At 46.0% G+C, this 72,089-nt stretch overlaps 2 protein-coding genes across 2 annotated transcripts; one reads left to right on the top strand and one right to left on the bottom strand.

The window, feature by feature from the left end:
- The first annotated feature begins 1,267 nt into the window (after positions 1-1,267).
- LOC119396966 (adenosine receptor A2a) lies at positions 1,268-3,845 on the top strand. The gene has a single exon (XM_037664368.2). The coding sequence runs from the start codon at positions 1,388-1,390 to the stop codon at positions 2,339-2,341; it is 954 nt and encodes a 317-aa protein (XP_037520296.1). The 5' UTR covers positions 1,268-1,387; the 3' UTR covers positions 2,342-3,845.
- Positions 3,846-28,589: 24,744 nt separating this feature from the next.
- On the bottom strand, positions 28,590-58,982 carry LOC119397686 (uncharacterized protein K02A2.6-like). Its single transcript, XM_037665109.1, has 4 exons — positions 58,731-58,982; positions 57,018-57,938; positions 55,716-56,300; positions 28,590-28,655 (listed from the first exon to the last, which is right to left on the bottom strand). The coding sequence occupies exons 1-4, from the start codon at positions 58,980-58,982 to the stop codon at positions 28,590-28,592; spliced, it is 1,824 nt and encodes a 607-aa protein (XP_037521037.1).
- Between the last annotated feature and the right edge of the window lie 13,107 nt (positions 58,983-72,089).

Below are 72,089 nucleotides of genomic sequence, written 5' to 3'. Positions count from 1 at the left end.
TTTTTTTTTCAACTTGCTTTATGCCGCAATACAGCACCGACTGCATCGAATACTATATCAAAGAGCAACACGCTACATACGATCATGAGAATACAAGGAGATTCGGAAACTGCAGTAGAAAAAACACGAGTTACAAAGAAAATCAATGCATATGGAGAGGGTACTGATGTTTATAAAATTTCAAGGATAAATGTTGAACGAAAAGTGGAGTGTAATGGGTGAGATAACATAAACAAGCGGTGTATAGAAAAACCAAACGCTCGAAAAATAAATCCATACCAGAGTTTGCAGTAATGAGTAATGAATTACATTTGTGGGCTGGTAAATTTAGAAATGTGATAAATGACTTCAAGGGAGTTATTTCAAGAAAGGTACTCATTACTTTCCAAATCACTTCTGACTAAAATATGGCACGTCCGCTTCCCTTACCGCATAAAAAATTTTTCAAAACGGAAAGGAAATAACAACGACAAGTTAATACGAGGGCCAAACCTCAAGAGTGGTAACGATCCGGGACCAGAGAAAAGTCGGGTAGCATTAGAACTCGAAGCGCTAATGCTTTTGGAAGGCTACGGCCATAGAAGCTCCAGACAAAAGGGGTCGACTACGCCTCCATGCTTTGCTAACTCTTGTACAGCTCAGCAACAGTATGCTGGGGCTTCAAGAGCGAAACTTTGCGGGTTTCGCCGAATTAATTTTGTTAGGACAATCTCATTCTTACGCTATATTTCACCATTCCACAATACTGTGTCGTTCACAGTAACGCAATTACAAAGACAACAAACCTGTTTATTTTTCTACGAAGCCGATTGACACGTGCGAAAAGACTTTCTTTTGTGCCTCGGAATTACTCCGTGACTCGGGTACAATCTCAGAGTTGTCTGAAAGGATATACGCGTAGACTTTCGAAATCTCAGCCACTATTCAGTAAAATAACATCCTTATTGTCGTTGCCTGTTCCCCCTAGCAAGGTCACAGAACAAAATTGCACATGGATTACGAACGTTGACGCAGTGGTCCGGAGGACAGCGAAAACAATCAATTTCGTCAGCATTCTTCTCTAAATCAAACTGCAAACTTTTGGGGATCAGTAGGTTGCAGCAAGGTTGCAGCGAGAGCAGGAAGCGCATTGAGAATACATTGCAATATAAAAAAACAGTGCTAAGAGAAAGCAATCATGCTCAGCTTAATTCCCAGCCGGGATTTCAGGGATCTTGTTGAAGCGGCCTGTAATCAATGAAGGTTAAGGCGTCGCGTCGCGGCCTTATTTTCGTAACCGGAATGCCCGTTGTTTTTTGCAGAGCTGCCGAGGACAGCAGTGCAAGATGACAGAGAGCAGTGTAGGAGGCCGGTGCGACAGACACTTCACCGAGAGTACTCCCATTCGATGACCATGGAGTCAAACCGCACGGTCTGCAACCCTGCCAAGTACAGGGTCAGCAGTATCGTCTGGGTGGCCGGCATCCAGTGCAGCCTGGCAGTGGTCGCCCTCCTTGGTAACCTTCTCGTCATCGTGTCCGTGTGCCGATGCACCCGACTTCGCACCATCACCAATTACTTCGTGCTGAGTCTCGCCTGTGCCGACCTGCTCGTCGCACTCAATGTCCCTTTCTACGACGCCTTCTACTTTTTCGAGGATCTGTCGTGCCATCGCAGGCTTTGCATGCTGCGCTACTGGTTCGCCACGTATTCGACCGCCTGTTCCTCCTTCAGTCACCTGGGCGTCGCCGTTGACCGGTACGTGTCCGTGGTGCACGGCATATCGTACCACCGCCTCATGCGATACCGACTCGCCGCCGGCTACATCGTGTGCGTGTGGATCTCATGCCTGTTGTACAGCCTCTTGCCTTACATGGGCATCGGCGACAACGAGGACTACCCGTTAGGTCTGGACGCCGTCCATGTCGTATGCGACCTTAGTTACGTCTATTCCCGAATCTACATCCTAGTGACAGTCGGCATCTCGACCGTTGGCACAACCCTGACTCTGGTTTTGTACTTCTTCGTGTTCCGTGCCTCGTGGAAACACCTGAAAGCTGTGGCGTCCACCAGCGACGTTCATCAACGAGTGAAACAAGAGGCCCGGACCGCGTGCACCATGGCATTGGTGTTAACCGTGTGTATTCTGGGAGTTCTCCCATATTCCATCATAGTCCTCATCCCTTTCTTCGCCGACTTGAGCACCAGTCTGCAAGTGCACGTAAAACCGTACGTGATCTGTCTGTTCTTCGGCAAGTCATCTGTGAACCCCGTCATATATGGATGGAAGGCTAAGGACTTCAGGGCCGCCTTCCGAGAATTTTTGTGCCCTCGGAAATTGAACGGTGCGAGGCCAACGTGAGTGCAACTTTCGCGAAACGGCTTGTGGCTGTTGTATTCAGAAAGGGACCTTGAGGTTACAGATGCAGCGCATGTTGTTTCTCATTGGACTGAAGTCCTGTAGGTTTTGTGCGTAAGTTGCCATTTTGAGCACACCCTTATAAATTGCCCGTTTGTACAATATCAGAAACAAAGACCGAATCTGCATTCACTGATGAACATAATCTTGCTGACCGAACCGCATTACTGTATGACAGGTTAGTAGGAGCTGGTTGGTGTTGCCGTACGATAATGTCGAAGTCTGGGTCAGTTGGTACATAACGCTGAAACATTGTGTGTGCCACATCTCTCCTTTGTCCGTCGTCTTTCTGACTGGTTTATTCTTTTGCCGTACGAGTGTGTCTGTTAGTGATGCAAACTATCGGTAGATTGACTATCGATAGCATTGATAGTCTTTTTTTTAGACTATCAATAGTCTAAAGAAACAATCGATGGTATTACTGATAGTGAAATCGAGAGTACCATCAGTGGTATTACTACCGATAATGCTATGAATAATTGCTGTGAATAATTATGTTGTTGTTGGCCCTCGATATTGCCAAACATTTGCGTAACCTATACTATCAGCAATACTCAGTTTAATTTACGGCATTTTTTGGTGAAAGAAACCAATTAGTTCTGCAGTTAGAATGCTGCAATATGTCCATAAATAAATTCATATTCAAATTTAACTAGTTACACCTTGCAATTAACGAACTTAGTTCTTGATATTGTTATTTTGAAATAAAGAAAATTCAATAAAAAGTTGAGGCCGCGCAGTTCGGCCACATGTAACGGCTTCCTTTCCGCTACTGCTGGTCAGTTTACCATAATTATCAAGTGTCAGGCAAGCATTTTGTTCAAAGAACACAAGCATGTCAACTTTCTTGCCCTTCAGCCTGCTCCACCATATACCACGCACTCGAGGAACCAAGTTTATGCTGCAATGAGCTCGCGCGGTTGATTTTATACAGTTGATAGTACTGTCGAATTTACTATTGATAGCGCTATCGATAGTTTGATTTCTACTATCGATAATACGATAGTGACTCAACTGAGAATGGGTGATAATGCGATGATGATTGAGAATGAGTGATAATGCGATAGTACAGTCAGATTTGTACCTATAATTTGATGCGTTTACGCCATACCCACCCTTTGAAAGGGTGAGTATTGACTTTCTCATTCCGTCGAACTTGTGGAACATTTCGCTTCTGACGAATATGTAAAGACCGTTGTTTGTAAAATGCTTGAGTGCCACGTCATAATGCACATCTCTGTGCATCAAAATAACACGACACCTTAAAACCTGTAAATAATGCCAGCAGTCACACAAAGCGAATCGTCACATAACATCATCATTGAGATCTGAGTTCCTTATTGCAGAGCCTCAATGGACAAGAGCGATCTCACTTCGTTACAACCTGCAATGTTTCATTTGCAACTGTGTCGTTTGTGGATCGTATTTTGGACCAAATAAAGTAAGTTTATTTATTTACTGTTCAAACGAGTTTTAGTGTTTTCTGAGCGTTAAAAGGCAAAAAGTGTGTTGAAGTGAAGCGTAGCGTTATATGCATGGCTGAAGAGCTTTTGAGGTATTTACACACCAAAGCTGTTGTGCGCACACAACGTGGCCAAACGGAGAAGCTGTGGCGGAGGCGTCAACAGAGATGCGACGAAGGGTAAGAAAAATACTTACCAGGACCACCGTGAAGAGGAATTTTCTAAGATTTGCTTAGCATGACGTTTGCTCGCTTTTTTTACCGCGCATTCGTTAAGCGTTTTCTTAGGCCGGTTCGTGCCACCAGAAAACTATCATTAACAGGAAGAACATGAGCCACAGACAGCGCGCACTCCAAGTCGAATTCCCAATGAGACTAGTGAAGTCAAGCTCAGGGAGGTACTAATTACTGCTGAATAAGTCGAGCATAATAATGCTAATTAAGCGAAATTAAATATAATTAATATTAAGTAACACTAAGTGCAGTTACGACTAATTGAGTTGTGTGTGTTCGAATCATGTCCGCCCGAGATACCTGTCATGTGGCCTAGTTATGCTAAGTAAGCCTAATTAAGCTAATTAAGCTGAACCAAGGTAAGTATAGCCGAATCTAATTAATAATAGTTGAGCATGGTGACTCATAATTAAGCCGAGCATAATTGAATTTAATTAAGCCATACTTCATAAAGCCAAAATTAATCAAAGCAATCCAAGTCCAACTTTCAAATGAGGCCAGTGAAGCGAAGCTCAGGAAGATACTAATCACTAATGATCGAGTCGAGCCTAAATAAACCCGTTAAGTATAATTGGCGCTAATTAAGATTAAGTATAATTAAGAATAATCGTGTGTAATGGAAGCAAGTCCCCCCCTATATACTTGAGTTTCATGTGGCCTAAGTATGCTATTTAAGCCTAGTTAAGCCTAATTGAGACTAAGCCAAGCCGGGACTAGCTAGCAGACCACCAGCTTCGTTGTCACTCAGCCTTGAGCCTCTAGAGCAAGCTGCCCACTTTTTTTTTCCATTGATGTGAATTATGGAAATGATTGTGTGCAATGAGGCACCGGCTGCTCCTTAGCGCTTGAAGGAGTTGAATATACAACATACAGGGTTGAAAACTGCATATCGAACAACGTTCTCTCACTGACAGCAGGGAGGTTAAAAAGATGCATGCCAAACGGCGTTTTCACACCAACACCAGAACATGAAAAATACGTGCCACATAAAATGTAAAATCTAAATAATGCCGGCATAGTGCAAAAGAAAGTCTCAAAAATAAACAGAATAGTGTCACCAAATAAGAAGGTGTCAAGAGAGTGGCTAGCGCATGCACCATGTAATTGAGTTTTAACATATAGACAGCATAACAGACAGCACAACATAATAAAATACGACATACATGTGCTGGACGATCTTAAAATAATAACATGAAATGCCTTAATAACGGCCAACAATGTCACAGCCTTCAAGAAAACGTTTAACGCCCATAAAGCTTATTTCTGTATGCTATGGTCGGTCACAGGTTTACAAGTACACCGTGTCCTTCTCTATTAGGGGCACGGAAGGCCTGATTTCAAACTTGGTGCACCGCTAGTGGATACAGGAATTTTTAGCTCACTACACCCGCGATCTGTGCAGCGAAAAAAATAATCACGTGCCTTCCCAGAGGCTTGCAGCAGTATACTGTTGGAGAGAGAGAGAGAGAGAGAATTTTATTTGAAGGCAGAGAGGTCGGCCTGAGCTAGTGCGCTCTAGCCTGCTACTCTGCACAGGGGAAAAGGGAAAGGGGAAAAAAGGAGTGATGAGGGGTGATGATGGGGAGAGGAAAGAGATATGCGTATATACAATAATACAATAACCACGTGACGTAGTGGTTTCGCTATAGTCTTGTGTCCAGTTCTGTGCTCCTAAGAAAATCTATCACAGCCTTGATAGCAGTTGGTGACTTTGTCTGGTCGCACATAGCTGACAAAATACCCGTCTCACTTAGTGTTGCCACACCGATTCCTGACAACGTTAAAGCAAGTGCATTACGTTGTGACACGTAAAGTGGGCAGTCACAAAATATATGTGCTGTTGTTTCATGTACTTGGCATCGTTCACAGTTCGGGCTGTCCGCACGGCGGATGAGGTGTGCATAGCGGCGAGTGAATGCAACTCCCAGACGAATCCGGTGCAGCAAACTGGCGTTGCCTCGGTTCATTCTAGCCGGGAGGCGAAAAGTCATTTCCGGATCTATTTCCCGCAGGCGCCTGTATCGATGGTCTGGCTGAGACCAATAAGTGGTTATGCACTCTCGCATGAGCAATCTCAATAAAGAGTTCACGTCTCCTCGCGTGTACGGTACTTTCACGTCGGTGGGGGCGTTAGAGACAGCGGTTCTTGCTTCAGAATCAGCAAGCTCGTTGCCTACCAATCCACAGTGTCCAGGAATCCATTGCAGTGTAACTGAATGACCAATCTTCTGCGTAAGGTCGAATGCGTGAATGATTTCTAAAGCAAGTGCATAATATTGTCCCCTTCTTGAGCAAGAGTCAATAGCTTGTAATGCGGATTTTGCGTCTGAGAGTATCGTCCATTTACGTGGTGATTGTCCGCACACGAATTGGATAGCTTCCCGTATCGCAACAAGTTCTGCAGCTGTTGAAGACGACCTGTGATCTAATTTGTACTTCCGGGAGGTACCCAGATGAGGAATCACAAAGGCTGCAGTCGAAGCGCACGGAGTCACAGATCCATCGGTGTATATGTGCAGAGTGTCGTCGTAACGTTGAGTCAAATATGCCAAGGTGAGTTGTTTGAGCGCAGCACACGGAACGCGACGCTTCTTCGTAATCCCGGGTATTTGAAGGGACACCAGTGGCCTGTTCAGCGTCCATGGTGGCACTGTGGGGATGATGACTGGTGTAAAGTCAGAAGGGATGACGTGCCTGTGTGTATCGAGGCATCGTGAGTAGGTGCAGCCTGGTCGATCTCTCTGGAGCGAAGACAAGGGATGGTTTGCGTGGCGAGTCAGCAGTCGAAGGTGGACTCGAAGGGGTTCACAAGACAAGTAAACCTCTATAGGGCATGTACGTGATTCCTCTATGGTGCCAGAGGTTGTTGTACACCTTGGTAGCCCTAGGCACGTTCGCAGCGCTCGCGCTTGAAGGCTCTCCAAAGTACGGATGCATGTTGCACGCATACTGGAGAGCACAGGTGCACTGTACCTTAGATAGCCAACGAACAATGCCTGGTACAACTGCAGGAGACTCTTCTCAGAGGGGCCCCATCTTAGTCCTGCTACAACTCGAAGAACGTCTACAAAACTAACAAGTTTGGTTCGTAGCGCAGTGACATGCTTCGTCCAAGATAGGCTGCGATCAATGACGACACCTAGGTATCGGTAGTGCGTGACAGCAGGAATCACTGCTCCGTCAGCGAAGATCGGGTACCGCGTCATTGATTTCTTTGTAAATACCAATGCAGCACACTTCGTTGTTGAGAGTTGCAGGCCTTGACGGCGCAAGTACTTTGACGTTACTGATGTGGCGCGTTGAAGTCTTGCTCGCAGTTGCGGACGCGTCGCTCCAGATGCCCATATGCATATATCGTCAGCGTAGGCGCTGACTTTGACAACGTTAGGGAGCTCAGCTGCAAGACCAATGAGGGTGATGTTGAAAAGCATGGGGCTGAGGACCGCGCCTTGTGGAACTCCACGGCTGACATGGTGCCGGCCCGTGTCACCATCAGGCGTCGACATGAAAATGGTACGTCCCTTAAGATAGCTGACTATCCACGCGTGAAGGCGGCCTCCTACGCCGATGTCTTCAAGCGCATCAAGAATGGCCTCATGAAGGACGTTATCGTAGGCGCCTTTAATATCCAAAAAAATGGCGCCTACTAACCTCCGACGTTGTTTTTCTTTTTCTACCGACGAAACTAGGTCAACGACGCCGTCTATTGACGATCGACCCCTTCGGAAGCCATTCATGAAATCTGGCAAGATGACATTCTTCTCCAATAGCCATTCCAGTCTCGTCAGCACCATGCGTTCCATTACTTTGCCGACACAACTGGCTAGGGCAATTGGCCTATACGAAGAAAGTTCGTGTAAGCACTTGCCTGGTTTCAGTAAGGCCACTATGCGACTGCACTTCCAGTTGTCTGGGACTGTTGCCGTGTCCCACGTAGAATTGTAGTAAGACAAAAGAACTTTCCGCGCCTCCTGGCCAAGGTGACAGAGAGCCGAATAGGTGATCCCGTCAGGCCCTGGCGCAGACGAGCGTCGGGAGGCGGCAATCGCAGCGTCGAGTTCGTGCATAGTGAACGGTACGTCGAGGCGACCGTCAGAAGATGGTGGTGAGGCGGAGTATGAAAGCGATACCGGTGAGGAGGAAGTGCCTACCAGTAATTGACAATAATCTTCTGCAACATCTACTTCACTCCGGCCTTGCTTTAGTGCGACAGCTCGGAAAGGAGACAACTGTTGTGTAGGTGTCTGAAGACTCCGAACAACTTGCCATATTCGCGACAGAGGCTTCCTGGGGTCCAGAGATCCACAAAATGTCCTCCACCGTTGTCTGTCGAGATGCATCACGGGATGAATAGGCATCAGCTTTCAAGGTAGTGTGGTGCTCACGAAGCGAGCTGTTGAAACATCGGTCATTCTGGCATACGTAAACTTTGTCAAATGTAAGGAGAATTTCGCAAACCACCCATTTAACGCTTGACACAAGCCAAAGGTCATGTTTGGTATCTGTACAGAGGGTGTGTACAACCTTACGAAAATGTGAAGCAGAGTCAATTCCAGTGCACGTAATCGAATATGAGTAGGTGACATAGATGTTTCTTATTAAGGTGAAAGCCTTAGATGCCTCATTAAACGTGAAAAATGACCGCCGCGTCAACACCGATGATGCAAAAAATCATCATCACACGATGACGTCGCCATATGACGTCAACATGACGTCACAGGTCGAAAACAATTGTGACGTCACATGATTACGTCATCAAATGAGATGACATCGCTTGGTCAAAAGCGGGCTGATCCAGGAGGCCCTGCGCGCAAAACCACGTTCGCTGCAGAAAGCTTTCGTGGGAGTGGGCGGTGAATGCAGTCACGACTGAGAAGAAAAATCAGCAGATGGCTTTCCCCGTCCAGTCGTCTTAGGCAAATGCATAAGTTTTTGTGATTGCAAATTAGCCAAGTCGTCGTCGAGGTGGTTCATGCAAGAGAGACCCAGTGGCCCTAATTTATGGGGTGTGTGGTAATGTGGAAGGTAGAGTATGCTGTTGTGCGCCTAAATGTCCAGTGTCCCACATGTGAGACCAGCCCACAAAAACGGACGGATGCCCGCTAAAGAAAACTGGGTTGAAATTTCCAAGAATGCTTCGCAGTAAAGAGCTGATGCTAGCTTCGTTCGACGGGCGTCATTCGTCTGTGTCCGGCAGAATAACTGCGCCTCTGCGTGTTTCTCAAATATGGCTGCGAAGCAAACATTTTCGAAGGAAAAAGCAAATCATCCGTTAACGTACTTTCTGGTAAACAAAGCTCCATAAGTTCTAACATCAGACGTGGCAGTCAACAGGCGCTCTTATGCCTGAAGCGCGGAAAAAGAGCACCGAAGTGTTCAAACCGTGCGCCAAATTGACGATCACGGAAGCTGCGTAAGCGTTTGCTCTTTCCACCGAGGAGTGGCGCCAATTGCTCGGCAGTTGTGAAAACTCATCTACCAAGATGTTTCTAATACAGTGTGGGTCAGCGGCCGACCTAAGGGATGTCGTACGAATCATTAGCACATTGAGGATTTCTTTGCGGAGGAAGCCGTTTAGGTTATGATATTTAAGAAAAAAAAAACACTATATATTTTGACAGTAGATGACGCGGTATTTAGCATCTCAGGAATTTTTTAGGGATCTCAGAGATTTTTTTTCGCTCACTCAATAATCGGACCACGTTCCCTGCGACTTTTCTTACTTGTAAGATCTTTATTCTCGCAAAATAATTTCCGGTGGAGTCACTACACTTGTCCAACGTTTACTGCCACTGCACGAAGCAGCTATGGAGATCCCAAAGCTTAGTGCTGTTGAGCGGTCTTTGAGAAGTTCGTGAACTGTCAAAAAAACCACTTTTATTGATTTCTATGATTTAAAAATACAGAAAGAATCCCATAGAACTCGGTTCAATGAACATATAGGACGGAAAGAATAAACGAAAAGAATAAGGCAAGCTAGTTAAGAGTGCCTGATTGGATACTCTGCAGGGGGAAATGAGAAATGAGGATAAAATGCCTTTTTTATTGTGTGTAATGTTTCCTTTTACCCTTTGTCTAGTTTAGTTTTATTTTACTTATTGTTTAACCTTTTTTTAGTGTACACACACACACACACACACACACACACACACACACACACACACACACACACACACACACACACACACACACACACACACACACACACACACACACACACACACACACACACACACACACGCCGATCAGTTTCGATTTCGCCCTTGACATTCGATGATGAATATATCGAACTACCTGCAACATTCGTGATTTTTAGAAAAATGGGTGTGCTATAAATTGACACGCACTAAAACTTTCTAATATGAACGCCTGCCCTCAATTCAATAATTAAAAAGATAATTAAGTAGTTTTTGTTAATTAGGGGGAACAGTGTCATTTTAACTGCGGCAGAGTTTTTCCGCCTCGACGTGGAGTGTGTGTGCGAAAACGACAGGAGCCTGACTGTCATAGAATTGTAATAATAAATTGCTCGTTCTTCTTCAATCACCTCAAGATTCACAAGCGCAATTGCTGATTGACCTTTCTGGTTCGGGAAAAATAAATTTACTCCGCAAAATTCCACAAACGCAGAAGAAATAAGACACGTGGGTAATTTCGTTCGCAAAACATCGACGGTGTCATTAAGGTTTTGCTTGGACTGCTAGGACGATGTTACACACCATAACATGGCTGTATTACGCAATGCCTGCTGGCCAGGGTAGGTGTTGGAATATTGCACAGACAGGAGTCTCACAGTGCTGGCATAATGAGTAGCGTCGCCAGTGCCGTTTCAAGCATCGTGCCTCGATGGGGCACGAAAGAGAGACCAAAGGTAAACTGTCGGTGCTCGCCAGCACGAGTAAGAGCTGGTTAATTCGGCACTCGTTATGTGGAAAATCGGATAATTCGGACGTGTTTTCTGGTCCCGACCAGCATATAAATTGTTTAATGACGTCAAACTCTCGTTATTCGGTCATACTTGGCCCCAACCCAGTTAATTTGGACGATCCTTGGAGCGCGCCGAGCGCGAAGCGCCGCGAATGTGCAACGCAAAGGAGCGAAAACGACGTTCGCGGACAATCGCAACAGCCGCCGGCTTTCAGAAAGGCGTGGTCGCCATCCACAATCGCGTTGTTGCTACGTATTAAGGTGCGGGTTCACAGAACGTTTCGAATTGAGACATGGGGGTCTTGAGCCGCGTTCACATTATGAACGAAGTCGCCAATGACGAAAATAGCTGCTTTTGCACGGCTCTTATGCGAAATAAGCACTGGATTTACGTATTCCTCAAGAAAATGAAAGTACATTGATGTAGGCCTAATAGGCATTTATTTGTTGTTTTCTTGATACTTTCGATAATTCGACATTCAGTTAATTCGGATAGTTTTTTCGGTTCCGTGAAATCCGAATTAGCGAGCTTTTACTGTATACATAACATTACAATGACGTCTAGTGCCCGTCCCGCTCAGCACCGTCCATACACAGAGCATCTCATCGAGAACGCTATTGAGTGCAGTCTCGAAAGTCCGGCGCTTGTGAGTCAGAAAGCTCAGTGCATGTTTTTTATATTTTCTTTCGATCTTTTAAAGGAGCAGTGACATCAACTTTACGCATGTCGCGTTTTTTGCGTCCCCGTGTAGTTATCGACCCCCTGCTAGTACCGATTCACCACTAATAATGCCACGGGGAGGATGAATAAATATCTGTAATAATGATTACTATGACCAGTAACGAACGCGGTTCAAAACGGGTGCAAATCCCGCCACTTTGCAGCGCTGGCAGCACTGCCGCGCGGTCACCCCCGCGGTGACGCCTCGAAAGGGCCCCATCTGATCGCGTGGCCACACAGAACGGTGACGCGAGTTTCAGCTGTCATTTCGTCTGCTATGCGCGCATGTGTAGTCATGTCTTCGTCACCACCACCGTCGTCGCCGTGCCTGCAAATGATGAAGAAAATACTGAGGTATTGGAAGTCGATGCGATTCGCGACGTCGCGAATCATTCTCGCTTCGAATCCCTTCAGAGGAGCGTTTCTGAAATCGACGCCGGTCCGAGCAGCGACGAGTGGTCACCTGGAGACGCACGCTTAGGCCATGCTGGCTGGCAAGAACACAGATCAGGAAGAAACGTTTTATGCGCTCCTATCCTATTCATAAAAGTAAGCAGTCCGGTTACTAACAACAACGAACCGTTTATTCAACGATTTATTAATTGTAAAATACGTCCGCACTGCTCAGAACACCATTCGCGTCTGCCGATCACGCCGGGCTCGCCTTCTTTCACCCCCCCCTCCCCCAACCCTTCCCACACGCACACACGCTGTCGACCAACAACAAACTACGAAGTTTGTCTAGGTGGCGTTGTGTCGACGCTAGCTCTGCGCGTCTCGTCTCCAGCCAGGCGTCCGTGCTGGTGCGTTTCGCCTATGTCACCATCAAGCTCTCAATAACAGCACATTTTCTGGGTGTGTAAGGCCTGCGCCTGTGGAGGCGTTGGTTAGGCCAACGTTCAATGCATCGCGGAGACGCGTGGAGAGACGCAAATTGCATGCGCAGTCCTACCTGGAGGCTCTTATAAACCAACTTTGCAGCTGTCCGCGACAAAGGCATTTCTTCTTGCAGTACCTGAAACGCCACTGGTGTAAGTCGCGCAGAAATGTTTCTCGACATGCTGGCGCGTAATGGAGTCGAGATCGTCACTCCCAATCATCACACGCTGACGAGCACACGACAAATCATTCGAAGCGGTGCGGCGAAGACGCGGGACTTGAGACAACCAACCCAGGCAATCGAAGTGAAACCGCTGCCAGGCGTCGCTGCTAGTCGGCATCGCGATGACAACACTGAGATCGTTGACGTTATCTTTACTAGCGCATCATCACTCAGTACCTGGGGCGTGGCCTGGGTGCCATCTGAACACGTCATAATACTGTCGATGTCGCAGGGCGCTGAACGCACCTTTGATCTTTCGTAGGCTGTTTGCCTTCGAAATAAAATAACTTCTGCGCAACGGACGCATTTGATACTTCGCTCAAAAATATTTTGCATACCAAACTATCGAGTGAAGGCCACATTTCGAGCTTGAAATTTTATGTCACTGCTCCTTTAACATTTCTTAGTACCTCTGTCCTCCTGTCTACAGATACTCAGTTCTCTTAACATGACTACTAAAGCTTGCTTAGAGACTTAAGAACGAAGACATTATATGAAACGGGAAGAGATTCCGTAAGGGTGGGTTCTCAGCGAGACAAAACGGTGATAAGTTGAGACCGGAGCACGATAATGTAAGATATAGGGTGTGTTCCAATACTCACCGTAGACGGCTAAATAGACAGCTAAGTGGACAGCGGCCATCTTAAGTCCCATTCCAATTCTCACGTAGCCGGCAAAATAGACAGCTTCGAGAAAGACAAAAACGATGCAGGCTACTTTGCTGTCCAAACAAGATGGCGGCTCAGCGCAATGCTCGCGTAGCTCGGATCTCGCCGGTATGGTCGTCTGTACACCAGTAGGCGCTTTTCCAGGCGCTCAATGTAAGCTACGTTAATTTTTTCATAGGTTTGAACACGAAAGAGGCTAAAGAAAGAGCATTTACGGTTGCTTTTCTTAGCTTTCTCTTCTCGACGCTAGGTGGCATTACGTCGTGTAGACGTCTTCTAGACGCGTTCCATTTATCGGACAACATGACCTCGATGCTGTCTTCTAAGCTGTCAGCGTAGACTGTCTACGATGCTGTCCAGAATTGGAACACAGCCATAGTGAGCAACAACTCCACGACCAACGCATCAGTGCATCCTGATATCTGCGACAAACAAGTGCCTCATCTCTGCTTCTTTCAAGAGCAATAAAGGGTAAGGCACGTGGAAGAGCGGTATGGCAGATGGCGCCCTCTTCCTACGGGGGGGGGGGGGGGGGGGAGCAAAGAGCGTGTGAATGATCGCCTTATTAATAAGTCGTTTAATATACCGGGCCGCTAATCTCGCTAGCCGGTAGGAGTGCTGTTCATTATGGCAGTACTTAAGTTAATGGTCCATGAGCAGAGATTACCGCACGACAAAGTGTCCGTGGCCGCGCAGAGACTCGTTTGCCCCACACTATACTCCGCAACTTCTTACACGCACACAGCTGTTTTCCTTACTAGCTATCCAGAGCTCGGTATTTCCTGCCGTTATGGTTCTCAATGAGCGTATTGATTATAACTTGGCGATGTTGCAACCTGCGTATATAAATTTGTTGTTGTCGTAAGGAAATTTCGTTTACTCACAGCAATGCAATTATGTGGAGCTTTACGCACCGTAGGCCATAATACATTTCTGCGTTACCGAGATCCAAGCGCGCTTCATTCGCGTTCTCGCTGGCCGTGTTCAAGCAATGACTGGATCAAGGGGGTAGTAAAGTTGAAGAAATGAATTAACACGATACGATTTCGGTCTATCTATCGCATCGACGATGTGTTTCCTTCCTCAAACAGTTCCACCTGGAGGAGGTACGTCACTGCCTTTAATAAAAAGACGGGGATGAACTATTTCTCGAGACAGCCAATCGAAAAGATTGGGTCAGCTACGCACTAGGGGTGCGAAGGCTGACGAAGCTGGTGGCCTCCTCCTTTCACTCCTCCTCACCCTCACTTCCTTTCTCACCCCTTGCTATACTATACTGTACAAGGCTGTGGTATGCTTTGCTAGCGTGCAATAAATACCGTAATAGAAAAAAAAAATCACAGCATATCCACGGAGTGAATGATGATGAGTGGGCGAAGCTGCGGAGGTTCATCGGTAAACCGTGAAGCTTCCGTGAATTCTGCCCAGTACATCATCACCGACGTGAGATCGGGCGCGTTTATACTAAAGGTTCGATGAGTTATGACGACTTGCAGCTCACTTTAATTTTACATGTACGCTGTGAATTTTCATTGTTTAGAAAACCATTGCTTTAGAAAACATCTGGCGTCTTTCGTTAAGCAGCTGGCGACTTTTCGTTTTGCTTTAGAAACATCTGGCGTTCTTTCGTTTTGCTTTTACAAAACATCTGGCGTCTTTCGTTGGTTTATTTCATCAATCAACGGCGTTTTGAACAAAATTTTTATTGTTTAATCACGCACAGGAGAAATCTCAGCAGGCACTACCTTGGAGGTAAACAATGGCTGCTAATGGGAATGAGAGACAGAAGAAGTCGGCTTTTAGCTAACACTTACACTTCTACTTCTACTAACGTTTCCTACTGGAACATGCCAATGGCTGCTAATGGGGAATGAGAGACAGAAGAATTCGGCTTTTAGTTAACGCGCACGCTGCGAATTTTTTATTGTGCAACAGCGCACAGGAAAAATCTCCCACCGGCACCACCTTGGAGGTCAAAGCGTTAGACTGGTTACGCACTACGACTACTACGACTACGACTACGAGGGACGAACGGGTGCCGCCTTAAGGAGCTTCGCCCTTAAAGTGGTCGATCCTTCCGTCATAGGAATCGGAATAACACGAAAGTAAAGCGTGCCCTTACAGAAGTAACTGAATGTTTACTGTACATTGATATAAGAGAGAGAGAGAGAGAAAGAGCAGATGAAGGCAGGGAGGTTAACCAGAGTATAAGATAATATATGAGAATAAGAATATAAGAGAGTTTGCACGATGTATATTGATGTCTGGCAGCTATAGCACCGTTTAACGTGGATGCACCCACTTTGATGATTGGTGGTACATCTCCATCCCGACGACTAACGTCCATGTTCAATGAATAAACAAACCCTCCTGGTTGCTGTAGTAGTTAACGGTGAAAGTGTAATCAGAAGACGAGGTGTGATAGAGAAGAGCGTCGCATATCGGACGGAAAAGTTTGTCGCCATCCCGCGGCATGCTAAAATGTGATTGAACACCAAGCGCCGGACTAGAGGGAAACGCAAAGCGCGTCGTGCCGCCCCGGTAGCCCGGCCGCGATTTTTCTCGGGGCGAGCGCGTGAGCGGCGAACGCCGTGTTACAGCCAGGTGAGACAGGCGCGTCGCAGAGCTATTTTTTGGTTTGGAATAGCATGATGCTATGAGCGAGACCGACGCTTTTACGACGCTTGAACGAAGGTCGCCACCTCGCGGAGTGTTGAGGCATTGACAAAATTGAACTTCTATTGAAAACGCGCCGAATGGGACGGACGGGTAATGCGTTGCAGGTGCTAATTGCGGAGGCCACAGTAATGACGAATTACTTTACTTTACCGCTCCCAGAGGGCAACGCCACCCCGCCGACCGGGAGAGTGGTAGATATAAAAGGCGCGTTTGTAAAGCCTGTACGGTCTGTGACCGTGGCGCAGTGGATAGCGTGCCCGGCATCTGTTGCTGCGGACCGAGCGGTCGTGGGTTCGACGCCCGTTGACGGACCTTTTTTTCTTTGCCATCTGATCGTGTAAATTTTTCGTCGTCATTTCCGTGACGGAAATACGTCACTGAAGTCTTGGTGGACCCCGGCATAAAACACTTTCGTGTTAAAAATATTTTCGAATCCCTCTTCGCCAAAAATATTTCGTTCTCTTTTAGGGGCGAAGCACCTTAGGGTCTAGCCTTGTCAGTTGTGTGGTGTCTGTGCTCACGGCACAGCACCTTGTAAAATCCCGTAAAAAAAGGTTTAACAACAGACTAATATCAATCATACTTGAGACAGAACATTATAAGACACCTTGAAGCACAAACCCTTCATACTAGTCGGCGATTTCAACATAGACATTATGGAGCTTATGATCTAGCTTCGCCCAATCGTCATCATTCACTTCGTGGAGACGCGTTCCATTTTATTTCTCTCTCTTTCTTTCGGTACTCGTTCTCTCGCCCCTCAGAGTTATTGCCTTCCACACCGGGCAAATCGGCGCGCGTGTTCTGGGAGCGAAGCAGAAGATGAAGGGGAATAAGAGGACGAAGACAGCGCGTGCCGGTTCGGGATGATGATCATTTCTGTTCGCGACTAGCGGGGCTTTCCCGAGCTTAAGCGGCTCCGCTGTTAATACATGGTTTTGTGCGAATAGTAAGTAATTTCAAGCAGAAGAGCCGCAACATCTTTCTTTGCGTGACTGTATCTGGGGCTGTTACTATGGGAGACCGAAGCTTGGTTCCACCGTCAGGCAGGTATTCAAAACTTCATAAGGCCGAAAATAATGAAGTACAGAAACACACTTATTTATATGTTTGGTATGAAGCCAAAAATGTTTCGTATTAAAGGTAAGCTCATGACTGACCAGAGGGCAAACGCAACATTTCTAATAAGTGAGGTAGCACGCTAGCTTCCTTTAAAATCACAGCGCAACGGCCAGCAAAGCTGTGTGTAACCGACCGACGAACACCTAAAGAAATAATATTAAGAGAATTGTGCATTCGTGCGCGCTAAACGACGCACTGATATACACTAGAAGAATAAATAGAACAAGAGGCTTTATTCTTGCCTTGAGAAATCGGGTCAATAACCAACCACGATTCTGGGATTTTTTTCGCACCTCTCAGTTCAAAATGTCCTCCTCTAACCCGAACACGAGGCAAGCTACATGCAAAGCTCCAGCTGCATTCCTGGTGCTAGATCTGAAGGGTGCCTTCACCAATATGAGACACACCAATGATCCTACAGATCCTAAACTCATTTCAGTGGGGCGAAGAAATGTACAAATATGTGAAGGACTTCTTTCCCACAGAAAAGCCACTATCAAAGTCGATGATGGCGTCACGAAACCGTTCCCCGTAGGAGGCCGAAGTACTCTTCCCTCCCCATCCTCGACATTGCTCTAATTGGCTTTCAAGCTCTCTTCGACAACTAGAGGATCAGGCACCGCCCGTACGCGGATGATATTATCAATCGGACGTCCACCGGGTAAATAGGGGGAATATAAGGCCGCTTGCAAGTAGCAGGGATGTTGTGAACACAATTTTATTGCCCATATTTAAACAATAATACTAAGAAAGAATTCTTAGCAAAACTTTAAGGCAGCCATGCGAATTTCTGATGAAGCAACAAAAATATAATCAAATGCTATTAATTACCAAAATGGCGTTTAATACGTCAGCTTTAGCGTAGCTATGTCGTGCACACATGAACAATCCGACATACCTCTTTTTCTCACATCAAGTGTGTTCGTGCCAAAAGGTAAACACGCGTCTTTTCGAATGAACTTATTTCCTGCCAATGAGGATCGACGTACGAGTTCGACTGGGCACCTGCCGCTCTTTACTAACAAATATTTCGAAGTTTACATGGCACTCGTTGAAATTCAACGCGCGTCACAGTATCTTCAAGCACAGCAGCCAGATATAAGAACTTAACTCTGGCTGCTGTGCTTGAAAATACTTGCTACGCCAAGGTCGTTTTAAGTGCGTAGCCATTGTGGGGCCCGGCTTGTCGTCCATCCACCGTCTCATGTCACGCAGGGGCCGATACAGGCATAAGACAAGGTTAACAATGCTCGAAACAACGCAAATAATCTAATAAGGTCGAAAATAATATAAACTACACAAATAACCAAGAATTATTCGCAACGACTTACCCAAAAATCGCGAACAACGCTTATGAAACATCCGGCTGATACCCGTGCCACGCAAGCGAGGGCACCACCACCTCGGCAAGCGCTTGCTTGCCAAGGGAATCGCTGGGTTGCCCAGGCTACGCACTTCCTGAGATTTCATGTTAGTGGAGCTGCACTAAGGATTTAGAACTACACCAACCTACACAAGAACGACATTAGGCTTATTGATTTGTTATAAAATTAGATAGCCAGCATCACAACCGCAATTGACGCTGCACCGACATTACGCTTCCATAGGCTGTTTTTCCAAAGCAGTTTCTAGACCTGGCGAGGCTCTGGGTAGAGTACCTGACTGCCACGCATAATGCTTGGGTTCGATTCCTGCTGGGACTCTAATTTTGTCCGTGTGTGCTCTTTCCTTCATCCTTGTTTGTTGCGCGCAAAGTGGCTAAAAGATAATTTTTAATCTTTGCGTACGTTCGGGTCAATGCTGCCGATGCTGGTTTTTCTTAACGCTCTCGCATTCAAATCACCAATGTCTGTTATCGACGTTTCTGGGTCAATCACCTGTTCCAGTCAGTCACCTGTGGCGCGTACCCGTACACCGCGGCTCCGGTAGACGAGTATGTGCCACACGTCTGGAGGAACGGGTTTGACGACGTACGCGATAGGATTTCACGTTATTCATGTCACGACCAGATAGTCATATTCGTCAAATCCTCTTACCCTGCCATGTCAATTTTGGTCCACACCAAGTTAAGGAGGCGATCATGAGAGCACCCAGACGTAGATAGATAGATAGATAGATAGATAGATAGATAGATAGATAGATAGATAGATAGATAGATAGATAGATAGATAGATAGATAGATAGATAGATAGATAGATAGATAGATAGATAGATAGATAGATAGATAGATAGATAGATAGATAGATAGAAACGCTCAAAGTGCCTAGGGTTCGCTAAGAAATGCTTCGCATTTAAAATTAGATGTCGCGTTTGAAACCGTGAGTACTGCACACTCATAGGCAGGTCGACGTGATTGTCTAAATGGAAGCTAACAGATTAAATATGGCGTGACTTGTATCTTTTTATTTAGTGCTCCTGGAAGGATGATGAAATATGAGGTAAAGGAAAGTTGGTTATTTTAAGAGCGAAGCTGTTTAAGCCGGCCGTAAAAACTTTAATGTGCACAAGTGTGTGCAAAAAACTATCATCATCAAGAACGGGTATGTGCCACAGCAATCGGGCAAACCCACTACTCACCACTGGTACACTAAAATGGAGAAGGCAACGGACGGGCGGCAAACACCAATTAGGATTTCTAGACAGACGTAAATAGTAATTGCGAAAAGCTTTAATAAACCGTGGGGGTTAACCCCATTGATAAACACCCCGGCCGCACGTTTCAGCTTGGCTGAAGCATCTGCACGGGGTGCTTCAGCCGTACGTACAACGAGTGAATGCCAGGGAACGGGAAAAGCAACGGCGGTTGCGAGAAGACTCCGAAGCGATGGAAGCCCTACGCGAACGACGACGTGCCCGTAGATCTACGGGAGGTGCGAACGCTCGGTTTCAGCGCGAGTTTCTCTCTCTGGAGTTTGGAGATCTGTGCCGTGTCTGTGACTGTCTGTGGTTTAACTCTAACCTCTCTGCGCTGAGAAGCAAAAAACAAAAACCTAGAAACAACCTAGCATCACCTATAGCTAAAGCCTAGCAACAACCAAGAAGCAACGAGACTATACTTCAGAATCGTCCAGCTTCGTTGTTTCAAGCCTTGCGCAACTTAGTGCAAGCTTCGCCTTCATTTTTTTCTGTGAGATTTTTAGTCTCTGCTGCTTCAGACAGAGCCTCCAATGGTGATTACATATGTAGAATGGTTTCTTCTAATCGAGATGGTCACCATAAGATAGAGTAAACTTTATCCAGCTGCGATTATTTAAAAAGATTATTGATCATTATGGTACTCTGTGTTTTAACCACTCCAAACACTCGCTTTACAAGACCTGCCTTCTTTTACACAGCCACTACGCACGACGGCTTTCTTGACAATGGTCAGGCGAGCGCTCACCACTCTCGAACCTGAAATAGCCTGATCACGAGGAACGTTTACCTCTCTAGTAATCTTTGTTATGAGGCCTCGTCTGGTCGCTTAGAGGTATTGACCGTGCTATACTAGAACGTCCTGGAACGCAGCAAGCAACGGAGTGGAAGCGTGATTTACTCAACCTCGGCAGCCTGGACTGGTTTTCTGCGCACGTTTCTCCTTGGCATACATCTTTATCTGCAGCGTAATGATAAAAGTTATGACAGCCGCTCCGTTTCGACCAACGCTTCCTGAATTACAAACGTGAAAAGTACTCGTAAATAACCGTGTGCACCTAGCAAAAAGAGAAAGGAAAACCAAACAAGACAAATAACTGGGATATGGAAAGCAAAACATTGTCTCTTTTGCAAGAGCTGTACACGGATTGTGCTCTCTGACAGCTTTTGCTCGCATTTTGTGTTTCATTTAAATCTGCTGGTTTTTTCTTCCAGATACAGATGATTTTCCAGATACTTTTCGACTGCAGCAAAGAAACTCCGAGATTAATTCGCGTTGCGGGTGGCGTTGTCTTAGCAACGCTTTGCGGCACTTTGTTGCAGGCTTCCGGTGTATTTTATACACTTGCGTTTACGTGGCCGGCGCAGATGGAACCGGAAATAGCGCAGTTGTTGTCAGAAGCAGCACGCCTTATCGGTAGTCGCTAATTGAACTGACAGTGCTTTTACGAAGGCTTATGTCTCGGTGGATCTATATACTACGCATTCATACTTTGTCCGCAGCAAAAGATAAATATCTAGACTGAGAAAGGCGTGAAATGGCGGAGACACTGGAGCTATAGGCTATTACGTTCACCAATGCAGATGTTAGCAATTGCTTACCACAGATGCGCATAACTTCAAGTTGAGTAAATAAAGGCGATGAAAAACCGACACGTTGAGCAGTGCTCAAGAAAGCGATGCCCTCGCGTCCCCGCTTAAGGCGGAGCTTTCTTTTCCCGCCCTTTCTGCCTTGGAATGGCCGCTGCAGTGCTCCGTTCGACAAATACACTCGTGCGTGTAAGAGAGAAGAAGGGGAAACGTAACAAAAACAAGTTTCTACATAAACCATACGCCGTATCACAGGAGCTGTTTTGAAGCACATTTACCTGCTAACGAAATAATGACATGTATCCAATTTTGATGTACCTTGCTTTCTACGGTTTAACTATGCGGCATGTGCAAGTGGGTTCATTCTTGGCCAATCCTCAAGAATGGCTGTGTGACACTGGGACATAACAGGCACATAATCTAAATACCTGCTGAATTTCTTCGTGCCTATATGGCTATTATTTCGTCAACAGGGGGCACACATATTTTTCGTGCTCACGAAGCTTTGAGTGTTAGGGACAAAAATGGAAAGCTGAACACGTCCGCGATAGAAATAAGTAAAAGACAGTTAGAGTATTGGTGGCAGAAAATGAGAGAGAAAGGACAAAAATAAATAGTGGGCAAAATAAGGCCATTCTGCCGTAAGGGGCAGAATGCTGGGTTGTGAATTTGTTTTTTTTCCTATGGTAAGATCGAACTAAACGAAGTATACAATGTATTAGGCCAATAAAAAAACGGAGAGAGAAGAGTGTTGTTTTCTTGTTGTAGAGCCTGGTTGCCTGTGTGTGTGTGTGTGTGTGTGTGTGTGTGTGTGTGTGTGTGTGTGTGTGTGTGTGTGTGTGTGTGTGTGTGTGTGTGTGTGTGTGTGTGTGTGTGTGTGTGTGTGTGTGTGTGTGTGTGTGTGTGTGTGTGTGTGTGTGTGTGTGTGTGTGTGTGTGTGTGTGTGTGTGTGTGTGTGTGTGTGTGTGTGTGGTGTGTGTGTGTGTGTGTGTGTGTGTGTGTGTGTGTGTGTGTGTGTGTGTGTGTGTGTGTGTGTGTGTGTGTGTGTGTGTGTGTGTGTGTGTGTGTGTGTGTGTGTGTGTGTGTGTGTGTGTGCGCGCGCGCGCGCGCGCGAGCGCGAGCGCGAGCGCGTGGGCACACAAAAAAAGAAGAGGCAAGACAGAAGGAGCGAGAGAATGCGTATGCACTGGAGTTACCTCTGTGGCAAATACCAGCGTCGCACGAGATATCTCGCTGCAAATAACGAAATAAAACAGAGTTGTGCGCAACGGCGTTAGCTATGAAACATTCTGTTAATAGCTTCACATTGATTCAAACGTGTCGTACCTGTATATGTTGCTTTTTATTTATAGCTACGTAGAATACAGGGCGCCCACGCACAGGCGTTGTCTGCTAACAACTTATCCCTGTACATGCACACCAAGTTCATGTATTTTACTGTCCACCTTATCAAGCTGTCCACCTCATGCCTTGGATGTACGAGACAATTGAACTTGATTAGCAATGTCGCTCTAAGGCCACGTTGACGTTTTATTTAACCACTGTGCAGCCTATATGCACTTCTGGGTGATTTGCAGCTGGAAGTTGGAACGTTATGTGGACCGAGGTACGCAGAATATAGTCACGTCAGGCTTGACACGCTCGCCGATATAGTCTGTTTACTCTGAGAGATCAGACATCGCGTTTGCTCACAAGGGAGCCACTTGGCAGCGCCCATCGAAGGCAAAGACCACGTTTGTCTATAGTTTGCAGCCTTTCTAGAACAGCTGATCTGTCGCTGCTCTGTCACGTCGCCCTTTATTTGCACTGTCGGGTAGACCTGTCAACGCAATTGACAGAGTCAGGCGGCCAGTTTAACTTTGTGTATACTTTGGTCCCTTTCTCATGCTCTACCTAGCTTCCCCGACATTAGCGCTTCTAAAGTGAACGCTGGAGTGCGTTGAAACTTCCTATGGGGGCCTGCAAAAACGCGCGTGCTCCATCGTTTCCGCGGCAGTGCTTTCATATTCTGTTCATCATGCATCGTTTCAGACTGTTAGTGACGCGACATCATCCACTGGACACAGCAATTTCATACATCGAACAAAGAAAGAAAATGTGGGCTTGTTCACGCGTCTTAGACTAAATATGAAAAAAAAAATTTAAGCATTACTCTTCCAACAGTTTTGGCGTTCGTAAAGAGAAAAAAAAAGTCTATCAAAAAAGCGTAAAAGCCCTCTCCCCCTCCCTTTTATTCTTAATGCTACGAGTTCCGCGCGTTTATTTTTCTTGAACTTCTTCCATCATCATATTCAGTGGCAAGGTAAAACACCTAGAAATTCAGAAGAGTAGGAACAAGGGCATTTCGGTGTAGCATAGCTCAGATTATGGAGATCTAGTGCTTATACGGAACACACGGCGAAACGTCTGTGTTACTATTTCCTGTGTCAGTCTAAGCGCTGGGCCTGCATTTTTGGTGGGCCTCCACCTAAAGATACCCATGTTAAGGCCAAAATAGCTAGCAACGGATTTTCTTAATGCTCACAGCTATCTCAAGGGAAAAGAAATAATAAGAAAATTGCATACCGAGTAAGTTCTCGCGCGCATCTAGTCTATAATCTAAATCTAGGATCTAAAAGAGGGAAATGATACTTAAAAAAACAGCATCTCCGGAGGACGATGAAACCCAGCTTTCCAATTTCACATCAGCAGCGTTTCCGACATATTTATCGCACGAAGAAGGTTGATGCACAGTTCTGGTTCAGGGATACGTCTGGGAGCGAGAAGACGAGAAACGTGAACTTTCAGGAATTCAAGAAAGGGACATATTTCCGGCGTGGTGATCTGACAGCATTTAGGATGGAGGCTTTTGAAAGTATATAGTTTTTAAGCTTCTTCGCCTTTGCATAAGACGTATCTTTACGGTCTCTCGTATGCAGTATTTTTGCTCAAATGTTATCTACTAACCAGTAACTTAGAAGGATAAATCCAGATTGGCGTGGGCTGAAAATAATTGGTTACATACATACATACATACATACATACATACATACATACATACATACATACATTACATACATACATACATACATACATACATACATACATACATACATACATACATACATACATACATACATACATGTAATGTGGACGGACGGAACATCGGAAAGCGCGCGATTTATCTTGCCAGTGCTAATCAAGTTAAACTGCAGAAATTATTTTTGATACTGATGATTATGTTCAGTAGCGCTTCTCAGAAAGGATAAGCCAGCGAAAATACGGTCTGATAATGTAGCCATAGGAAGCCAGGATGAGAACACGCTCGAATAATACCTTGCGCTGAACCCAGAAAGATAGAAAAAGAAGAGTTTTTATGGGAAAGGAAGCTGACCTGAAGAGAAGACTGGGGTACTGTGATAGAATAGGGTAGAATAGGATGTGTTATTATAGGAGCCTGTTCTAACGCCGTGAAGTGGTTACACGTTCAGCCCAGGTATTGTTATTTGATATAGAGGTGCAGTGGAGCAGTAGTAGTCATATGTAGGACAAGACAGCGAACACCTTTAAGCGCCATGTGTACAAGCTGAAGAAACAGCGCTGTAAATATAAATCATGACGTCACATCTGTGAGAAAATGAACGAAAGACTGAAGCAAAAGGAACAATAGTGGATGCCGCTTACTGTTCGCTGCCAGATTGATCCCTTGCAGGCATGCAAGGGATCAATCCCTTGCATGCGTGCAAGGGATTCTAACTTTCTTTCTTTCTTTCTTTCCTTCTTTCCTTCCTTCTTTCCTTCTTTCCTTCTTTCCTTCTTTCCTTCTTCCTTCCTTCTTTCCTTCCTTCTTTCCTTCTTTCTTTCCTTCTTTCCTTCTTTCCTTCTTTCCTTCTTTCCTTCTTTCCTTCTTTCCTTCTTTCTTTCTTTCTTTCTTTCTTTCTTTCTTTCTTTCTTTCTTTCTTTCTTTCTTTCTTTCTTTCTTTCTTTCTTTCTTTCTTTCTTTCTTTCTCGTTGCGTCTGGTGCTAAAACAGAGACGAAGGCCTAAGAGGAAATCATTTTCTGCCTGTCTCCTTTGAAGTCGTCTCGTCGTGTCAGACACCCCGACCCATACCACGAGAGACGCTCGCTCTTTCGCTGCTCCTCCTGTGGCTACTGCTGAACGATGCGCGCTTCCGGACAGAGCGCTGCATTCCTTTCTTGCCGGTTTCCTACAACAGCTTTCTCGTTACACGCTTCGCGCACACAGCAGACGGACGCAGGGAATCGAGCAAAGCGGCGTTTCCCTTCCGATGGAAGGCGCCGCTCGCGAGGGTGCACCACGGTGGGGCCCGTCTCGCACACTCATCGTTTACCAGCCATTCCGGTGGAGTTTTACAAGCATAAGTTTTTACCCAAAGAATGCTAGAAAGAGAGAAGAGAGGAAGCCTAATCAGACGCATGTCCAGTCTGGAACCCTACACTGGGAAAAAGGGACGAATAAACGAAAAGAAAGAAAATGAGCTACGCGTACGCATTGAGGTATTCACGCAATATCTAAATGGTAGCAAACACTTGTGGATTTGAGTTGCTGTAGCAAAGACCTAGTGCTTTCCGCACCAGCTAAGCGCACGGCTGTAGGCCAAGGATCTTCGCTTCTGAAAACGGTTGCGAGTTCAGTAGCTTTAATGTTGCCCGGACAGGGCGTTGCATAACAGTAACTGTAGAGAAACCTGGCGTCCGTGTCAGCGTGGATGGCCTGTCCGATATATATATATATATACACCTTCATAAACAATTTCAATCGACAGTTGCCGTTATTATTACTTGACAATATCAGCGAGTTCGAGGTCGCTTTTTGTCGGCGCCTTTAATGAGTCGATTGTCGATTCTATCAAAAATGAAAGGGGAGGCATCGGCTTTTTCTTCCGTTCAAGCAGCGGAGGAAAGGAAAACAAAGTGCCCTCGGTTATCCCCGATCCCCCAGAGTGGGTGTGAGCCATTATAAAGGTCATCATCATCATCATCATTATCCCCGTTTCTCCGTAAGAAGAAACGCCGCACACGCGTGTGCTAGAGCCTACGGAGAGGAAAATGAAGTAAAACAGCATTTTGACAGATCTTGCAGCGTCCACGTGTGAACGTACTCAGAAGTCGTTCCCTTCCTCGCTCTGGAGAGAGAGACAGAAGCGGGCGCGTCCATTCCTACGCTTGTATGATTTTGGCCATGCGAACATAACAGACATAACAGTATTTAGAAACCACCAGCGAGCTATTCACATTAATACAATGTCGCAAAAGATTTCTTTTCGCCCCATACGCTGTTTTTCCGCCACGTCAAAAAATTCTGTATGCAGGCCTCGCGTTCTGCTGACAAGGCTTGGTAACTCCTGGAAAGCTTCAGTTAAGAATAATGACATCAATGAGTACCATTACAGTTTTAAAAAACCAACTCCGCTTCGCGGACGCTAATGAAACAGCGAAGCCGGTGGCCTTCCCTTCGTCAGGCTAACGCATTTCTATGTTTTGCAAGTCTTTCAGATACGTTTTATCACTGCTCTTTATTACACGCTCTTTGCTAACCTTTGAGGCAGTAGTATAGTTTTATTGCATCTTGGATATACCACTCTTATACACAGGTTTAAAAAGTAGCCTTCGCTTAAGGTACACGTCAATGGCAACGTCGGGAATATTTCTAAGAAGGCAACCTACAGTCGTCTGAACATCAATAGGCACATTCAGCGCCTGTCCTCTAATCCCATGCTGGCCGTTGCCGTGAGTTAGCCCGCTACCGCGTCAGTTCTCGCTGACGCTCTCGTCGGGCGCCTTCTTCATCGGGAGAACGAGGAAGCTTGTCCATTGTGAAAGCGCAAATGTCGCAGAAACGAGACGAGACAACTGCGTTCTGGGCGAACGAAAGTAAGGTTCTTTCTTTTTTGTTATTCTGTTTATTACTACCGCGCGCGTCTTCGGCGCCCGCAGTCTTCTTCCTCTTGTGCCCTATGAGTTTCAAGAGCTTCCGGTCCGCAACAAATTTTCTTTTTCATTTTTGGTGGACCAGTGGCGAGTAGTGCGATTTGCCCAATTTCTGTCGCACATACCCGTGAAATGATCATCTGCGTTACGCCAACATCGGACACGAAAGATTCGACAAAGAACAGCTTGGCCGTTAAAAACAACAGCTAAAATGAGCGCGATCATTTTTGTAAGCAGGCCATTTGCCAATTACCCAGCCATATTGCATGTTGCGGAGGTCGTAATATTCGCAATATATGAAGAAAAGATTAGGAGCAAGCGATTTTTCGCAGGTGCTAAAGAGCGGTAAAAAAAAGAAATAAAAAGAAAGGACGCTAGTTTCGTGCGAGCACTTAACGTAAAGCACATATTGGCTGAAAGCATAAACCTCTATGGAACACCGCGGATCTTCTTGCGTCTTGGCACGCAGCGATATAACAGCTTCCTGGTTGCTGAATTGTGGCACACCTGAAAACATTAGCAGCAGCAATCACGTCTTCAAAGAGGTGCCTGAGGGTTTCGCAAGCCTTCCCTCGAAACATACATTCAATATCAGCAGCTGTTTCATGTTAACGAGTATAAATGTATTTATTGTGAAGGTATGAAAGAAAGATACCATTCAGTAGATTTCGCCACGTGGCCTTTCGCGCGCTATCTGTATACACGTAGAGCAGCCGGGCCTCGCATCCTATAAAAGTTTGCCACTCTGTTTCATATGTGCCCAAGGCAACGATGTGGAATCCGCAGGAGTGGCACAGCGACATGGAATTCTCAGTCCACGAGTTTAAAAGTGCAGTTGCGTCGCCTCTGCGGCGCTTTCTACGGAATACCTACTTCATATATTGCGACTACAAGTTTCGCACTGAAGCTTCCAAACCTGAATACATGTGCACCGTGAAGTATTTAGAAGCTTTTTATTGGATTGTGGCCACATTGGCTCAGTAAAACTTTCTGAAACTTGCTGCGTTAATTAGCTTGCTTCCTAAGGACGCAACTTAACTCCAACGCCGCCAAAACCTAAAACGTCACGGTGCGTTGGTGAGGTATACTCGAAGTGCGCGTCATCTCTTGCATTTTCGTTTTAAGCGCCGATGATGAGGATGATGACGATGATGGTCGTCGTGATCTTTGTATCGGGTGTGGTGCCCTGAGGTGAAGTAAAATCTGCACAATCTCCATGATCAAAACAGAGCTTGTTCACTGTCTCACTGACCACCGTTTTAAAAGTCTCGCGTTCATAATGGAAGTCGCTGCTAGGGGCTGCACATGTGAGCCGTGGCCATTGCGCGCGCTGGATTACCAAGCGTCATCTCGTCACAAGACTAATCCTTTTGATGTTATAAAGGGGTAATTTACAAACATGAGAAACAATGGTTTTCTCTTTAGTGTCCCTACCACGACCAAGTGACCCTTTCACAATACAAAAAAAAAAGGAAAAGAAAGAAAAACTGGGGAGGGACAAAGCATGCAGTCTGCGCCGGTGTTTCCCACAGCAAAATCGCTGCTAATGGGCAATGAGAGACAGAAGAAGAAGAAGAAAAAAAGGCCTGACCGAGGTAATTCGCCACATTATTTTGAGAGATGTCTTTTATGAGGCACTAGTGGTGCCAAGCCTGAAACAGGGCATGTAGGGAAGGGTGTTTCAACTCCACTAACGTCATCGGAAAACTGCGTCGGAACGCAGCTTACCCTAAGGTTCTTCTTATTCTTCTTCTGTCTCTCATTGCCCATTATCAGTGATACTGTCGTAAGTTGTTTTTGTGTTACACACCACAACTTGCTAAGAGGTATGTTTTACAGGAGAAAACTGGGCATTTGAAACCAATTTTGAGACTGGATTTAACAAAATTGTCTTGATTAATGCAATTAAATCCTGGTACGTCGTCGACTATTTGTTGGGCTAACTGTTGCCTCTTCCACTTTTGGTGGACCGGTGGCGAGTAGTGGGATTTATCCGATTTTGTGGCGCATACCCGTTTATGATGGACCGTGACGACGACATGACACGCCGACAAGCCGAGACCCTAAGGTGCTTCGCCCCTAAAAAAAAAGCTTCTACTTCCTTCCCAATGATTTTCATCAAACTTTGAGGTATAACTGTTTCGTAGCTCCTTCGCAGACCTCTATTAAAGTCTGAATTTAGATGTTTGTCTCCCTCACTTCTCAACCTGATCTGGTGTATTCCTTCATCACCAAGCATTTTTATTATATTTATTATCTTCAGGAACAGGACAAGAAAATTTCGGTGACCGTGATGTTTCACTTAAATGTCTTTAATCTTTAATGGCGCTAGTGCCGAGCGTTTGATTCACTTCGTGGCTCATTAACGCATATCTAATGCGGGCATGGGCCAAATATGATTTCGTTATTTTAAATGCGAAGCATTTCTTAGCGAACCTCTGGCACTTTGAGCGTTTCTATCTACCTATCTATCTATCTATCTATCTATCTATCTATCTATCTATCTATCTAGCCGCCTACGTCTGGGTGCTGTCATGATCGCCTCCTTAACTTGGTGTAAACCAAAATTTGCATGGGAAGGTAAGAGGATTTGACGAATATGACTGCCGGGTCATGACATGAATAACGTCAAAATCTTGTCGCGTACGTCGTAAACCCTTTCCACTAGACACGTGTGGCACATACCCGTTTACCACGGGCCGCGGTGTACGGGTATGTGCCACAGGTGATTGACAGTTTATATCTACCCAGCAACGGCAAGAACAGACATTCTTAACTTAAATGCTAGAGCGTTAAGGAAAACCAACATCGGCAGCATTGACTCAACGAATGGAAAGAATGAAAATTAGGATCCCAGCAGGAATCGAACCCAAGCATTCTGCGTGGCAATCAGGTATTCTACCACTGAGCCACGCCAGGTCTATAAACTGGTTTGGAAAAGCAGCCTACGCAGGCGTAATATCGGTGCAACGTCAAACGTGGTTGTGGTGCTGGCTATCTAATTTTACAAGAAAGGAATAAACACTACATGATACTCCTACGATGTATACTCCTACGATACAGGCGTCATATTCGATTAACATCTGTGGTTCCAGTCTTGGCTCCGCTTTTATAGCAGTCTAATAAACGTTACGTTTGTATTCCTATGATTCAGCAAGCTATATTGAAGCATTGCTCGACCCCGGAGGAATATATTAACGAAAGTTGCATATGATATCCACATCACCGCACCGTAAAGTGCACTTCGTCCACCAGAACGACGCGGTGTCCACTTCATTTCTTACGAGGCTGGGCTGTGGCCTCATGCTGACCGAGGATGATGCCAGATTGATTGGCAGCCGCTTTGTAGACTAGGCTACTTAGGCCATATGCGCCCAGGTAGTCTACGAATACGACAAACACCATCCACTGATGTTGGTCTACGTAGAACTATCCAGGCCTGCCAGCCTCGACGGCCTATACCTCACCAACGCGAAGGGTGGCTTCAGGTTCCGACATGTCGCCGGCTCTGTCGACAGACAATTTGTCGACAAAATGACCGAGGAATCAACGAATTCCAACAGCTCTACTATACCACATACTTCACTACACATGGACTCCTCGTCATCACGATCACGACCGGATCCTATAACAAGTAATGACCAGCTGCTGGTGCTCACTGATCACGGTGATGATGCCCTTGTTCAAGGACTGTCAAGAACTTCCTGCACACATGCACACGGGTTCGGGAACGTGTGTGCGTTCTCGGGACACGTATAAGCACTACATATCAGCTACCGCTTCTGGTGTAGGTAATACCCACGTTGCCATTGGCAGCGTTACTCAACCGTAAACAACTGGTTATATAACACATATGCGGCTCTTCAACATATATATGTGTGCGTATAAAATTTATACAAATCTTTAGCGTCATTTTGTAACGTGTCGCTCAATAAAAAAAGTTACGCCACAGTCACCTACCCGCCGCATGGTTCGCATAACATCGACTCCCACGGTACGTGGGATCTGCCGATTTTATTTATGTATTTCTTCCTACATGTGGCTGATACCCGCATATGCAATGCAGGTGCTATCGTTAGTCGTGATGTAATAACGAGCTAATGCCACGCACACTCCATTTTTCTATTTTTTATGTAACCGGCTCATTACACGTGTAGCTAATGCCTTGCGAGAGCCGCGTCCGAATGATAGGAACCTTCCAGATTATTTTAGGACCGTCCGATACGATTACGCGCACAACGTGAACATTCGAGTTTACTCTGGAACTCACGCAGAACAGCATTAGTGTACAGCTTGAATTGCTTGTACTTTGACATTTAATTTTCCGGGTACAAATTCGCCTAAATAAAGAGTTCCGTATTTTCGAGTCCTGCTGGAGCCTTCTTCACCGTCACGGCTACGTGACAATATCACGGTGCCACAAGCGATCAGTCATGTTAGTCATAGATTCGTACGCTCCATATTTTTTGCGGGATTTTTTTAACGACACCCACTTGGTGGTGAATCTGAGATGCTGCAAAGGAACATAATGTTGCTAGGCGCCATAGCAAGAAAAGCAAGATAAAGTACAGGGAACAGCCGTCACGGTATCTTCGTTTCTTTTAGGCACAAAAAACATATAAGTAGAGCGACAGTTCACTGGTGTTTCTGTTCATAGCACCAGCTGTCAGCAGTTTATCTATGGTCTTAACGCGCTCGTTTTTTCTTGACGCCGGGCATCAACTACGACTTCTGTAGTGTTGCAATGCGGAGCACGGATTAGCTGTACGGAGTTGGCACAAGCTTCTCTAATCCCGTATCTAATCCTCCATTCTTTTGTGCAGTGGGCCTCCTGCTTCGGTGGTCGTGGAATCCTTTGGTGACAGAAAAGGCACTGAAGATATATTCTGCTTACAAAGCTGGCAGCAGGTCTTATTGCTGATGCCAGAGGTGGTAAACTGATCTGTCGAAAGACCACGTCGCCTTAGCCACTTTCAGTAGATACAGGCAACTAAGCGTCACACAGAAAGGCTCGACTGCATGAACGGTTGAACAGGTACAAATTGACCCGCATTTTCTGAGCCAAGTAGATCTGTACTATGGACGTGGGTTCCCCTTAATGCCCGTGGACAAAGTCGCAAAAACAAATCCAATATGTTTCAAAAAACGGCAGCTGCGGTATACCTAAACAACTTGCTATTCCCGGTTCGTGCTCAAATCCGAAATAAAAAAAATCACAGCATATCCACGGAGTGATGATGATGAGTGGGCGAAGCTGCGGAGGTTCATCGGTAAACCGTGAATCTTCCGTGATTCTGCCCAGTACATCATCAACCGACGTGAGATCGGGCGCGTTTATACTAAAGGTTCGATGAGTTATGACGACTTGCAGCTCACTTTCTATTTTACATGTACGCTGTGAATTTTCATTGTTTAGAAAACCATTGCTTTAGAAAACATCTGGCGTTCTTTCGGTTAAGCAGCTGGCGACTTTTTCGTTTTGCTTTAGAAACATCTGGCGTTCTTTCGTTTTGCTTTCAGAAAACATACTGGCGTCTTTCGTTGGTTTATTTCATCATCAACGGCGTTTTGAACAAAATTTTTATTGTTTAATCACGCACAGAGAAATCTCACCAGGCACTACTTGGAGGTAAAACAATGGCTGCTAATGGGAATGAGAGACGAAGAAGTCGGCTTTTAGCTAACACTTACACTTCTACTAACGTTTCCTACTGGAACATGCCAATGGCTGCTAATGGGGAATGAGAGACAGAAGAACTCGGCTTTTAGTTAACGCGCACGCTGCGAATTTTTTATTGTTCAACAACGCACAGGAAAAATCTCCCACCGGCACCACCTTGGAGGTCAAGATCTGGTACTAGCGTTACGACTGGTTACGCACTACGAGGGACGAACGGGTGCCGCTTTTAAGGAGCTTCGCCCCTAAAATTACACCATCTCCCGCTAAAGAGGACCATGAGGCGATGCGAAGCCGGAGCACTTGCGCGATTGCGTTCCGTTGGCGTTCGTTGGGCATGCTACCCACCTCAGGCATGCTACCGACCTCGCGTCGTGGAACGCGAAGAGGAACACTACGCGCGTGGTGTCTTCCCTCTAGCCTCGCCGTTAATTCTCACAGGGCGAGCGGGGAACGCGGTCGACAGGCTTGCGAGAGGGAGGCAGCGTAGGAGAGGAGAGGGGGAGGGGACGCGCATGCGCTGGCGCTCATCGCGGCGCTACGCAGGAGAGAATTTCGGCATGTCGAGCCCGCATTTCAGAGGAGTCAACCGAAGCAAGAACGCGCGCAGCGCTCTACCACTTGAAGCAGAGGAGACTAGAGGAGGAGAGCAGCGCATGCGCCGCGAGAGCAGAAGCAAGAACGCAGGAGAAGCGCAAGCAGGTGCTGGGAGAGAAGTGGAGAGAGTAACGCGCAGCTGTTGGAGAGAGGGAAGGAGGAGAGTTGCGCATGCGTAGTGTGAGTGCGGACTACCATGCCGCGGGACATACCCCCGAGCAAGAGATGCTTCGCATCTAAAAAGAGCGCTAGTCATTATCCAAATATAGAGAGAAAGAGCAGCGGAAGGCAGGGAGGTTAACCAGAAGTTTGACCTCCCTAATCCACCAGTGTAGTATAGCAGAGAATGTGTCGCGCTTGTAACATCGACGTTGCGGCTTCCATTCCCGGCCACGGCGGCCGCATTTAGACGGGCTCGAAATGCAAGGACACCCGTGCGCTCAGGTACGCGTTAAAGAACCCCCGGCGATAAATGTTCATCAGGAATCCACCGCAACACACGACAAGGCCACTCGTCGAAACATTGGCTACAGCGACACCCCGTGGCCAAGAGCTTTTCATCCTTTCAAGCTTCCCTTTAAATTCTACTTCGTAAAGGCAGTAATATATTTGTTATTACAGCTTATTTTATTTTCTGTGCATACATTGTGTTTACACCCGCAGATCTGCCCTCATGTAATCTTCGCGCCACGATGGTTACCCCACAATTCGGCGGCAATTCTTACCCTAATTTATTAGAAGGAAAGGTGACTTTTGAGGGCTCGTTTTTGCTTTGTTAGACACAATATTAATGAGAACTAACAGACAATAATGCCAGGGAAAGCATAAGGAATGTTATTTGTAGTAAATAGGATGTAAGTGTGAAGAAAGTAAAGTGGACGAAAAGATAACTTGCCGCCGGCAGGGACCGAACCTGCTACGGCGGCAGTCATCCTCCCGTCCACTTTATGAGGTATATATGTGCATGTAAACCTAGGAGTGTTCGTCAGCGGCGATCGCAGCCATGGCGGCCAGTGTGGAACATTTTTTTCTGCCTGTTGGCGTCACGTAGCACGTGATTTTTTACGAGCTCGCAGCTGACCCATAATCCCTCGCATACTACCTACGCCATCAAGTCTAATTTGTTAGATTATTACTAATTTAATCTAACTTATTAGATTATTACTAATTTCTTAGATGTCATTCAGGCATTCAAGTGCGAATCGCTCAACCGGATTTCGAAAAGCAAGGCCCCTTTGGTGCAATGTTGACGTACGCTGCTAAGGAGGCCGAAAATAATAGGTGTTTCTCCGAAGGATACCATTAGGACTTTTCTGACTTCCCGTAAATCGTGAGACGGCATCTTGCGCTCAGCTTATAAGATGACGAGAAAAAAAAAACGTCATTAGAGAGAGGCCTAGGAGAACGTCGACGGGGCTGTTATTAATCGCCCACGATTCGCCGGTCTCGTTCCTTACATCTCGACATGGCCAGAAAAATTTATTTCCTGCCACCGTACCCGTCTGGTGCTCGGACTTCGTATATATGTAATGATTCGTACGCATCACGCTTTTCTTGTAATTTCGCGCAGGGTTAAGTTGATGATCAATGACCGTGCATTTTTCTTCTTATCCATCGAAGCGAAAGTACGGATTTTTGAACCTAGCGCCGACATTCAGCTGCGATCTCAGCAGGTTGTGTGTAGATTAATGTAGGAACTTGAACATGGCCAGCTAATATGTTCGGTGTAATTTGGAAAACACTCGACTGCTTGGGCGCCGATTGATGTAGGGACTGAAAGATGACCAATAGGCTAGTTTTATCGCAAACAAACTTGCCGCGGTAGCGACTCTTGCTTGTACAGGCCCTCTAGTTTACTTCAAGTTCATGACGTTTCTTTCTTTTTTTTTTTTTTGCTGAGAGGTGCTGTTACAATAACACACATAAGCACAAGTTACAGAATATTGTAGATTTGTTGGAGTATAAGCGATATAGTATATATCATATGTTTTATTTAACGTAATTCTGGTTAAAACGTAGTTGCGGCCTCCGGTTTGCAAATATTACAAAATTGCTTATAAATAGCTCCGGGAAGCCGCGAACTTTCAGACAATGTTGGGCTACAACTAGGCCTTGTGTCTCATAAGTATTGTTACTTGTATCATCCTATTAAACACGTTTTAAATTTAACCAAGGAAGGAGCAGGAGAGAGAGGAAATGCAGGGATGTTAACCAGTCTAGAAAAAGTGGTATGCTGCACTACACTGGGGTAATGGATGGGGAAGTTTTAAGGACAGAGATACAGATAAAAAGAGGGGGGGGGGAGCAGGCACGCACAAAGTCACACACCTCAGGGTCACGATATCGCCATTGCTCTGCGACCGTCGGTGCAAGACTGATGTCTTAAAGAATTTGAGCAATACCTTCGTCACCTTCATGCGCAGTGACCTCTCAAGACGACATTCCAAGATGGTTTCTGCCGTCATTGGTCTTACAGCGACCGCTTTGCAGTCAGGTAGATGTAGTGATGCTGCGTGTTTCAGGATAACATGGTGAAAGAGGCTTTGCATTTTGCCAATAACAGATCGTTATGCGTTGTAGACGGCACTAAATAACAGCGCAGAAAAATAAAGCGCGAAATGGTTTCTAATCATGCCCTTCATTTCAAATGTTCAGTATTTACGTTTATTTGATATCGTTTATAAGGACGATATCGAGTTAAACAGCAATCATATAAAACGGAATCTAACAGTGCTGTCATAGAGAAATCTGGCTTCGTTTCTCTCGCTATTTTGTAAGTGTGTGTGTTTTTTAGGATAACGTAATTTCTTCCTTCTTCTGAACGACTGCAATAAAACCTGTGCGCACATTTCTGTGCAATTTTCCGGATGTCAGCTAAAGGTACGCGACCTGGAAGGAAAGCCCTCATGGGCGATCGCTACCGAAAACGTCACCGCTGTTGTTATTAATCACCGTGTCTCCAGTTCCATTTCGTAGCTCTTGTCGATCGTACGGAACAGTTTGACGGATGACATTTCTCGTCCAGACATGCCAGGTGCACATGGCAGCAGGCATTACTTCCTCGTTCGGTAGCAAGAAAAGGAAATTGATCTGTTAGCCGGAAGCACCGGAATTACCTTAGAATGTTGCGCCCGCAAACGTGACTTCTTATCTGTTTTATGCCACCACACCGCGCAGGGTATTAAACTGGAAATTCGCACCTGGTTAGACTTCCTGATTTGATTGCTTGCGCTGCGCAGAAACGCCAAGAACAACGAGTTAGCGGTCATATCTTGTAGAGAGAGAGAGAGAGACAGAGAATGATTTCACTTGCAGAAAGACACAGAGGTAGGCTGTGGAGATTAGCATATAGACCCCTGAACTTGCCGCCGGCGTCGTACAGTGGTTACCGCGCTCGGCTGATGGCCTCAAAGACGCGGGTTCGATACCGACCGTAGCGGTCGCATTTTCGATGGAGGCGAGAATGCTTGGGGCCGGTGTAATTTTTAGGTGCATGTTAAAAAAAGTGGCTGAAATTTTCGCAGGCCTCCACTACGGTGTGCCTCATAATCACATTGTAGTTTCCGTGCGTAAAACCCCAGAAAAATAATTATTATTGGTCCCTTGAAATCGTGCACGCGCAAAATTTTATGGCAAGTTTTCACTAAGTGAAGGATGGTTATTTCTTAACTTCGAGCACTGTTTCTATCTCCCTACATTTACGAAGTTCTTGAGCTAGCAGGGTGAATTTTGAACCGTTTTTTCTTATGACTTCAAACAGGCTTATATGGTAGCTTCCTGCTATAGTCTGGTGGACAAGAGTTTTTAGGCATGAAGTGCGTTTAGCTCCCGTTGTCCGTGACGTTCTCCTGCCCCGTTATCCGGACACTCAAACGAGAACATCCGGGCAACCAGTCAAACGTTTAGAAAATGCGTTCTCTGGCCACTTGCCTTTTATAGAGAACCGCATTACATACGCTAGCTACTGCCCAAACAAGTTAAAAAAGATATTGCTTATGAGTTCTTAATGCTTGCACACAATATCGCTGAAGCTGTAACTCTTAGTACGCTGAAGTTTTGTTTGTCATTTCCAACAGCGACGTTGCAAAGGTAGATTCAGGGCAGCATACGCTTGATTGACACATTGTGGTACTGAGACAGGGTTGCCTGTGCTCTTTCCAATGTCAGCGGTCTGTGAATTTTGCGGCGCGGGTTTTACGCCGTCTCTTTCGAGAGATTGCGTCCCGCTGTGTGACCACGCAGGCAGCGTCCACGCGGCCCGGATTTCCTTTAGCCGAGACGAGACTTGTAACGAATTACTTGAAGGACATGGTGCAAGGTTACAAACCAGAAGGAAAAAAATAGGAGGGACAGAAAGAACGCCAGAAAACAGACTGGACGGGGCCCACCGTTGAAGAAATGAAGTTTCACAATACGCTATACGTTGGGCTGTTTGGTGCACAGCTACTTGAAAGGCCTTGCGCAAGGTTACAGAATAGAAGAAAAAAAATAAAAGGGACTTTTTTTTCTCTTGTTTGTAAACTTGCGCCACGTCTTTTAAGTAATTCGTTGCCAGTCTCGTCTCGGCTGAGATTGATTTTGTAGATATACATTTAATTAGGATTCTTTATCTCAGTTGCTAGGCTCAGTGTTACTAGGCTCAGTGCGTTAGGAGTGCTGTTTTCTTGGGCGATTTGGAACAACATACTGTATTTTTGGACGCACTTGAAACACAAGGGCACAGTGAGGCACACATAAACTACAAAGAAAAGCGCTTTAGCAACTGAAGTTTATTTGAGCATCCTGCCTACATTTGTACGTGCGAACTTGAACCATGCGACGTATGGTATCACACCATCGAATTAAGGAACAACATTTCCTTTTAAGGAACAACACTTTGCAGTTCCTTAATCTCCAACTAACCTTTCGGGGCAAACACACCTGTTGGGCTTATCATCCTCGAGCTAATAAACCACACCGGCCGTTCAGTTCATCGCACTCTAAGTTGGTAAAGCGAGGCATAGTGAGCCTTCGTTTCACAAATGCAGTTAAGAAGTCTGGTGGTCATGCGACAGACACCAGCTTGTGTGAACAAGTGGCACGTCTAACCTCGGCGGGTTACCCAATCGATGTGCTCGCGTCGGTAGCAGGTACCGTGCTAAAGAAAGTCCAAAGCCCGGATAGTACCTGGGGGAACATAACCAGCAGAAAGAAAATATCTGGCGGCCATCCCTTATATTCACAAAATTTCGCATGGGCTGAAGAAAGTGGCCGGCCAAGTCGGAGTCGAGATGAATTTTTCCGTACCAGACAAGCTACAAAAATTGTGCAAGCTCACAGAACTGTCAGCAGTGAAGCCGAGAGGATGCTAGAAAAAAACATCCAAACCCTTTTGTAGCCTGTGCAGAAAGGGTGGTCTACAGCTTGCCATTAACATGCGGTGCGAAATACATCGGCCAAACTGGGAGATGTACGAATGATCGCCTAAGAGAACACAGACAAAACGTTGCACGGTACAGGGACGGGCACCTATCAATACACTGCAATGGCTGTGGTTGTTCACCCGTATTTTCAAACTGTCGCATAATCAGCCACCATAAAGATTGAAGCACGAGAGAGAGGCACAATCTATAATCAGAGTAGAGGCCATGTGTGTCATCTCCGCATCGGTTGCTTTGTCACAAAAGGAAATGTTGTTCCCTAACTCGATGGTGCGATACCATACGTCACATGGTTCAAGCTCGTATGTACAGATATAGGCAGGATGCTCAAATAAACTTCAGTTGCTAGAGCGCTTTCGTTTGTGGTTTATGTGCGCCTCACTGTGCCCTTGTGTTTCAAGCGCGTCCAGAAATTCTGTCCATTAGTTCATGTGTTTTCACGTGTGTTTTTTTACGTGCTCACATCTTTCGTGCTTTCTCTGTGATATTTGAACTGTTATTGCGTTTACCGAATGCATTCACGCGTTGTAACAGTGGCTGCATTTGCCCTTTCTTGCTTAGACCTATTGTGACTCGCATTAATCAATAAATAAAATGAGGATGAGGAGGAATTTGTCTCAACTCTATCTACACACCCTTGCCACTCTCATCGGCGCATTAGTTCCCGCTTCCATGATTATAAGAAATATCGCGTAGGTAGCAGCAACTCGCTACATCGTTGAGTTGATTCGTATAAAATGGGTGGCGCTTGCTCGTTACATTTTACAATTGTCATAGAAAAACCAGAACAAAGACGAAAGCATCGTGTGTGCGCACTTTGTCTTCTTTAGAAGCCCTCAGAGCTTATGGGCAAAAAGCGGCGCTGTCCCGAGGGTGATTAAAATTTTGATTAAAAGATGGTCGTGTTAACATAGTATACTTATGCAATAATTAACATACAGAAGTATGAGAAAGATGGAGGGAGACGACCCCGAGCTTTAAATTACGGAAAGCAGGGACTCCGACAGGATGGCACGTTCATTAAAAGACACGAAGGTTGAGCAAAAGCTTTAAGAGGCTCATGGACATAAGAAGAGTTTTCGCAGGTGGAACTACACTAGAAGAAAGGTACGCTCGCGAGCATCACAGGCTCCAGGCGAAATTGTTAAGCGGTGTAATCTGTTAAGCACTCTGGATAATGCGGCAGTAATTATCTGGGTGGGCTACTTGACCCGGAAAACAATTTAATTTGCTCGAATACAGAAAAGAGGAAGGATATGCTGGTTGTCTTTTAGTGCTTCATAAGATAAAACGCAAGGTGCATGGTTGTAAAGGAAAAAAAAAAGAAAGAGAAGAACCGTGGTGATGGAGAATGAACAGGTTTTTTGGAGTGATTGCAGTTTTTTGCATGATGATAATGAACTCAATTAAGTAAAGTAAATGACAACGTAGAAGGTCATATTTCTTGAGGCGTTTATGTGCGAGATCAGGAATGTCCTTGAGAATCTAGTTTGAAATTATGAGTGCTCAATGTGCAGCATTCTCGACATTATACGTTCACGCATCCTCTCCGGCTCTTCTTTTTTAGTTGCGAGGTTGTATTATGCATTGCATGTTAATTCATATGCGTCCCACATTAAGCTAGCAATGCTTGAGAACAGTGGGGTGGTGGAAGACTTGTATCTGAAATTTTCAACATCGCTGTTTGACCGGGCAGCTATGGGTCAACTGTGAGTGGCATCTCGTGGTCGCAGCTACGTCGGACAACCCGTTCGCTGTTTGAACTATCGGCTGCGTGAACACCATTTCAATATCAAAAACGTGGCAGGTGGTTTCGTCGCAATGCATTGTAAGAAGTGCGGCTGCTTTCCTTTACTCGACACGTGCAGAATTGTGGGAAGAAATAGGAATAAGCTAACACGCGAGATTATAGAAGCAGGGGAGATTACAAAGGTGAGCGACAAGTGCATTAGCATGCCGTCTATCGCGCTATTTTCTTGGTGTCCGTGATGTTGCCTTGTAATGTTTTTTTTACTCCTGCGCACTAGATGTGCTCATGCTTTGCTATATGATTAGCAAAAGGGAGAGTTGGGATAGTTGGTTTGGGTTCATTTTGGAACAGCGCAAAAGACGAAAGACACAGAATATAATTAACGTTAGGATAAAAAAAAAATCACAGCATATCCACGGAGTGAATGATGATGAGTGGGCGAAGCTGCGGAGGTTCATCGGTAAACCGTGAATCTTCCGTGAATTCTGCCCAGTACATCATCACCGACGTGAGATCGGGCGCGTTTATAGTAAAGGTTCGATGAGTTATGACGACTTGCAGCGCACTTTAATTTTACATGTACGCTGTGAATTTTCATTGTTTAGAAAACCATTGCTTAGAAAACATCTGGCGTCTTTCGTTAAGCAGCTGGCGTCTTTTCGTTTTGCTTTAGAAACATCTGGCGTTCTTTCGTTTTGCTTTTACAAAACATCTGGCGTCTTTTTGTTGGTTTATTTCATCAATCAACGGCGTTTTGAACAAAATTTTTATTGTTTAATCACGCACAGGAGAAATCTCACCAGGCACTGCCTTGGAGGTAAAGAATGGCTGCTAATGGGAATGAGAGACAGAAGAAGTCGGCTTTTAGCTAACGCTGCGAATTTTTTATTGTTCAACAACGCACAGGAAAAATCTCCCACCGGCACCACCTTGCAGGTCAAAGCGTAAGACTGGTTACATACTACGCTACGAGGGACGAACGGGTGCCGCTATAAGGAGCTTCGCCCCTAAAAATAAACTGTTGAACGTAGCGCTTCTGTGCGCGTGTGTGTTCCTTCGTTGTGTACGTCTCCAGTGAGCCTTTACCGTTCTTAAAAGTGGACTACCAACGTGCCCAGACTGCCACCTTTGTCTAAATAAGCGGGCACCCTTAAACGACTCCCTCGAACACACGTCAATCTTGAAGCCATGCTTTTGCAGCTTGAGAGAACAAGAATTGATTGCAAGCTCTAGAAATACGTCATGATGGCCTAAAATCGTTTCGTTTACTCATGTGGGTCTCGGTGGTATTCTGCACTATTTTACCGTGTGAGCGAAGGAACTGCTGATATAGTTCAACGGTGACGCCCTTGGTGTGCTGTTGCTTGCCAGAGCATAAGGAACAATGCGTCCAGTGTCATAACACACTGTTCCAAAGTCGACGACACAGTGGTGGCTCCTCATTTCCTGACAAAACACGTTACACATCAAAATGGCAGTCGCTCTTGGTATGCGGAGTTTATAGGCAGCGATTTTAGACCTAGACCTAAATTTCCTGTTAAAGTGTGCACTTAGTCGAACAGTAGAAATGGGCTCTAACCACACTGGGTGCTCCGCTCTCGGTTACAATGATAAACTGAGATTAGTAAAACAACTGTGTCCTGGATCGTTATGATTCACAGCACTATTTTCCCATCTAGATGGACCATAAATGTATGCGTAGAACTAAACCCTGATGGTGCATAGTGTTCAATTTCCATAGTGGCAATTAACTTTCATCTAAACGAAGATACCCAGGTGGAGCTAACTAACTACATTAGCTGCAGCCAATGACATACACCTCCTTTTAGACTAGCAAGACGCGAAATCACTAGCGGATTTAATCAAGAGCTCTATCGTGTGGCACCTGGACCGAGGCAAGACGATGAACAGCTGTTGAGATATGGTTGTGCGGAGCAGTAGAAGTGGGGTGAAAACACGCTTGCGGAGAATTGCGCCCTCCTGTTTATTGTTCGTCTGGTATCTTTGCTTGCGACGCGCAATGATTATTGTAAACGTAAGGACAAGAATAAATATTGTGCTTGCAAGAATATATCCTTGTTGATAATGCTACTTCTCTGTCTTTATTTTTCTTGCTGTTTATTTATCCTGTTGATAAGGCTCTTTGTCTCATTGTTGTAGAAATCCCTTCTGGTTATCGATTTCTCCCAAGTGCACCTCTGGGAGGCCGGAGCTGGCCCAATTGCTTCTCAGCCTTTTCTCCCAGCCTCCCTAATCTTCTTTATGAAAAATAAAGGCATTATTATTATTATTATTATTATTATTATTATTATTATTATTATTATTATTATTATTATTATTATTATTATTATTATTATTATTATTATTATTATTATTATTATTAGTGTTATTATTATGTCAGTGCTATTTACTTCTATAGGCTATCGCCTGCGTGCCCTTTTTCAGAACGTTAATATCGTTCCCAATAGTGATCGGAGCACACTGGCCGAATAACGCGGAAGGATATCCGCCAGTCAAGGGGTGCACCTTACCTGAACAGACGCACCGATGACACATTTTTCACACAATACTGGTAGACTCCAGTCTCTCAAAGCTCGTGTGCGAAGATTATGAAGCATTTCATGAAATGAAAATAAAAATGGCCTAGTATATTGTTTGGAAACTCTTTCTGCTGGCCCTTTAACGCATCCTATGGGTTTTTTTAAATGTATATATACTTACCAAGTATTGGAATAGGGTGCTGAAGCTGTTTTTCTTTCCACATTTCTTACTTTACACTGCATTTATTTTAATACCTTCAAAGCCCGTCATACAAGGGAATATGAAAGAAAACAAGTGTCGCAAAGGCGACAGGAATTGACAATCGCACACGGTTACGCATCGATTGTTGATCAAAACTACTATTACAAAAATACTAGATGCAATACAAGCTTTCTGTACTCAGGCAAAAGGGAAACAAATGAAAGAACAAATCAGTATTATTCAAACGTATACCAAGAGAACGATGTCCACAAACAAGCGGCTTTAAAGATTAAGAAATAAGAAGGCATCATGAATTATGCTATTGCTGCATGGAAAACTTAAGCTTGTTTGTGTAGCGTCGGGGAGTAACATTCTCGCGTTACATTAGCTACCCCACACTTTTCACAGACCGTCACAAAGCAATGCATTCTCGCAAAGAAGAAAAGCCGATAAGCAATGACGCCTACAGCAGCCGCTCTTCTCCAACTGAAGCGTGCACAAAGAGGCATCGTCATGCACCGAACCTTCGTCCTCTCCTACTTCAACACTCGTCACGAACGGTGTCATCTCCTTCCTTCCACTCTCGTCCACAGTGCGCAGCGGGACAGGGAGGCGATATCGTTCCAGGGTGCAGATGGACGTCGAGGCTGCCACGGTGAGGGACGTGACCCGACTGCTAAATGACTGCATCAACCCTGCGACCCCGGATACCCGCCACTCGATCGTGTTCATGACCCCGGCCGCCTTCCTGCCTCGATGGTTTTCATAGCACTTGTGTTTCGTTGTAGGTGCTCGGTTCGATCGTCTCCCATTTGCTTACGCGCCGGCAGCACTGGTAAAGCTATAGCACCCCATGCATCGAAATGATCGCGCAAGTATTCGCCGCCTCGTAAGAACCATGCAGTGCTGCCCAAGCTATACATTCCCACATCAGCTGTTTCTAGACCAGCACAAAGATGCTCTACGTTACAAATGTCACCACATAAGACACGAAGCGGGGAACTGAATAGTTCAGTCTTAAATAACCAAGCCTGGGTACACTCGCAGTTGGTTCTGTTGTGTTACAATTCTTCGCGAGCAAATCCTATTTCTTCAGGAGACGGGGCTGATCAACCCCTCGTGATGCACCCTTGCTAAAAGGGCCTGCTTTGCTGAGGTGGAAAGGTTGCCGGCTATGTATACCAGGCTAAACCCGTCTGCCACACAACCATTTCCAACGCCGAGCTCATAACATTGACAGTTAGTAAGCGAAATAAAGACAAAAAACATTAACATAAATTGTTGGAAGCTAATAAGGCTTCGCTTAGTTGGCTTTGTCGCACTGGCGAAAGATAATAACGAAGCTGAAAATAAGACAAGGATAAGAAAAGAAGAGCTTCGTGTAAGAGGTATGGGCTAACCATTTGTTGGCAGTGGTTCCTACGAAGCCCTCTACCATTCAAAATACTTTGCCAATACATGCAAACGGAAAGAATTAATGATCGCAAACCCTTGTTCAGCCATCAGTCAGCTGGCGTCCTTTCTAGATTTCATGGCATTGCAAAGCTGACGTGGCAGTACATACAGTAGGTGTGCGTACGTAGATAAACGTAAGAGTACGATGCGTTCGATCACGCTGCCATGCGCTCGTGGCTTTGCAAACACGTTTTGCATGCGAAAGAAAATATTCAGCCTAGCTTGTTCATTCGACTCCATCGACTGGAACAAAAGAAATAAGTTCGTAGAATAGTGAAGAATGTGATACGTTCACCGTACTATAAAAGAAACGCAGCGGGAAGCATCGGAGCCCAAGTAAGTGAGCTTCTCCTGGATAATCGTTTGTGGCGAAATTCCAGCGCATTTCGGCGCCGCCATTTGAAGAGGTAGCCCCCAGCTTACCGCACAAATTATTCTCGAGCATTTGAGAAAACACTCGGGATGTAGCTAACTTTGAAAATAAATGTTGCGAAAACAGCTACGAAGCCATTAAGAGGCTATTAACGGCTATTAGGAGCGAATGTTTTTAAACTCGCCCAATAAGAATTAAATACGCTGTCGTTCGCACTGAAGTTATGCTAAATAATGACATAAACTTCACGTTCCCTTAAGGAGAGCATAGGCGAAAGCAAACGCTCTCAAGAGGGACCCATTGAATTACTCTGACGTTGTGGTTCGGTTGCATTCTCCCGTCCTCACGCTTTCTGCACCTGGCTTGGTGTTACGCTACCTCCGCGATCGGCCCTCCTTTGACCAAGCGCCAGTGCCATGCGATGACGTCATCTGCCATGATTTTTGGTAACGTTCGCGTTGTCAACGCCAAAAGTGTCGACTCATGAGGCATATAAGAGAGAAGAAATAGTAGAGAAGGATAGGCAGGCAGGTTAACCAGTTTAGGACGACCGGCTTGCTACCCTACACGTGGGAACAGGGTGGGAGAGATTGAAAGGTGGGCAGGAAATGCCTCGGTTCTTTCTCTATCTTTCCTCTATTTCATGAGACATGTAAGGCTTTCCCCTTAATAAGGGAGCCAAAGAAATTTCGTGTTATTGCAGGCGGTCATCACGCGACAAGTTCCTACAGCTGCGTAACAAAAAATGTTTTTGAACAGCTCCCGGAAACGTTCAGACTTTGGTATGATAGTTGAAAGTTCACAAGCTTTCTCTTAAAGCGCACACGAACACACGTTCGGACCATAAAGTTGACCGTCTAGATTTCCCAGGTGGACTTTTCTAAGTCGCCATGGGACAACCTGCTCTGTTTCACGCCTTAAGTAAGAAGGGTGTGAGCTGAAGGAGTGGCACGAAACTATCCCAATAAAGAACTAAAGATGGGTACACGCTATCACCTTTATGATACTGTCATTTAGCGCCGAGGTAGATTTGTTACTCTTAAATAGACATCTATACAAAATAATGAAACAGAGACTTATCAAATAAGTAACAGGGTGTTTACGGGAGGAATGGCGAGAATCCCCGTAGTTCCAGGTAGGCGTAAAACCGCCGACAGCTCAACTGGTACTTTCCTTTCCCCGGTATTACTTCTATCATATCTTGGTCCAAGCTGCCATGAGTAATGCAAACTAGAGATATAAGGAAAGTTAAAAAAAGGGAGGCGGGCTATGCTACTCTCAACGTGAGAGCAAATTTCTTCCTCTTTTAACTCAACCTTAAAGAACGGGGTTCAAGAGCAGCCGTATTGCCGTTTCCTTAATGACGATCGTGAAATTGTTCTTTTCTACTGCGTGTCGCAGAAATGGAATGGGGGGTATACGGGAATTCTGGACCGGGGCGAAAACGACATTTTCTCGCCGTCTCTGGCCTCGACCTGTTCTTCGAGGATGACGATGCCCGAGACTGTTTTCATGCCTCAAAGATGAATAGTTCAAAAGCGGGGAGGCGGTTGCCAGCGGTAGAAAAAAGAAACAGCATATTACACTCTCGCACACTTGGTAATGAATTAAGTTGAACATCCGGGGACCAGAGTTCTTGAACGACATAATGAGCCGCAGTGTGACAGGCACGCACAAAATAACACCATGTCAGCAGTCACCGCACCGTTAACGTGATGTTAGGACCGTTAGGCTCAGTGAGTGGTTCGGCCTGGCAGGGCACCGCTCAGCTGACGCGGCCCTCCGGAGACGTACTACTCCTTCAGAAGTGCGGATTTATTCAGGAGTGATGGCTTCCATCGCAAGTGATATCACCGCAAGTACGCCCGGACTAGCTCTGAGCGGCTGCTGCGTCACCAAAAGGCCTCGTCGGTGTCAACATCTCCTCCTCGATGCACAAGCATCACATATCGTCCCGACCAGATGCCTGCCGTTCTCCTCACCGGTATACTGCTGACAAAATGAACGTCCTTCACCGGAGCCACGTACAAATTGGCAGCTCCGAACTGTTTCCTCTTCCTTCGATTACGGCTCGGGTCACGCGCCTCGAGCCTCTGGAACTGTCCGGGCACACGCGTGTGCATATTCCTCGACGCTTCGTAGTCTTTTTTTGCCGCATGCCTCTTACTCATGACAGACTAAATTGAAATGAAATAGGTCTTTAGTGAAAAAGGGAGAGGTCTTCCCGACGATATATACACCTGTCACAGGATTCCGGGTGAAAGTGACGATAGAAACTAAAATTCAGTACATATGATGCAAGAATAGATAATGGACAGTTCAGATTCATACGTATAGAAAGCGCACAAAAATAGAAGGGCAGAGCAAAAAAAAAAAAAAATTCGGAGAAAAAGCCTGTTCGCAGTTACAGAAGTTTAAAACGAAATCCCTCGCATGTAGTTTTACAAAGAAAGAGGCCCATTAGTCTGAGGGACGCGAAGCAGACGAGTGTCTGATGTCCATTTAGCGCGGAGGCTCATTTCCATCTTGATCTCAAGATGGATCGCCTCGCAGCGCTTTTCGGCAGAAAGAAGGCCGCAGCGCAAAGTCACCTTTAATTGGGTATATAATGCTCAGGCCTTACCTTCGTGGCGCCGAATACTGTCAAGTCGTCTTTTCTTGAATGTCAGGCTGGCTCTGCCGCATGAAGAGTAATATTGCAACGAAGCACGCTCTACAGGCAATCTATATTATGTCGTGGAAAAACAGCAGTGCTATGCCGGCGCCTCGCTGGAAGGGAGGACGCTTTAGCATTAAAAAAAAAAAAACACACACACACACACACACACACACAAGTTCTTGACTGGTAAGCGTTGTTGGCCAATATTTGAATTCACATCTTTAATGAAGTCACCAAGTCAAATTTGGATAGAAATGGTAGCGCAAAGAAACAGGACACAAAAAGGCAACAAATAGACACACACGCAGCGCTACGAGTGACGAGTGTCTGATGAGTAGCGCTGTGTGTGACTCTTTGTTGACTCTTTGTGTCCTGTTTCTTTGCTCTACCATTTATTATCCAAATATGCCGTATCAACAAGGCCGCCTTGCTACAACCAAATAATAAATACAAGTTATACTAAATGACATCACTGTCCCACCCAGAGAGAATTTGCATAGACATTTCATCCAATAAAATTTGGTTATTTCCGTGACATCAACGACTTTTCGCGTATTTAAGATACGTAGTGGGCGTTCTCTTACAAACACATGTTCGTGTCGCAGGTTTTAAGTAAAAAATGTGAACGTCCTGGCAAATTTCATCACATATTCTGACATCAGTGATTAGCCATAGGTTCTATTTTGGGTAGGAGCATCGAACTTTTAATTTTCAATATGAGTGGTATTTACATTAGTACAGGAAAAATACTTACGGTTTGAAAGGAAACCAGCTTGCATGACTCGCTTACATAGGCGATTGACAAGCGCGCCGCGGTTTTGCAGGCGGAGCTTGCACTTACGGGTTGTAACCCGTAATTTTCCTCTCTTCCCGCTTATTCCTTCCTCACGTGTTTTTACGCAATTCATTCAGTTGCATATTTCTAAGTATAAGTAATATGTTTCTTGCAGTGCTCCACATGGCATGATGATCCTTCGCTTTTTGTTGGCAAAGCATGACAAGGATCTCCGGTCTTGCGACAGGGTGGCCGATAACAAAGCCATCACGACTGAAGCCATAACCAGGCTCGCCCGCTCAGCCATTTTCTGCAGCCACTTCAGAACATGGCTACCACTTAGAAGCACTGCAAATTATTGTCTGTGTTATATTCATGCTGGTCGAATTAACCCAGAAAAGGAAGTGTTAAAGAAAGTAAAATGAACTGCAGTCCGAGAAGTACTTGTAGGCGCAAGTACGCTGGCTGATCCGTTTGGGGCTATACCTAATAATAATTTCGAGTGAGAACATTTTATAGCAGATAATAAAACGAGATGATTAAATAAGTTTATTAAATAGCCAATTAGTGTACGGCAAAACTAATGTTAGTTGCTAATATCTAAGAAACAAGCAAGCATTCGAAATTATACGAGAACCCTCGATCTTTGATAATTGTTTGATAAAGTATTATTCATTGTAATAACAACGCAAGGTGTTTTTCTTCTTTTGGCCACATTTTGTCGGTGGCACTAACATTCATTTTGACACTGAGTGTGCTTTCGAAAAATAATTTTTTTTTGTACGAGACTCCAGTCCAAGCCATCCTTGGTTGTAGGCGTGGCGTTTCGCGGTGGTCCTCCACAGTACAGCCCTACGTACGTGACATAAATACTGACTTCGCTTTCGGAATCCACGCCAAGTTGGATTTCTAAAATTTAAGACTGTAGTGCCAGTTAAGGCCTCGAAGTTCTTGAACGATGGCGGCTAGATATTCTTTATAAGACGTACTCAACCGCACAGTTTGCTGTAATCATCCAGAAATGCATAGGCGATAACAAGACGCTGCGTAGCTCAAGATATAGACGACCGCAAATATAGTGTCGGGGCCCCCTTTATCTTTCGTGCTTCTTTGCGGGATATAAATATATAAAACATTGGAGCCGATCCCACACGCATTTCGAGAATCGACTTTATACGAAGCTGTCAGCGAGTAATAGCCTATACCAGATTTTTTTCACATTGAGCCAAGCGTTACGAGTTAGATAGACGTCTCTGTGTAAATTATTGTGGGTTTCCAAGCTCGTAGGCTACACTGGCGAGTAAAGGGCAGCTCATCGTCCGCCATAGCGTCGGCACTGACGTTAGAGCAGAGGTGTAATTTTTTATCGCAATGAAGTGCATGCTACGGTCCGATAACGTGCATGTGATAAATAGCGTTCATAGGCGTATTCGAGCAACGCTAGACTATAGCTTGCGTACTCAATGCTTTTCACATTATTATAAAAGTGGATAGCCTACACTACAACCACAACTCGCGTCGCCACCATATGACGCTTATGTAGGGTCTGCTCCCCGTGTGTGTTACTTCCTTTCGTGCATTTAATATAAAACAGCGCTAAACACACGGTACAGCGCTAAATCTATCTATCTAACCGCCTACGTCTGGTTGCTCTCGTGATCGCATCCTTAACATGGTGCAGACCAACAGTGGCATGGGAGGGCACGAGGATTTGACGAATATGACTATCTGGTCATGACATGAATAACGTGAAAATCCTGTCGCGTACGTCGTCAAACCCTTTCCTCCAGACACGTGTGGCACATACCCGTTTACCACGGGCCGCGGTGTACGGGTGTGCGCCACAGGTGATTGACAGTTTATTAAAGACGATAGTCTTTCTTGGGGAACCTAAACGCAGAAATTTTGGTCTGTCTTTCTGTCTTTCTGTTTGTCGGCACGTCCCTCGATTCAGCCACTCGGCCAAAGTTGAACCACTTGCACAAGGGCCAGCCATCGTGAACGGCTCACTAGGTTCATACTTGTGTACATGGTTGATCAAAAAGCAAACATTACGCATATCTGAGGCGCAACATCACTAGGTAAGTATTAGGTGGTGTGTTCCTTTAATAGAAAATACATAGATACGTAATTCTAGAGACCCTAGTTTCTTAAGCTGCGCTGAAAATGCGACTGCGCCGAAACTTGGCTTCCTCCGTGCCCCCTGCGCGAGCTCATTGTTGTCTTTCGGTTTCAGTTCAGTATTGCACTGTACGAATGCCATGGGGCGCCGCTCTGGCATTCCTGCTTTACCCAGGCGACGTGAATATAAAAGAGTGTGTGGAGAGTACTCGTTGAGTGCGGACGTTTCTTCTGCTTCGCGCTTCGCGCCAAACCGCGTGTTCGGGCTGGCTGGCGTCCCCGCCGGTCGCGTTGGTCACCGCCGGTCTTGCCTGCTGCTGCGCCGGGACTACCAGCCCGCAACACAGCATTCACGTTTCCCGACGTATTGCCAGATGGCGTTCATATCTCACGCAGCGCCTCTTCTATCGTCTTTAGACGACATTTGCAGCGAAGCACGCAGATACGCGGCCAATTTTTTATATCTATCCAGCAACAGCGAGAACAGAAATTGGTAATTTAAATGCGAGAACTTTAAGAAAAAGCGACATCGGTAGCTTTGACCCGACGAATGCAAAGAATAAAATTAGGATCCCAGCAGGAACGAACCCAAGCATTCTGCGTGGCAGTCAGGTATTCTACCACAGAGCAACGCCAGATCTATAAACTGGTTTGGAAAAAATACCTACGCAGGCGTAATGTCAGTGCAACGTCAAATGTGGTTGTGGTGCTGGCTATCTAGTTTTATAACAAAGCAATAAACACTGTGCATGCACTCCTATCATATAGTCGTCATGTCGGGTTAACGTCAATTGTGGGTTCAGTGTTGGCGCCGCTTTTATAGCAGTCTAATAAACATTACATTTGTATTCCCATGATTCAGCAAGCTATATTCAAGCGTTGCTCGACCCCGGAGGAATACGCTAACGAAAGTTACGTATGATATTCACAGCATCGCACCGTAAAGTGCACTTTCTTTCGATAATACTGACGTGTGTGCTCTAACGTGAGTGCTGACGTTACGTCACATCATAAGTTAACCTATAAACGCCAGTGTTGTCGATGTGCCTGGTATGCCCACGATGTGCACACAACTACTACACTTACAAAAACGCGTCGATCCACCTCGTAAGATTGGCTCAAAGCCAAAATATGCAGCATAGAAATGCTCGCTGACAGCTTCGCATGAAACCTACTCCCACAAGGCATGGAATCCACGGACTTTTTATCATGGAAACCTCCCAAATCGCCCAGTCTGCCTGTATCCTTCCCTAAGAAGTTTGAATAACTAGCGCGGCTCTGTGGTAGAACACTCGACTGCCATGCAGAACGCCTGGGTTCGATTCCAACTCAAGCTGTGATTTTCTTTTTCCTTCGATCGGGATTTTTCACTCATCGACAATTCCGCCAACACCGGCACCACATTTTCTGCGACACGAGCTCTTTAACGCTTCCGCGTAAGAGTTCTGAAGTCAATCCTCGCTGTTGCTGGGTTCACATATACTGTTACTCACCTGTGGCGCATGCCCGTACACCGCGAGCCGTGTTGTGCTGGTTATGTGCCACACGTCACTGATGGAAATGGTTTCATGACATACGCGGCAGGCAATTCACGTTATTTATGTCATAACCTGTGAATCGTGTTCGTCATACACTAACATTCTCCTGTGCAAATTTTGGTACATACTAAGTTAAGGAGACGATGACAAGAGCGCCCAGACCTTGGCGGCTAGATAGATAATGGATAGATGGATAGATAGAAATGGTCAAAGTGCCTTTGGTGCGCTAAGAAGTGCTTCGCATTTAAAAATTTCTGGTTCAACATTTGGCATAAAACTGTTTTGTCGACGCCTTCTTCAATGGTATTAGGAAAAAAGTCACAGTTTCACCGCAAGGGCGAAGCGACGAATGCGATAGCAACAAGTTGTAGTGTTACAAGAAGTGAGGTTGTCAGCTAACTGTTTTGTATCCGATCTCGAGTAATTACAAAGCGCTGGTGTAAGAGAATACGGCCGCTCCAGGAAGAGATGCTCTCCGCATAGTCACTTCGCGTTGAGAGCGCAGCACGTAGAAGGGTATACGAGCCGCTCGCTGTGATGGCTTTCGAGATAGCGCGCGCGCCAGCGATCACGACTGCGCCCTTAGATTCAAAGGGTTGCGCTGCTCGCGTGAAACCCTCCCCCCCCCTCCTCCCTCCGAGCGAATGCACCCTCCAGGCGACGGAGGTTCAAGTGTCTTTTCGGGCTCGTTAAAGAAGGGCGTGGCGTTTCCTGTCCTGCTTGACGGCAGGCCTCCTGAGCGGGGTGATGTTACCAATGTTATCGCATGCTCCCTCCGAGCGACGTAAATGGGCCGGCTTGTTTGATCTCTGCTTCGGCCACGTTCGTCGCCCCTGGTCACGCGCTTTTACCCGCGGTAGAACATACAATGCGCGGGGGGATCTTATCAATTTGGACTTCATACCGGAAGGACATGACGGCGACGGCAAAAACCCGTCGAAACTGTCCATATAATTGCTATCGCAATAAAAGATAAAACTAAATTTGTGGGTTGCACTCCATAGACCAAGAATGAATTGAACTGAACACATTATTCGGTCCTACGGAACGCGACGGGAAATGCAATAAATGTGCGAATATGCCATCTGGGTCGTCACAACACGAAATAGAATATTTCCAGCGTGCTCCGAGGAGCGCATATGCGCAAAGTGTTTGCGCTGGTATTGCTGGTACCGTTGGTTTACCCAGTCTTCAAGTTCCACAACCAAACCGCTAATTGATACCCTTTTCGTCTCCCTGTCTACGTGTTTATTCGTTTTTCTGGAAGCACAATCGTTAACGCGGACTAAGAAGCTCAGCTTGTTGCCTCCGATTGGTAGCAGGAAGTTTGCCGCGCTTCTCAATGTGCGCTGCCATGGCTTTGAATTTCACGCAGGATCTTGGTTTGAGCTAGTTTCTACAATATATAATATACTGTAACAGCACATAAACACTATTTCCTAGCAGTGGAGGCCTGCTAGGAAACACGTAAAGGGCGTTTTCGCGCGCATCCTACAACTGCGCGCCGCCCCCGGCACCAGGGTAAGCTAGTTGGTGAACATTCATTTTTACAGAAAAAAATACGGTGCAAACTAACAGGCTGCGCTACCACCTTGTTGGGGTGAATCTTGCTGCTTGGCGTACAATACTAATACCCTCAGTCCAGACGTTAGTACCGAGTTGAAGATGCATGCCATCTGCCTCACGTATAGGTGGGTAAACGTAGTCAGAATATGCGTTTCACGCCGTCATCTTATAGTCCAAGCGTGTGGTACCCTTCAAATAACACTCGACGAGCATCAGTGAAAACGTTGGGCAAACTATATACTTGACAGTACGTTGCCATCGACCAACGCAGAATGTCAACAGACTTCGTGGAGCCTGCGACACCTCGTCGTTAACTGCCAGAAAATCATCATCATCATCAGCATCATCATCATCAGCCTGTCTACGCCCACTGCAGGGCAAAGGCCTCTCCCATGTTCCGCCAATCAACCCGGTCCTGTGCTTTCTGCTGCCACGTTATACCTGCAAACTTCTTAATCTCATCTACCCACCTAATTTTCTGTCTCCCCCTCACGCGTTTGCCAACTCTTGGAATCCAGTCAGTTACCCTTAATGACCACCGGTTATCCTGCCGACGTGCTACGTGCCCGGCCCATATCCATTTCTTCTTCTTAATTTCAACTACGATATCCTTAACCCCTGTTTGTTCCCTGACCCACTCTGCTCTCTTCCTGTCTCTTAAGGTTACACAATTATCATTTTCCTTTCCATCGCTCGCTGCGTCGTCCTCAATTTAAGTTGAATCCTCTTTGTAAGTCTCCAGGTTTCTGCTCCCTAGGTAAGTACCGGTAAGATGCAGCTGTTATATACCTTCCTCTTGAGGGATAGTGTTATGAAGCACGCCACTCAATTAACGAAACATCTGTGGCACTTTATTCCACATCAGCATGGAACAAAGCACATCCGAGTTCACTCGTAGCGCGAGCGTCACGAGCCGAACACGCAGCCGGCGAGCCGTGATGCTTGCTAGTGATGATGATGGTAGTCTCCGATGCCACAGCTTCTTCCCTTCTTAAAAGTTCAAACGATCTGGAGGACGGCGCTGTCGCGTTGAGCGCCGCAAAGGTTGAGTTGCCGGAGTCAGCGAATCGCTTGCGCTTTCGCCCGAAAGCTCTTGACGGGGCGATAGCGTGTCGGTGTCGCACGATTCGTCGACCGAAACGTCCCGCCGTCGCACTTGGTCAAAATGCCGCCGTTCCGTTCCCTGAGTCGTGTCCACTGTGACCATGCGCTTTCCCTGCTGGGCACGCACGATACCTGGTATCCACTTTTTGCGTGGCTGAAAAGTTCGAGTCCAAACACGCTGTCCAGCCTGCCATCGCTGTTCACGTTCATTGCACGGCTTTGCTTTCACGGCCTCGGTGGTCGGCATAATGCAGTCGAGTTTTGTTCTTATTTGATATCCCAGCAAGAGCTCAGCTGGTGACTTGCCCTCCTTCACTGGCGTACGGCGATAACGGAACAGAAGTCTAGATATTCGAGTTTGCAGCGGAATTTCATAGTTTTTCTTCAAGCCTTCCTTCAACGTTCTTACGGCCCGCTCCGCTAAACCATTTGATTGTGGATGATAGGGCGCTGTAGTCAAGTGTTTTACTTGGTTCTGAGCCAGGAAATTGCGGAAGTGGAAGCCCGTGAACTGAGGTCCGTTATCCGTCACAAGAGTACGAGGTAGACCGAACCTTGCAAACATCGCCCTGAGAGCCTCCACTGTCACTTCTGCTGTTGCAGATTTCGTTGGGACTGCTTCTATCCACTTCGTTTCGGAATCCACGACTACCAGTATCATGTGTCCTTCAATAGGACCAGCATAGTCAGCGTGCAGCCGGCTCCATTTCTCTCCCGTCGTGGGCCATGGTACAGGTGTTTGCGCTGGAGGCATCGCTGCAGCCTGTACGCAAGCAGGACACTCCCGCACCAATCGCTCGATCTCACCGTCTAGCCCCGGAAACCAAAACAAAGATCTTGCAATGTTCTTCATGGTCGCCATGCCTGGGTGCGTTTCATGGAGCAAGTCCAAGATATGTCGGTTTAGAGCGGTGGGAAGCACGATGCGGTGTCCCCAGTAGACTAAGTCTTGGTAGTACGTGAGTTCAGCCTTCTTACTGAAGTATGGCCGGAAGCGGATCTGCTCTTCAGACAAAAATTTCGGCCAGCCTTTCTTGATCCAAAACTTCACTTGCTGCAGCAAAGGATCCGTTTCTGTAAAATGTGCCACGTCTCTGACACTAATCGCCTTTTTCTCCAAGCATTCCGAGTACAGGACATACTCTGGCGGATCTTCTGTGCTGGTATCGTGTAGTTTGTTTGGTAATGGCAGGCGACTTAAGGCATCAGCATTCGAGTTTTCTGTTCCCCTGCGATACTGCAATGTGTAATGGTAATTGTCCAAGAGAAGTGCCCACCTCTGAATCCTTGCCGCAGCCATGGGAGGAATGGCTTTTCCTGGGTTAAACAAACCCGTCAGGGGTTTATGGTCGGTCACCAAAACAAAGTGATTGCCATATAAGTAGTCCTTAAATCGAGTCACGCCGAATACAAGGGCCAACGCTTCCTTTTCTAGCTGGGAGTAGTTTCGTTCTGCTTTGGACAGAGTTCTGGAGCGAAATCCTATCGGATAGTCTGTGCCATTGATGCGATGGGAAAGCACTGCCCCCACTCCTACAGGTGAAGCATCGCATTCCAACTTCAAAGGTTTGTTAGGGTCAAAGTGTGTCAAAAACTTTGACGCTTGTATGGCCTGCTTAACCTTTCGAACCGCTTCCTCATGTACCTGTTGCCATTTCCACGTAGCCCCCTTAGTTAGCAGATTGTATAATGGGGCCAGTACTGTGGAAAGGTTCGGCAAAAATTTGGCGTAATAGTTGATTAAGCCCAAGAAAGATTTCAGTTCGCTCACCGACTTGGGGACCGGTGCTTGGAGAACTGCTTCAATGTTGTCGTCCTTCGGTTTGAGCCCATTAGCATCGACTCGATGTCCAAGAAAGGTGACTTCTTCTTGTCTGAATTTGCATTTCTTAATGTTTAGTCTGAGCCCATAGTCACGTAAGCGCTGCAGGACTTGCTTTAGCAATGAAGTGTCATTGCGCTTTTCGGCCACTATGATGTCATCCAGATAGGCTTGTACACCCGGAAGATCCTTGAACAGGGAATCCATATGCCTCTGGAAGATGGCCGGAGCTGAGCTAATTCCAAAAGGAAGCCTATTGAAGCAAAATAGGCCCTTGTGAGTGTTTATGACAGTCAGCTTCTTGGCCTCGTTATCCAGGGGCAGCTGGTTGTACGCTTGAGTCAAATCCAGTGTACTAAATACTTCACCGCCATTCAGTCTTGCAAAGATGTCGTCCACACGAGGTAATGGGTACTGCTCAGTCACGGTGGCCACGTTCACTGTCAGCCGAAAATCGCCACACAGTCGAATGGACCCATCAGTTTTAACTACTGGAACCACCGGCGTCGCCCATTCTGCTGCCATAACCGGTGATATAACGCCGTCTGCCACTAATCGGTCCAAAGCATCGGACACTTTGGTCGTCAAAGCATATGGCACCGTACGTGCTTTGCAAAAGCGGGGCGTGGCGTTTTCTTTCAAGATCAGCTTCACAGGTGGACCTTTGTATAGTCCTAAACCTGGCGAAAACACATCTTCGAACTCCTTGAGCAAGGTCTGAAGTTGCTGGCTTGTGCGGTCTTCCTTGCGCGTGTTGAGGTTTGCGACGAAATTTGGAATCATCATGGCCACTCCACAGTTGTTAAACGCCTTGATCGTGTCCCTTCCGCACAGCGCTGGTCCAGGAGTATCGACGATAACCAGGGTACCCTGTATGTCGTGTCCCTCACAGGTTGCTTTCATGTGCAGTTCTCCAACCACTGGAAGCTCTCCCAAAAAACACGACAGTCTAAGAGTGGTGCTGCTTGGAGGCGGCCATCTGCTTTGATTCTGCTTGAACAGGCTCATTGAGATAACACTCACGGGGGACCCCGTATCGATCAACATAGTAACAGGCACACCATCCCAAGTGATTTTTTTGAAAATTGGCTTAACCATGCGGCCATCAGTCGTTTTATGAGCCACTAGTGTGTAAAGTTTCTTCTCATCTCCCGAGCTGTCATCAGATGCTGCCGACAGGGCGTAAGCACCACGGGGCTTCCACTGAGTTTGTCCTGGGCACATTCGAGCGAGATGCCCTCGTTTACCGCACCGGCGGCATATCGTACGGACGTGATAGCACTGCTCGTTCGAGTGAGCTTCACTACCACACCTCTGGCAAGATGTCATGCTTTCGGCCTTCGGTTGCCCTTTTCTTGGCCGGTTCTGCGGCCGCGTGAAGTGGATGGTACTCTGATCCGCAGACTGCATCGTTCTAGCATTAGCGGCAGCGTTCTGGGCTGAGATAACGAAATCCTCTGCTTCCGTAAGCGTCAGCTTCCTCAAGGTCAGCAGATGTCGTCTCACATCTTCATCCAAGACTCCACAGACGATTCGGTCTCGCAGCATGCGTTCGAGAGACGATCCGAAATTGCACTTTTCTGCTAGCCGCCTTATTTCTGCAATAAATTCCTGTACACTCTCTCCTTCTTGCTGTGATCGCGTGAAGAAAGCATAACTTGCCGCTATTTCGTTGACTTCCGGGGCGTAGTACTCTTCGAGGTGCTTTACGGCGTCGTCGTAGTTGAGTGCGTTGATTTGCCTCGGATGGCAACGTCCCTGGATCACTCGAATCGCGCTGTCCGGTAGCGAGGCCACTAACACCGCTCGTCGCTTCGTCGCGTCCGTGATGTCTTGCGCTTCGAAGTATGCTTCGAGGCGAACTCGGAACGTTGACCACGTTCCCTCAAACACTGGTGGCCGTCCCACGCTCATGGCTCTGCGGGTCCAGGACTCGTTGAAGTCCTCGTTGTCTTCGTCGCCACTGTTATGAAGCACGCCACTCAATTAACGAAACATCTGTGGCACTTTATTCCACATCAGCATGGAACAAAGCACATCCGAGTTCACTCGTAGCGCGAGCGTCACGAGCCGAACACGCAGCCGGCGAGCCGTGATGCTTGCTAGTGATGATGATGGTAGTCTCCGATGCCACAGATAGTGGTAGACTACCATTCATGATTTGGTAGTGCTTGCCGAATGAGCCACATCCCATCCTTATTCTTCTAGTTATTTCACTCTCATGGTTCGGATCCGCGGTTACTACCTGTCCTAAGTAGACGTACTCCTTTACAACTTCCAGTGTCTCGCCACCTATCGCAAAGCGCTGTTCTCTGCCAAGATTGTTCCACATTACTTTAGTTTTATGCATATTAATTTTCAGACCTACTCTTCTACTTTCCGTATCCAGTTCAGTAATCATGAGCTGTAATTCGTCTCCCGCGTTACTTATCAATGCACTGTCATCAGCGAATCGAAAGTTACTGAGATACTCTCCATTAACTCTTATCCCTAATTCTTCCCAATCTAGGGCCCTGAAAACCTCCTGTAAACACGCGGTGAATAGCATTGGAGAGATCGTGTCTCCCTGCCGTACGCCCTTCTTTATTGGGATTCTGTCGCTTTCTTTATGGAGGACTATAGTGGCTGTGGATCCGCTGTAGATTTCTTGCATTATGTTTATATAGGCTTCGTCGATGCCCTGATTCCGCAGTGCCTGCATGACTGCTGATGTCTCCACCGAATCAAATGCCTTCTCATAATCTATGAAGCCAGAAAATCAATCTTGTTTAAATACTTTCAAGCGTGGTCCTATAGCTTATAACAACGACGATTTCTTGTTTTGTAGGCTACATTAATGTGATATGCTCTTCGCCCACGACTCCGGTTAAACACTCGAAATTTTAGCGTCGTACGTTCTACAGTTAAGGATGGGACACATAAACCCGCTCAGTGCAACGTGTAATTCGCGTAAGATATCGGCATCATATTGGACTCGTAGCTACACCTACTCGTGCATAGCTTAGTTGGTAGGTATTTTAACACGAAAGTGTTTTATGCCGGGGTCCACCAAGACTTCAGTGACGTATTTCCGTCACGGAAATGACGTCGAAAAAATATACACAATCAGATGGCAAAGAAAAAAATGTACCGTCAACGGGCATCGAACCCGCGACCGCTCGGTTCGCAACAACAGATGCCGGGCACGCTATCCACTGCGCCACGGTCACAAACTCTGGAGGCTTTACGAACGCGGCTTTTATATCTAGCACTCTCCCGGTGGGCTGGGAGGTGTTGACCTCTGGGGGTGGTAAGGTAAAGTAATTCGTTTTTGCTGTAGCCTCCGCGACTAGCACCTACAACGCGTTACGCGTCCCTCCCATTCGGCGCGTTTTCAATAGAAGTTGAATTTTGTCAATGCCTTAACACACCGCGAGGTGGCGACTTTTGCCCAAGCGTCGTAAAAGCCTCGGCGTCGCTCAGCATCATGCTAATACAAACCAAAAATAGCTCTGCGACGCGCGCCTGCCTCACCTGGCTGTAACACCGCGTTCCCCGCTCACGCGCTCGCCCCGAGAAAAAATTGGCCGCGTATCTGCGTGCTTCGCTGCAAATGTCGTCTAAAGACGATAGAAGAGGCGCTGCGTGAGATATGAACGCCATCTGGCAATACGTCGGGAAACGTGAATGCTGTGTTGCGGGCTGGTAGTCCCGGCGCAGCAGCAGGCAAGACCGGCGGTGACCAACGCGACCGGCGGGGACGCCAGCCAGCCCGAACACGCGGTTTGGCGCGAAGCGCCGAAGCAGAAGAAACGTCCGCACTCAACGAGTACTCTCCACACACTCTTTTATATACACGTTGCCTGGGTAAAGCAGGAATGCCAGAGCGGCGCCCCTCGTACAGTGCAATACTGAACTGAAACCGAAACACAACAATGAACTCGCGCAGAGGGCACGGAGGAAGCCAAGTTTCGGCGCAGTCGCATTTTCAGCGCAGCTTAAGAAACTAGGGTCTCTAAAATTACGTATCTATGTATTTTCTATTAAAGGAACACACCACCTAATACTTACCTAGTGATGTTGCGCCTCAGATATGCGTAATGTTTGCTTTTTGATCAACCATGCAAACAAGTATGAACCTAGTGAGCCGTTCACGATGGCTGGCCCTTGTGCAAGTGGTTCAACTTTGGCCGAGTGGCTGAATCGAGGGACGTGCCGACAAAACAGAAAGACAGACAGAAGGACAGACAGAAAGACAGACCAAAATTTCTGCGTTAAAGTTCCCCAAGAAAGACTATCGTCTTTAAAATCGCGGCTGGGCTACCGGGGCGGCACGACGCGCTTTGCGTTTCCCTCTAGTCCGGCCGTGGTGTTCAATCACATCTTATCATGCCGCGGGATGGCGACCAAGTTCTGCGTCCAATATGCGACGTTCTTCTGGCTATCACACCTCGTTCTCTGATTACGCTTTCACCGTTAACTACTACAGCTACCACAAGGGTTTGTTTAATCATTTAACATGGACGTTAGTCGCCGGGATGGAGATGTACCACCACTCATCAAAGTGGGTGCATACACGTTAAACGGCGCCATTAGCTGCCAGACATCAATATACATTTTGCAAACTCTCTTACATCAATGTACAGTAAGCATTCAGTTACTTCTGTAAGGGCACGCTTTACTTTCGTGTTATTCCGATTCCTATGACGGAGGGATCAACCGTATTTTTTTTATATGCTTGTTTTAAGTCTCGACTAGCAGGCCGCCCATGCGTCAAATGGCGATGCCGTGACGCTTTTTCGCAGCCAATAACACGCCTGGGTTTGTTCGTGTCGCAATAGAACACCGTGATAAAAATTACCAACAACGACGACCACGCGTCGAGGCGAAACATATATACGAGATGAGTTACTGGTCGCGATCTACAACTTTATCGCGTCCCGATTGATTGTTTCTATACATATGCATCACTGCACCGTAAAAGTGGTTTATTGAAACGCCCACGAATGACTATTCACGGCTGCGTTGGAACCAAGCGTAAAAGCGCGGCCATGGACTATTTAAGCATGCCGTGGGTATGCGTTTAGATAAAATGGGATCGGTTTAGCGTTTTGTTTACTAACGGAGAGCGGTAAGGCTTTCCTTAATAATACTATTTAATACACATAAAGCCTTGAACAACGGGCCGCTGTACTTAGTGGACGTATAAAGAAATTACTACGCTTTGTTCACCAAGTGCCTCCAAGAACTTCATCACGTTCTGTCACAGAGGCTCCGTAGTAGGTCAAGTTAAAGTTCACATTGCAGCTTACTATATCAATAAATATTCTTTAACAGCAAGCTTCTATTGTTTAATATTAATCATTTCGTTCGTAGCGTAACCTTTTATTTCATTATCTTTAACAAAGTAACAGAAATTCTAGAAAAACAGGATCCTTGCAGGTATGCTAAATGCTCGAAAGTAAGTTAGGCGAAGCAGCGAGTGCGGCTAAAAACGCTCAGAGACGAGAACTCTTGGTGGACCAATAAAAAAGTGCATTATACCACCAATTATTAGAAGGTTGGCATATGTTAGGCATGTTCTTCACATGGCGGATTGCAGGATTGAATATATTATGGTGGAGGCAATTTTAGGTCGGCAAGGGGCATGTCAGACTAGCGTTTACCTCTTGTACAGTAGCCCTCGAGACATGAAACAGTTTCAAATCTCTCGTGAAAAAGGCAGCCAATCTAGCTAAGGATGCGCCATTGCTTATTGGAGGGGACTTTAATGCCCCCTATCATGTGTGGAAGTATGCCTATAGCACTACTAAAAGGGGAGAGGCTATGGCAGCAGGCACTAGACTTGAATTTGTCTCTGATTACAGACCCTTCGTATCCCACTCGATGCGGCACGTCGACACATGGAGATTCGACACCGGATCTTACTTTTGTTCGGGAGGTGGTGGATTCGTCTTGGTCAAATTCCAATATAGATTTTGGTAGCGATCATTACATACTTATGATTACTTTAGTAATGACTAATAAAAACGAGCGCACATTCAGGGTTGTTGACTGGCATGTATTTAGGAAAGGAAGAGCGCAGAAAAACGAAGATGAGGGGAGTGAGTTGACCTTGGAACAGTGGACTGGTCAGCTTAAAAGGGACGTTGAGGCGACCGCTAAGAAAAATTAAGACAGATATTGACACAGAGCAAATGGATAGCCGTCTGACGCACTTGTTGCAAGCGAAGCAGTCAATGCTAGCGAGATGGAAGGGTCAGAGGTGGACACACACACACACACTAGTGCAATATATAGTGCACAATATAAATATTGCACAATATAGTGCAATATTTCAGCCACGGCTGCCGCATTTCGATGGGGGCGAAATGCAATATCACCGGTGGCGTACTTGTATTCGGGTGCACGTTAAAAAAACCCAGATGGCAAAAATTAATTCGGAGTGCCCCATTACGGCCTGCCTCGCAGTCATATGGTGGTTTTGGCGCGTAAACCTCATAATTACATTAAGGTGCAATGGTGACGGCGTAGTGTAGAGCTTCGGGCAACTTTAAGTTCAACACATTCTACGTACTGCGCGCATGTACTTGTGCGCTCGTATAAATGAGGTAGCGGCCACATATAATGGCTTCAAAAGCTTCTTGCTCAAGAGCGCGTCACTATAACTGAAAAACGGGCACGTAGCTGCCCCTCAAGGGCTAGACGTGCGTTTCTTGGCGCTAAAACATCTTTGCACTTGCTTTCTGTTCGTGGTTACACGGCATTGGCGTGTCTCTTTCCCACTCGGCCCTCTGGATTCACTGCCGTTATTCGCGCGAAATTACTTCGCCGGCCGTGACTGCCTTTCGTGGATGAGCAGGCGAGTGGATCACGTCGGCGGCATGGAAAATTACGGGGATAAAGGGAGGACAATGGCAGAGGTGCATTACATTAACGAGTTCGTGCACAAAGGCGTTCCACGCGGCGCGCTTGCTTTCTATATAAAGCTGCACGCTGCTCGGCTCTTGTGTAGCCTGCCTTCAGCTACTTTTGCATGTAAAAATTATACGCCGTTCTGCCTAATTAAAAAATGTTTTTTGATAGAAAAGGTCGAGTTAGCAAAGTGCTTTTGCATCTTCTAAACAATGACTGGCTGGCTAACAACTCGGTATTGGGAGTTGCTAATACTACTTAGTGGCACCTTTTATTTTATGTGTTTTGTCACGCCTTTGAAACTGTCATATTAACAATTAGCTACTAAAAGGATGGTTACAAACGAAAATGCCGTTCTCTCTCTCTCTCTTTTTTACTCTCAAAGTGGGAGAAATCAGAAGAAGCGAAAATATATAGCGCTTTGGTTGTAGCAGGGCTCCCTATAAGGGTGCGCTTATGGTAGTGACGCGGAATCACCTTTTAGGGGCGAAGCTCCTTTGGGTGTAGGTCTGTCCCTCTGTAGTAGTAGTAGTAGTAGTAGTAGTAGTAGTAGTAGTACTAGTACTAGCAGTACTAGTAGTAGTAGTAGTAGTAGTAGTAGTAGTAGTAGTAGTAGTAGTAGTAGTAGTAGTAGTAGTAGTAGTAGTAGTAGTAGTAGTAGTAGTACGTAGCCACCTCTAGTTCTTGGAGTGTTCACTAGATGGCGCTGTCGTAGCCACCTCTAGTTCTCAGAAAGATCCCTAGATGGCGCGGAGGCGCTCACTGCGTTGCAGATGCGTGCTCTAGTCCCCCCCCCCCCTCTCGCCTCGCGACGCCGACGCTCCGCGCTCGCTGCGTTGCAGATGCGTGCTATAGTCCCCCCCCCCCTCACCTCTCGCCTCGCGAGGCTGACGCAGGCAGCGTCTGCTAGCGAGTTTCTTGATTGAAAAAAACCGACTGCTAGCGCTGCACAACCGTTCGTTCAATGACCACCCCGTATACATAGGATCAAAACGGCAAGTTGCGCGAGTTGGTAGTTAAACATAGTATGCTGAGGGCAGCGCGACCCGGACTGAGGACATCACTGCATGTGTGATGAAATAAATCAGTTGTCGGTCAGCGCTTGTTTGTGTACGTGTCTCTCAGTCCTCAGTCCGGGTCGCGCTGCCCTCAGCAAACCGTATATATAGGCACTGGATTTTGACCTCCAAGGTAGTGGCTGTCTGAGATTTCTCCTGTGCGTGATTAAACAATAAAAATTCACAGCGTACATGTAAAATTAATGTGAACTGCAAGTCGCCATGACTCTCATCGAACCTTTAGTATAAACGCGCCCGATCTCACGTCGTTGATGATGTACTGGGCAGAATTCACGGGAGATTCACATATGGCGCGTGTCATTGGTGGAAGGCAATCGTTCGATTTAGTGCGGCGACGTACGCTAGGGGGACCGTTGTAATGAAGGGACCACGTAAACCAACAGTACAATAACAGTTTGATGTTTAATATATACACGGTGTTTCTCACGTGTTTACTTGATCATATACTGGGCGAATTACTCGGAGTATTCACGATTTACCGATGATTCCCTCCGGAGCTTCGCCCCACTCATCATCATTCACCCCGAGGATCTGCTGTGGATTTTTTTATTCTTACCAGTCATGCGTCGTGGACCATTGCAGTAAGAAATAAAAAACGCCAAGAACTGAAACACAACAACAACAACAACAACAACAACAACAACAACATCAACACCAAAGATTACCAAGAGAGAGATAATAAAACGAGAGAATGGCAGGGAGGTCAACCAGAATTGTAGCATCCGGTTTGCTACCCTACACTAGGGGGAGGGGGAAATACAGATGGAAAGGAAAGCGGAGAGAAAAGCAGACGCGCGATAAAATAAATATAAGCAAGAGGAAGGTGTAGAGCGGGAGTACTAAAGCCTAATAAATAGGCGACTGGCGCGCAAAAAGTTCAGTAAGACCTTAATTGATTTTCGGTGCGCAGACAGTCGGGTCGGCATTCCAGCACTGACTGTTCCGACAGGGGTCTGTCGTCAAGGCGGGTCAACACAGCAGCTAGCGACAGTCTGTGCGAGCTGTATAATATAATATCTGGGGTTTAACGTCCCAAAACCACGATATGATTATGAGAGACGCCGTAGTAGAGGGTCCCGGAAATTTCAACCACCACCTGGGGTTCTTTAACGTGCACCTAAATCTAAGTACACGGGCCTCAAACATTTCCGCCTCCATCGAAAGTGCAGCCGCCGCGGCCGGGATTCGATCCCGCGACCTTCGGGTCAGCAGTCGAGCGCCGTAACTACTAGACCACCGTGACGGGGCTGTGAGAGCTGTAGCGAGGGCAGCGACAAAGAACGTGGTCTATCGTTTCTTCGATGTTACATGAGAAATATCGTTGGCTCTAGGCGAGCACTCTAGCAATATTTCCTTCATGGCTTGGAAATGAAGCGGACGAAAAAAAAGACACCCTTGCGAACGCTTGCTTAGTATTTTTTAAATTAAAAAATTCGGCAGATCCCACGTACCGTGGAAGTCGATGTTACGCGAAGCATGCGGCGGGTAGGTGACTGTGGCGTAACTTTTTTACTGAGCGACACGTTACAAAATGAAGCTAAAGATTTGTATAAAATTTTCTACGCACACATATATAGGTTGAATAGCCGCATATGTGTTATATAACCTGTTGTTTACGGTTGGGTAACGCTGCCAATGGCAACGTGGGTATTACCAACACCAGAAGCGGTAAGCTGATATGTAGTGCTTATGCGTGTCCAGAGAACGCACGCACGTTTCATGAACCCGTGTGCATGTGTGCAAGAAGTTCTTGACAGTTCTTGAACAAGGGCATCATCACCATGATCAGTGAGCACCAGCAGCTGGTCATGACTTGTTATAGGATCCGGTCGTGATCGTGGTGACGAGGGGTCCATCTGTAGTGAAGTATGTGGTATAGTAGAGCTGTTGGAATTCGTGGATGCCTCGGTCATTTCGTCGACACATTGCCTGTCGACAGAGCCGGCGACATGTCGGAACCTGAAGCCACCCTTCGCGTTGGTGAGGTATAGGCCGTCGAGGCTGGTAGGCCTGGATAGTGCTACGCAGACCAACATCAGTGGATGGTGTTTGTCGTATTCGTAGACTACCTGGGCGTATGTGGCCTACGTAGCCTAGTCTACAAAGGGGCTGTCAATCAATCTGGCATCATCCTCGGTCAGCATGAGGCCATCGCCCAGCCTCGTAAGAAATCAAGAGGACACTGCGTCGTTCTGGTGGACGAAGTGCACTTTACGGTGCGGTGATGTGAATATCATATGTAACTTTCGTTAATGTATTCCTCCGGGGTCGAGCAATACTTCAATATAGCTTGCTGAATTATAGGAATACAAACGTAATGTTTATTAGACTGCTATAAAAGCGGAGCCAACAGTAGAACTGCAGTCGTTAATCTGATAAGACGCCTGTATCGTAGGAGTACACATCGTAGGAGTATCATGTAGTGTTTATTGCCTTCTTGTAAAATTAGATAGCCAGCACCACAACCACAATTGACGTTGCACCGCTATTATGCCTGCGTAGGCTGTTTTTCCAAACCAGTTTAGAGACCTGGCGTGGCTCAGCGGTAGAATACCTGATTGCCACGCAGAATGCTTGGGTTCGATTCCTGCTGGGATACTAATTTTCATTCTTTCTATTTGTTGAGTCAACGCTGCCGATGTTGGTTTTCCTTAACGCTCTAGCATTTAAGTCGCCAATGTCTGTTCTCGCCGTTCCCGGGTAGATATAAACTGTCAATCACCTGCGGCGCATACCCGTACACCGCGGCCCGTGGTAAACGGGTATGTGCCCCACGTGTCTAGTGGAAAAGGTTGACGACGTACGCGACAGAATTTTAACGTTATTCATGTCATGACCCGGCAGTCATATTCGTCAAATCCTCTTACCCTCCCATGCAAATTTTGGTCTACACCAAGTTAAGGAGGCGATTATGAGAGCACCCAGACGTAGGCGGCTAGATAGATAGATAGATAGATAGATAGATAGAGAGAGAGAGAGAAAACTTTATTTGCAAGTGTGTTTGGACCCCCCGGGTCCCTGGATCACTGCGCGGTCCCTCACCTCACGGTCCCTCATGCCTCTCACCGCGATGTCATCGCGGTGAGAGGCATGACCATGTAGATAGATAGATACGTGGATACGTGGGCATCATTTTGTCTGGCAGCGGGGGCAGCGGAGTGCTCGGACGAGCAGAATCTGAACAGCTTGTATATGCAGGGCGTGCTGTCAAGATTTCACTGCTGACGACGGAATCGATCCTATCAAGCCGCCTGCTGAACAAGGAAGCCTACCGACAAGGAGAGCCTACCGACACGTGCAAAACGGCTACCAACAGCGCGCCCCGCCCCCCACCCCAGAGTACTTAAAAAGACCAGGAATCACGGCGACTGCATCATTTTGTCTGGCAGCGGGGGCAGCGGAGTGCTCGGACGAGCAGAATCTGAACAGCTTGTATATGCAGGTTGGTTTTAACCTCCTATTTTCTTGAACTTAGCTGTTCTTTTGTGCTGCCTCTGCTGCCCCTGCTGCTGCTGCCGTACTGTTGTTCCTGCTTGTTACTCTGGGTGTTGTAGCGATGGCTGCCGGGGAAGGAGATACTTGCTTATCATGTTATCAAGATTTTAACGACAATGAATCAGTCATGAAGTGTGCTGACTGCCTTCAAAACTACCACTTTGGGAAATGTGCCGGGATAACTGAACGCGTGTACAAGGGTAAAAATGAAGATGTGAGGAAGGAACTGAAATGTCCCGCATGTCGTATATCTGCGTCTCGCGGCTATTCTAGCACCGATAAACAGTCTGCAGCGCAGCTGACAGTTCTCAGCAAGCAACTGAGTGAAATAACCAAGAACCTGGCCATACTTACAACAAAAGTAGACGACCTGTCTGTTCTAAAACAAACTGTAGCAAACATTGAAAAGTCAGCGCAGTACATTTCAGAAAAGCATGATCAGTTGCTTGAAGTATCTACAAGACATGAGAAGGACATTCAGAGCCTTCGAAATAGAGTCGATGCTGTCGAAAAGAGCCAAGAAAAACAAGAAATAACCAAATTAAAGCAAGAATTGAACGATTTGCAGCAGTATAGCCGACGCCACAACTTGGAGGTCCATGGCTTGCGCCCACAGCGAAAACGAGAACCTCTTGAAAAACTGAACAACCTTGCTCAAAGGATTGGCTTACCACTCTTGAGCGAGAATAACTCAGAAACATTTCATCGTCTTCCGCTCGGCAAAAACAAGACAAAGTGCCAGTTACACTAATACGCTTTCATGCGTTGGCTACCAAGGATGCCTGGCTTGCAAAACGTGGTAGTCTGAAAGACATTGGAGACGATATTCGGTTTTTTCCCAACCTGACGGCCCTGAACAAAAAATTGCTGTGGCTTGCTAAAGAAAAAGCAAGGGAAGCAAACTATCGCTTCGTGTGGTCTTCCAAGGGCAGGATCTTTGCAAGAAAAGAACCTAACGCCCGTGCGATAAGGATCGCGTCAGAAGACGATGTAGCTAAGATCTCGTGAACTGCTGCCAAGAGCAGCAAGAAGTGACTGTAATCTTCAGCAGCCATGACGTCGTACTTTGATGCAGACCTCTTTAATAATCTAATAAGCAACGATAGTCACTCTCCAAATCGAACCCTTTCCCTATACCATTTAAACGCGCAAAGCCTTAAAAACAAAGCAGAGGAATGGGAGGCAAATATGCAAATAATAAATACTGCTTTGACATCATTGGCTTCTCAGAGACGTGGTTTAGATCCAATATGGATGTCAGGCATCTTCCTGGTTACAACAACATTTCTATGTTCCGTGAAAATAAACGGGGAGGTGGTGTGGCCCTGTATATAAAAGCAAACCTGCTTTATGACATTGTTCATGAGTTTACTGTTATCAATGATGCCTATGAAGCAATTTGTGTTGTTACTAACAAGGTCGCTGTTCTTTTATTATATCGTCCTCCTCAAAGTAAGGTAGAAACATTTTTTGAATTTGTTGAGTCTTTTTTGGAATTTGCTGCTCTCAACAAATGCAATGTGATAATATTTGGTGATCTAAATATAGATTTACTTGCAACCAGCAATGTTAAAACAAATCTGATTGAGATAATGTCGTCTTATGGGTGTGAAAATGTCGTTAATCAACCCACAAGGGTTACTAAACAATCTACCACATTGCTTGATGTCTGTTTTACAAGTTTTCATCCGGAAAACATAGTGTCTGGTGTGTTTTCGTCGGGATTGAGTGACCACTTGCCATTTTTTGCTCTGTTCGCCTTAAAAAAACAAGTATCAAAATCTAATTACACACGTCGGATAATAAACTCCACTAGCGTTACTAACTTCTGTTCTTTAATGAGTGAAACTAGCTGGGATGAATTGTACCGCGAATCTGATCCATCAAAAGCCTATGATATCTTTATTCAAAAAATCAGTGAGAACTATAATTATGCTTTTCCACGTGTTATGGTTAAGAAGCACAGAAAAGCTAGAAAAGAGTGGATCACACCGTCATTATTCAAACGCATTAAAGAAAAGACTTCATGTTCGCTCGCTTTCTGAAAACAAAGAATCAGGCAGATTTAGTCGCGTTTAAAAAGTATAGGAACAAATTAAGCTTAGACCTAAAAAAGGCAAAAAAATGCATATTATCAAAATAAGATTTCCCCGCTGATTAATAACCCTAAACGGCTTTGGGGTGCTGTTAACAAAATTATAGGAATTGAACGACCACGTATACCTACTGAACTACACATAAATGGAACAGCCATCTCTGGCACGACGCTTGCAAATCAGTTTAATATGCATTTTTTGACATCAGGTGCTTTTCTTGGCCCCAAGATAGCATCATCTTCTAAATCTGCTATTTCCTACATTCCCACAGCGTACATGGATTCTATGTTTTTAACACCTACCTCAGATGAAGAGATAGCATCTACCGTGCTCGCACTGAAAGACACGTGCTCGCCCGGTTACGATGAAATCAGCGTTTCGCCGATTAAAGCTGCTATCTGTGACATCTCTGGCCCACTAACTTATATCTGCAATAGAATGTTGCAGACTGGCATTTTCCCTGATAAAATGAAGGTTGCGCGTGTTACTGTCATTCATAAAGGTGGCAGTAAAAATGACCTCAATAATTATCGACCAATATCGGTACTGCCGCTTTTTTCAAAAATTGCAGAGCGTATTATTTATAAACGATTGTATGATTTTATTCAAGTTAAAAAGATTATTTCGAAACACCAGTATGGCTTTCAATCTGGAAAATCGGTGGAATCTGCTCTACTGCAGGTAAAAGAAAAGATACTTAGTAATTTCGAACAGCGATATTTTACAGTGGGAATTTTTCTTGACTTTAGAAAAGCGTTTGATTCGATCAAACACCAAATCTTGTTTCATAAGCTAACGACATATGGTATCCGTGGACTGGCCCTAACATTATTAAAGAGTTACCTCGAAGGCAGAATGCAATATACACAGCTTCATGAATTAAAGTCAGACTTAGGTAACATAAACTTTGGGGTCCCACAGGGATCTATTTTGGGTCCTTTGCTCTTTCTTTTATATATTAATGATATCGCTAACATTTCGTTTACTCCCGCCATTGCTATGTACGCCGATGACACTAACGTTTTCTTTTCTGGTCCAGATCTAAATTTATTAGAGCAGCGTGCTAATATCTGGCTAAACGAACTTCATACCTGGCTTAATGTGAACGAAATAAACTTAAACGTAAAGAAAACACAGTACGTAATATTTCGTCCAAAAAATAAACCACTTCAATAACGCCAGTCAACTCTTGCCGATTCTTGGGAGTCGTTTTTAGGTTTGACCTCAGCTGGTCTGAGCACATAAATTATGTTCGTGCTAAGCTGTCTAGGTCTCTTGGTATGTTATACAGGCTAAAATATTTATTGCCGTTGCGTGTTAGAAAACAATTGTACTTCGCTTTTATTCATTCCCACCTAACATATTGTCACCTAGTATGGGGTACGTGCAACAAGACGGATGCTGAACGTGTTTCCTCTCTACAAAAAAGGAGCCTAAAAATGATTTCTTCCCATCCT

The sequence above is a fragment of the Rhipicephalus sanguineus genome, chromosome 6 (genome assembly GCF_013339695.2).
Source record: "Rhipicephalus sanguineus isolate Rsan-2018 chromosome 6, BIME_Rsan_1.4, whole genome shotgun sequence".
In the NCBI taxonomy this organism is placed as follows: Eukaryota; Metazoa; Arthropoda; class Arachnida; order Ixodida; family Ixodidae; genus Rhipicephalus; species Rhipicephalus sanguineus.
This window is presented reverse-complemented; position numbering and strand designations above follow the sequence as displayed.

What these genes read in the sequence shown, in the direction of transcription:
- LOC119396966 (XM_037664368.2), top strand. Translation starts at nt 1,388, where the DNA reads ATGACCATGGAGTCAAACCGCACGGTCTGCAACCCTGCCAAGTACAGG.
- LOC119397686 (XM_037665109.1), bottom strand. Translation starts at nt 58,982, where the DNA reads ATGAGCGTGGGACGGCCACCAGTGTTTGAGGGAACGTGGTCAACGTTC. An exon ending in CGGAAGTCAACGAAATAGCG is followed by an intron (nt 57,939 to 58,730) that starts GCAAGTTATGCT and finishes CACGACATACAG; the next exon opens with GGTACCCTGGTTATCGTCGA. An exon ending in ATTTCCTGGCTCAGAACCAA is followed by an intron (nt 28,656 to 55,715) that starts GTAAAACACTTG and finishes ACTTCACCTCAG; the next exon opens with GGCACCACACCCGATACAAA.